This window comes from Canis lupus, chromosome X (assembly GCF_048164855.1).
Source record: "Canis lupus baileyi chromosome X, mCanLup2.hap1, whole genome shotgun sequence".
Classification (NCBI taxonomy): Eukaryota; Metazoa; Chordata; class Mammalia; order Carnivora; family Canidae; genus Canis; species Canis lupus.
Window position 1 is genome coordinate 58,152,624 of NC_132876.1, and position 62,657 is coordinate 58,215,280.

Consider the following 62,657-nt stretch of genomic DNA (forward strand, 5'->3'; position numbering starts at 1 on the left):
ATGCTAAGTAAAATAAGCCAGTCAGAGAAAAACAAATACCATAAGATTTCATTCATATGTGGAATTTAAGAAACCAAACAGATCAGCATGATTACTTATTTGAGCATGTTTTGTCATAGCTACTTGAAATTCCTTGTTAGATAATTCCAACATCTTTGTCATCTCATCATTAGCATCTGTTCATTATTTTTCCCATGTAAATTGAGATTTTGCATGGATCTTCATGTCCTGAATAATTTGGATTGTTCCTGTACATTTTGAGTAATACCTTGATACTTTGGATCTTGTTATATCCTATGAAGTATATTGATATTTTTGTTTTAAAAGACACTTGAGTTGGTTAGGTCAACTGAATGGAAAATAATGAGAGAAAAAAACAAATGGTGTTTTCCCTTACTCTGTTGAGCTTCAGAAAATCTATTTTTCTCTCTTCCAGACAGAATTAGTGGATTTATTGTGTTTCTCTATCCTCGGAGCCCCAATACTCATTTTTGGGTTTCACGTTATATCCAGTTCAGGCCAGGGAATAATGGAGGAGGGAAAAGGGGATAAATTAGCCACTAGTTTAGTGGTACTTTGAATTTTCTTTATTTTTCCTGACCCTCTTGCTGATGTTTTCTTTCACAGTTCATGGCTTTCCATGAAGTCTATCTAGATTTTATACTTGAGTTCAGTAGGAGATAAAACGAAGCATGTATTTACTCCATCTTACCTAGAAGAATAAGTGTCAAACATTTTCAACTGGTTTAAATTTATTCAAAAATCATTTTTTAAAAAATATTTTACCAAAAATGCAAGGAATGCTCAACTGTAACAAATGCTCGTGACAGACAGTTTGAGTGTAATAACAGCTAATAATTGATAATTGGATTTGGCAATATGAAATTATTTGTGATCTTGGCCAAAAATCTTTTGGGAGAGTGGTGGGTACAAAAGCCTGGTTAGGATGAGTTGAAGACAGAATTGGTTGAGAAAAATAAATATAATAACTAGAGACAACTCAAATTAATATTAATTGTCTTTGTGTTTTATAATAGTCAAGTTGTATGCTGGTAAACAGTGTGGGGGAAGATGTGAACCTTGATTTGTTGGGTTTCCTGATTTCCATGGTGTAAATACTCCCACAAGGGGCAATTTTGAGCTACTAATATGATATCATTGAATGCAGATTTTGAAAGAAATGAAAACAATTGGCTATAGTGTTCAGTACAATTGATCCTTGAACAACACAGGTCTGAACTTCTCAGGTCCACTTATATGTGGATTTTTTACAATACAGTACCATAAATATATTTATCTTCCTTGTGATTTTCTTAATAACATTTTCTTTTCTTTAGCTTACAGTATATTAAGGACACAGTATATAAAACATACAACTTACAAAATATGTATTAATCAACTGGTTATTTGTAAGGCTTCTGGTCAACATAAAAGCCTATTAAGTTGGGGGGAGTCGGGATCCCTGGGTGGCGCAGTGGTTTGTCGCCTGCCTTTGGCCCAGGGCGCGATCCTGGAGACCCGGGATTGAGTCCCACGTCGGGCTCCCGGTGCATGGAGCCTGCTTCTCCCTCTGCCTGTGTCTCTGCCTCTCTCTCTCTCTCTCTCTCTGTGACTATCATAAATAAATAAAAATTATTTTAAAAAAAGTTGGGGGGAGTCAAAAGTTATATGTGGATTTTTGAGTCCATGTGTATTGGTGCCCCTAAACCATGTTGTTCAAGAGTCAACTGTATATATGTCTCTAACACACCATTGAAATATTCCTATTATTTCTTGAATTCCTATAATAGAAATTGATCTCACTTCAAACCAAGTAAATTTAGGCAACTTGTGGCATTGAAGTGCTATTTTCTGTAATGTTACAACCACTTTTGAAAACACTTTGACAGCATCTTATAAAGCTGAGCATATGTATACCTGATAACTAGAAATTCCTTTCCTCGGTATATACTCATCAGAAATGGATGCATAAGCACAAAAACAATAACAGCAACAACAAACATATACAAGAACATTTGTAGCAGCATTATTTGTTCCTAGGAATTTACCCAATTCTTCCAGGTTTTCCAATTTGTTGGTATATAGTCTTTTTATAATATTATCTTATAATTATTTGCATTTCTGTGGTATTGGTTATTATTTATCCTCTCTTGGTTGTGACTTTTAAAAAAAGATTTATTCATCTATTTTAGAGAGAGAGAGAGAGTGCACCTGAGCAGGAGGGAGGGGCAGAGGGAGAATCTCTTTTTTTTTTTCTTTTTTTTTTTTAAAAAATTTTTGTTTTTTTATTTATGATAGTCACAGAGAGAGAGAGAGAGAGAGAGGCAGAGACACAGGCAGAAGGAGAAGCAGGCTCCATGCACCGGGAGCCCGACGTGGGATTCGATCCCGGGTCTCCAGGATCGCGCCCTGGGCCAAAGGCAGGCGCCAAACCGCTGCGCCACCCAGGGATCCCGCAGAGGGAGAATCTCAAGCAGACTCCCTGCTGAGTGTGGAGCCCAATGCAGGTCTTGATCTCATAACCCTGAGATTTTGACCTGAGCCAAAATCAAGAGTTGGACTCCCAACTGACTCCAAAGCATCCCTTTTATTTGTAATTTTATTTATTTGGGCCATTTCTCATTTCTTTTTAATAAACCTGGCCATAGTTATATCAATTTTATTAATTTTGCCAAAGAATCCACTCCTGATTTCATTGATCTGTTGTATTGCAGTATATTATTTAGATTCTATATCATTTATTTCCACTCTAATCTTTATTATTTTCCTCCTTCTGCTGGCTGTAGGCTTCATTAGATATAAAGTTAGGTAGTTCATTTGAGATTTTTCTTGCTGCTTGAGGTAGGCCCATATTTGCTACATACTTCTCTCTTATGACCACTTTTGCTACATCGCAAAAATTTTGGAGCATCATGTTTTCATTTTCATTTGTTTCCATGTATTTCTAAAACTTCTTTAATTTCCTGCCTTACCCATCCATTGTCTAGGAGCACGTTTTTAAACTTCCATATATTTGTGTCTTTCCAAATTTTTTATTGTGGTTGATTTCAAGTTTCATAGCATTGTAGCCAGAATATGCATGGCATGGTCTCAACCTTTTTGTACTTGTTGAAGCCTGATTTGTGACCTAGTATGTCATCTTTTCAGGAGGATGTCCCATCTGCACTTGAAAAGAATGTGTATTCTTCTTTTTTAGGTTGGAATGTTCTGAATATACCTGTTAAATCCATCTAGTCCAGAGTGTCATTCAAAGCCATTGTTTCCTTGTTGATTTTCTGTTTTAATAATCTATCCATTGATGTGAATGGGAGTTAAAGTCCTCTACTCTCATTGTATTATTAGTAATGAGTTTCCTTATAGTTGTTATTAATTATTTTATGTATTTGGGTGCTCCCAAGTTGGGTGTAAAAATATTTACAATTGTTAGATTTTCTTATTGGATTTCCCCCTTTATTATGATATAGTGCCCTTCTTCATCTCTTGTTACAGTGTTTGGTTTAAAATCTACTGTCTCATAGAAGTATTGCTACTCTGTCATTCTTTTGACATTCATTTTCATGAGAAATGTTCTCCATCCCTCACTTTCAATCTGCAGGTGTCTGTAGGTCTAAAATGAGTCTCTGATAGGCAGCATATACTTGGGTCTTGTTTTTTTAACCATTCTGATACGCTATGTCTTTTAATTGGAGCATTTAGTTTATTTACATTCAGAGTAATTATTGATAGATATGCATTTTGTGACATTTTATTACTAGTTTTATCATAGTTTCTGGAAATTTTCCTTATTCCTTTTTTTTGTCACTTTTAATCTCTCCTTTACACTCAAAGAGTCATTATTTGAAATAGGCAAAAACTGGAAACAAACCAAATGTCATCAAGTCATTCATTCATTCAAGTTCTTCAAGTGCCTACCATTATACCAGACATTTTTCTATTGTGTCTCTACTTCTTGGAACTTACATTCTAGTCAAGGTATATAGATAATAAAAAAACAAACAGGCAAACTATGGGAAGTGCTATGAAGGAAAAAGTATGAGTGCTTAGATAAAGCCTCTCTGAGGAAAGGATAAACTGAGACTAAAAGTTTGACAAAATTTCAGTCAGAAGAAGAGCAACACACAGAGAACAAGCATCAGCAAAGGTCCTGAAGCCAGAAAAATATTTATGCGTTTAAGAAGTTAAAAGAAGGCCAATGTGGCTGAATCATGGTAGGCGAGGGGGAGAGTAAGGAAAAATGAAATTCAAGGAATGCAAAGCCCAGATCATTCAGGATCTTGTAATGAGTTTTGATTTTATTTTATTCACAATGAGAAGTCATTGTGAGATCCTATTGATTCTACCTTCTAAAATGTTTTTGTATTCTTTTTTTTAAGATTTATTTATTTATGATAGACACAGATAGAGAGAGGCAGAGACACAGGCAGAGGGAGAAGCAGGCTCCATGCCGGGAGCCTGATGCAGGACTCGATCCCGGAACTCCAGGACTGCGCCCGGGCCAAAGGCAGGCGCCGAACCGCTGAGCCACCCAGGGATCCCCAATTTTTTGTATTCTTTATCCCCAGAGCCTATACTATATTTCAGTGTGGTATCATCTCTTATCTTGATCACTACTTTAGTTTTCTAACAGGTCTCTTAACTGGTTCTGCCCCTTCCTTTTGTCTATCCTTTTCATGTCCACAAAGATATCTTTTAAAAATGAAAAGCCAATCATTCTGCTATTTTCTTATATCCTTTGCTAATTCCTCTTTATTCTACAAGAAAAAGTTCGATTCCTTAACTAAGCCTGTCTAACCTAGTATGTAAGAGCACATCATGAGTTTCATGGGCCCTAGGCATCTTTGCCTTCCTATATAAGAATATGCAAAAAATTACTTTTTGCGACTTAATTAGTATAAAGACGAATATTATATATACATTATTATTTTTAAATATTTTATTTATGTATGTATTTAGAGAGAGTGCAAACAAGAGGAAAGACAGAGGGAGATAGAGAATCTCAAGCAGACTCCATGCTGAGCACGGAGCCAGATGTGAGGCTTGATCCCACAAGCCTGGGATCATGACTTGAGGCCAAATCAAGAATATGACACTTGGGATTTTGGAGCAAGATGGCGGAAGAGTAGGGTCTCCAAATCACCTGTCTCCACCAAACTACCTAGAAAACCTTCAAATTATCCTGAAAATCTATGAATTCGGCCTGAGATTTAAAGAGAGACCAGCTGGAATGCTACAGTGAGAAGAGTTCGCGCTTCTATCAAGGTAGGAAGACGGGGAAAAAGAAGTAAAGAAACAAAGGCCTCCAAGGGGGAGGGGCCCCGCGAGGAGCCGGGCTGAGGCCGGGGCGAGTGTCCCCAGGACAGGAGAGCCCCGTCCCGGAGACGCAGGAGCTGCACCGACCTTCCCGGGCAGAAAGGGGCTCGCGGGGAGTTGGAGCAGGACCCAGGAGGGCGGGGATGCCCTCGGGCTCCCGGGGACAGTAACAGCAACTGCGCACCCAGGAGAGTGCGCCGAGCTCCCTAAGGGCTGCAGCGCGCACGGCGGGACCCGGCGGGACCCGGAGCAGCTGAAGGGGCTCGGGCGGCGGCTCCGCGGAGGGGGCTGCGCGGCCCCGGGAGCAGCTCGGAGGGGCTCGGGCAGAGGAAGAGGCTCCGTGCGGAGGGGGCTGCGCGGTTCCAGGAGCAGCTCGGGGGGCTCAGGCGGCAGCTCCGCGGAGGGGGCTGCGCGGTTCCAGGAGCAGCTCGGAGGGGCTCGGGCGGCGGCTCCGCGGAGGGGGCTGCGCGGCCCGGGAGCGCGAATCCACCAGCGCAGGCTCCGGAGCACAGGGCGCCGGGACACAGCCCAGGATCCCGCCTCCCCCGGGACAGGCAGAGACCGGGAGGGCCCAGGACAGCGAGGACGCTCCTGCCCCAGCTGAGCAGATCAGCGGCCCCGCCCCGGAGCCTCCAGGCCCTGCAGACGGAGTTCCTGCCGGAGCTGAATCCAGGTTTCCAGAGCTGCCCCGCCACTGGGGCTGTTCCTCCTGCGGCCTCACGGGGTAAACAACCCCCACTGAGCCCTGCACCAGGCAGGGGCACAGCAGCTCCCCCAACTGCTAACACCTGAAAATCAGCACAACAGGCCCCTCCCCCAGAACACCAGCTAGACGGACAACTTCCAGGAGAAGCCAAGGGACTTAAAGTACACAGAATCAGAAGATACTCCCCGGTGGTTCTTTTTTTGTTTGTTTGTTTTTGTTTTTGTTTTTGTTTTGTTTTGCTTTTTGATTTGTTTCCTTCCCCCATCCCCTTTTTTTCTCCTTTCTTTTTCTTTCTCTTTTTCTTCTTTTTTTTTTTTCGTTTTTGTTTTTTTCTTTTTCTTCCCTTTTTTTTTCTCTTTCTCTTTTCTTTCCTTCTTTCTCTCCTCTCTTTTTCTCTTTTTCCCAATACAACTTGCTTTTGGCCACTCTGCACTGAGCAAAATGACTAGAAGGAAAACCTCACCTCAAAAGAAAGAATCAGAAACAGTCCTCTCTCCCACAGAGTTACAAAATCTGGATTACAATTCAATGTCAGAAAGCCAATTCAGAAGCACTATTATACAGCTACTGGTGGCTCTAGAAAAAAGTATAAAGGACTCAAGAGACTTCATGACTGCAGAATTTAGAGCTAATCAGGCAGAAATTAAAAATCAATTGAATGAGATGCAATCCAAACTAGAAGTCCTAACGACGAGGGTTAACGAGGTGGAAGAACGAGTGAGTGACCTAGAAGACAAGTTGATAGCAAAGAGGGAAACTGAGGAAAAAAGAGACAAACAATTAAAAGACCATGAAGATAGATTAAGGGAAATAAACGACAGCCTGAGGAAGAAAAACCTACGTTTAATTGGGGTTCCCGAGGGCGCCGAAAGGGACAGAGGGCCAGAATATGTATTTGAACAAATGATAGCTGAAAACTTTCCTAATCTGGGAAGGGAAACAGGCATTCAGATCCAGGAAATAGAGAGATCCCCCCCTAAAATCAATAAAAACCGTTCAACACCTCGACATTTAATTGTGAAGCTTGCAAATTCCAAAGATAAAGAGAAGATCCTTAAAGCAGCAAGAGACAAGAAATCCCTGACTTTTATGGGGAGGAGTATTAGGGTAACAGCAGACCTCTCCACAGAGACCTGGCAGGCCAGAAAGGGCTGGCAGGATATATTCAGGGTCCTAAATGAGAAGAACATGCAACCAAGAATACTTTATCCAGCAAGGCTCTCATTCAAAATGGAAGGAGAGATAAAGAGCTTCCAAGACAGGCAGCAACTAAAAGAATATGTGACCTCCAAACCAGCTCTGCAAGAAATTTTAAGGGGGCCTCTTAAAATTCCCCTTTAAGAAGAAGTTCAGTGGAACAGTCCACAAAAACAAAGACTGAATAGATATCATGATGACACTAAACTCATATCTCTCAATAGTAACTCTGAATGTGAACGGGCTTAATGACCCCATCAAAAGGCGCAGGGTTTCAGACTGGATAAAAAAGCAGGACCCATCTATTTGCTGTCTACAAGAGACTCATTTTAGACAGAAGGACACCTACAGCCTGAAAATAAAAGGTTGGAGAACCATTTACCATTCGAATGGTCCTCAAAAGAAAGCAGGGGTAGCCATCCTTATATCAGATAAACTAAAATTTACCCCAAAGACTGTAGTGAGAGATGAAGAGGGACACTATATCATACTTAAAGGATCTATCCAACAAGAGGACTTAACAATCCTCAATATATATGCTCCGAATGTGGGAGCTGCCAAATATATAAATCAATTATTAACCAAAGTGAAGAAATACTTAGATAATAATACACTTATACTTGGTGACTTCAATCTAGCTCTTTCTATACTCGATAGGTCTTCTAAGCAAAACATCTCCAAAGAAACGAGAGCTTTAAATGATACACTGGACCAGATGGATTTCACAGATATCTACAGAACTTTACATCCAAACTCAACCGAATACACATTCTTCTCAAGCGCACATGGAACTTTCTCCAGAATAGACCACATATTGGGTCACAAATCGGGTCTGAACCTATACCAAAAGATTGGGATTGTCCCCTGCATATTCTCGGACCATAATGCCTTGAAATTAGAACTAAATCACAACAAGAAGTTTGGAAGGACCTCAAACACATGGAGGTTAAGGACCATCCTGCTAAAAGATAAAAGGGTCAACCAGGAAATTAAGGAAGAATTAAAAAGATTCATGGAAACTAATGAGAATGAAGATACAACCGTTCAAAATCTTTGGGATGCAGCAAAAGCAGTCCTAAGGGGGAAATACATCGCAATACAAGCATCCATTCAAAAACTGGAAAGAACTCAAATACAAAAGCTAACCTTACACATAAAGGAGCTAGAGAAAAAACAGCAAATAGATCCTACACCCAAGAGAAGAAGGGAGTTAATAAAGATTCGAGCTGAACTCAATGAAATCGAGACCAGAAGAACTGTGGAACAGATCAACAGAACCAGGAGTTGGTTCTTTGAAAGAATTAATAAGATAGATAAACCATTAGCCAGCCTTATTAAAAAGAAGAGAGAGAAGACTCAAATTAATAAAATCATGAATGAGAAAGGAGAGATCACTACCAACACCAAGGAAATACAAACGATTTTAAAAACATATTATGAACAGCTATACGCCAATAAATTAGGCAATCTAGAAGAAATGGACGCATTCCTGGAAAGCCACAAACTACCAAAACTGGAACAGGAAGAAATAGAAAACCTGAACAGGCCAATAACCAGGGAGGAAATTGAAGCAGTCATCAAAAACCTCCCAAGACACAAGAGTCCAGGGCCAGATGGCTTCCCAGGAGAATTTTATCAAACGTTTAAAGAAGAAATCATACCTATTCTCCTAAAGCTGTTTGGAAAGATAGAAAGAGATGGAGTACTTCCAAATTCGTTCTATGAAGCCAGCATCACCTTAATTCCAAAGCCAGACAAAGACCCCGCCAAAAAGGAGAATTACAGACCAATATCCCTGATGAACATGGATGCAAAAATTCTCAACAAGATACTGGCCAATAGGATCCAACAGTACATTAAGAAAATTATTCACCATGACCAAGTAGGATTTATCCCTGGGACACAAGGCTGGTTCAACACCCGTAAAACAATCAATGTGATTCATCATATCAGCAAGAGAAAAACCAAGAACCATATGATCCTCTCATTGGATGCAGAGAAAGCATTTGACAAAATACAGCATCCATTCCTGATCAAAACTCTTCAGAGTGTAGGGATAGAGGGAACATTCCTCGACATCTTAAAAGCCATCTATGAAAAGCCCACAGCAAATATCATTCTCAATGGGGAAGCACTGGGAGCCTTTCCCCTAAGATCAGGAACAAGACAGGGATGTCCACTCTCACCACTGCTATTCAACATAGTACTGGAAGTCCTAGCCTCAGCAATCAGACAACAAAAAGACATTAAAGGCATTCAAATTGGCAAAGAAGAAGTCAAACTCTCCCTCTTCGCCGATGACATGATACTCTACATAGAAAACCCAAAAGTCTCCACCCCAAGATTGCTAGAACTCATACAGCAATTCGGTAGCGTGGCAGGATACAAAATCAATGCCCAGAAGTCAGTGGCATTTCTATACACTAACAATGAGACTGAAGAAAGAGAAATTAAGGAGTCAATCCCATTTACAATTGCACCCAAAAGCATAAGATACCTAGGAATAAACCTCACCAAAGATGTAAAGGATCTATACCCTCAAAACTATAGAACACTTCTGAAAGAAATTGAGGAAGACACAAAGAGATGGAAAAATATTCCATGCTCATGGATTGGCAGAATTAATATTGTGAAAATGTCAATGTTACCCAGGGCAATATACACGTTTAATGCAATCCCTATCAAAATACCATGGACTTTCTTCAGAGAGTTAGAACAAATTATTTTAAGATTTGTGTGGAGTCAGAAAAGACCCCGAATAGCCAGGGGAATTTTAAAAAAGAAAACCATATCTGGGGGCATCACAATGCCAGATTTCAGGTTGTACTACAAAGCTGTGGTCATCAAGACAGTGTGGTACTGGCACAAAAACAGACACATAGATCAGTGGAACAGAATAGAGAATCCAGAAGTGGACCCTGAACTTTATGGGCAACTAATATTCGATAAAGGAGGAAAGACTATCCATTGGAAGAAAGACAGTCTCTTCAATAAATGGTGCTGGGAAAATTGGACATCCACATGCAGAAGAATGAAACTAGACCACTCTCTTTCACCATACACAAAGCTAAACTCAAAATGGATGAAAGATCTAAATGTGAGACAAGATTCCATCAAAATCCTAGAGAAGAACACAGGCAACACCCTTTTTGAACTCGGCCATAGTAACTTCTTGCAAGATACATCCACAAAGGCAAAAGAAACAAAAGCAAAAATGAACTATTGGGACTTCATCAAGATAAGAAGCTTTTGCACAGCAAAGGATACAGTCAACAAAACTCAAAGACAACCTACAGAATGGGAGAAGATATTTGCAAATGACATATCAGATAAAGGGCTAGTTTCCAAGATCTATAAAGAACTTCTTAAACTCAACACCAAAGAAACAAACAATCCAATCATGAAATGGGCAAAAGACATGAACAGAAATCTCACAGAGGAAGACATAGACATGGCCAACATGCATATGAGAAAATGCTCTGCATCACTTGCCATCAGGGAAATACAAATCAAAACTACAATGAGATACCACCTCACACCAGTGAGAATGGGGAAAATTAACAAGGCAGGAAACAACAAATGTTGGAGAGGATGCGGAGAAAAGGGAACCCTCTTACACTGTTGGTGGGAATGTGAAATGGTGCAGCCACTCTGGAAAACTGTGTGGAGGTTCCTCAAACAGTTAAAAATATACCTGCCCTACGACCCAGCAATTGCACTGTTGGGGATTTACCCCAAAGATACAAATGCAATGAAACGCCGGGACACCTGCACCCCGATGTTTCTAGCAGCAATGGCCACTATAGCCAAACTGTGGAAGGAGCCTCGGTGTCCAACGAAAGATGAATGGATAAAGAAGATGTGGTTTATGTATACAATGGAATATTACTCAGCTATTAGAAATGACAAATACCCACCATTTGCTTCAACGTGGATGGAACTGGAGGGTATTATGCTGAGTGAAGTAAGTCAGTCGGAGAAGGACAAACATTATATGTTCTCATTCATTTGGGGAATATAAATAATAGTGAAAGGGAAAATAAGGGAAGGGAGAAGAAATGTGTGGGAAATATCAGAAAGGGAGACAGAACGTAAAGACTGCTAACTCTGGGAAACGAACTAGGGGTGGTAGAAGGGGAGGAGGGCGGGGGGTGGGAGTGAATGGGTGACGGGCACTGGGTGTTATTCTGTATGTTAGTAAATTGAACACCAATAAAAAAAAAAAAGAATATGACACTTAACCAACTGAGCCACCCAGGTGTCCCTATTATTATATTCCTTTTTTCTTCTGATTTTAGAATAAAGTTAAAACATTTTCAAATGATCTTTAAAGGTATCATGGGGTCCTAGGAATGGTGACTCTTGTATTTAATGAATATGTCAACCTTGCTAGTATGATTTAACTTCAGCCTAACTCTCTAGATTCATTCTCGGATTAATTTTAAAATGTCTATTGAGTATCTTCTATATGCCAAACACTGTTATAGGAACTGAGAGTACATCACTGAACAAAAAAAAGAAGAAAAACATGACTTCATATTACTTTCATTGAGGAAGGAGGGAGACAAAAGTTAAGCAAATGATTAAGCAAAATGAGTAGTATGATAGACAGTGATGAAGTACAGAAGAAGGATGAATGTTTGTGGGATGGTTTACAATTTGAAATATGGTGTGCAGGGAAAATCTTCCTGAGCATATATTATCTAAGCAAACACCTGAAGGAGATGAGAATGAACTAGGTGGATAGCTGGGAGAAAAACATTCTAGGTTAGGTAAAAGCAAATATAAAGGCCCTGAGACAGGAATTTGGCTAGTTTATCTCTGAATAGCAAGAAAGCCAGTGTGGTTGGAATCAGAGAGATAAACATTGTTCAAATCATGGTCTTTTTATCATTATAATTTTGACTTTTTGTCTGAAGGAAATGGAAACTTAATGGAGGATTTTGACTATGGAACTGACATGATTTGACATATATTTTTTAAAGGATCATCCTGTCTGCTGTATTGAGAGTAGACTACAGTAGTGCAAAGGGTAAAGTAAGTAAACCATTTAGGAAGTAATGACAATAATTCAGATGAGAAATAATGATGGCTTTGACCATGATGGTAGCAGTGGGTGGTGATAAATAGTCAAATTCTAGATATATTTTTTAGGTAGAGCTAATATATTTCACTGATATATTGGATGTGAGGCAGAGACAAAGAGAGAAGTCAAGAATGAAGAAAAAAAAGAATTACCCCCAAGTTTTTAGCCTGAACAACTGGAAGGATTGAGTTCCTATCAACTGAAATGGGGGAAATCTATAGAAAGGAAGAATGTTTTTAGGGAGTTTGGTTGTGGACCTGTCAAGTCCATGATGCCTGTTAAATTGCCTAGTGTGGATCTTAGGGGGAAAGTTCAGGATAGAAATATAAACTTTAGAGATCAAGAAAGAGCATAGATACAAAAGAAGAGGACTAAGCTCTAGGAAAGTGAATTGTTTAGAAACCAGAAAAGTGAGAATAAACTAGCAAAGGAAACTGAGAAGGAGAGAACAGCAAGAAAGGGTGAAAATCAGCAGAGTGTATCATTTTGGAAGCCAAGTGAAGAAAGATTTTTTTAGAAGGGAGTGATCAACTGCCTCAAATGCTAATGATAGTTCAAGTAACATGGTGTCTGAGAATTGATCAGTGGATTTATCAATATTGAGGTCATTGATGACCTTTACAAGAACAGTTCCAGTGGAGTGATAGAAGTAAAAGCCTGGTTGGAATGGATTCTATAGATAAGGAGATGGGAGAAATTGGAATCTATAAATGTAGAAAATTCTTTTGAGTTTTACTCTAAAAGGGTCAAAAAAAATGGGGCAACATTTGGAGGGGGATACAAGGTGTCCAAAGAGAATTTTTTTCTTTAATGTTAGAAACGATAACAGTATTAATATGATTATTGGGGTTGATCCAGTAGAAAAGGGACAATTAATAATGCAGGTGAGAAAAAGGAGAATTATTGGAATATCTTTGAATTGGTGAAAGGGGATGGATCCTAATGCACAAAGGGTCTGCCTTACCATGGAGCATGGATAATGGCAAGAGGGAAGCAGAATATGTGTGCACTGTTACAGGTGGGTCAGTAGGAAGCTCTCATCTGATTGCTTGTGGAAAATCTCTTTTAAAATGTGTTTTAGGGATCCCTGGGTGGCGCAGCGGTTTAGCGCCTGCCTTTGGCCCAGGGCGTGATCCTGGAGACCCGGGATCGAATCCCACATCGGGCTCCCGGTGCATGGAGCCTGCTTCTCCCTCTGCCTGTGTCTCTGCCTCTCTCTCTCTCTCTCTCACTGTGTGCCTATCATAAATAAAAAATAAAAAAATTTAAAAAAAAATAAAATAAAATGTGTTTTATTATGGAAAAGTTCAAGCATATGCAAAAGTAAAGAGAACAAGATAATGAACCTCCATGTTGCCATCATCAAGCTTTAGCATTATCTGTTCATGACCTAATATTTTTCTTATAGCCCCACCTACACTTTCTTCTTTCCCCAGATTATTTTGAAGGAAATACCAAATGTCATATTATTACAATCATAAACACTTCATTATAAGTCTCTAAAAGATGACTCTTTAAAAAGTATAACAACATTACCACACTTCAGAGATTAATAATAATTCCTTAATATCACCAAGTATCCATTCACAATTCCCCAATTGCCTTTTAGCAGTGTTTTCTTTTTGAAATAAAATATCCAAATAAGGCCTATGCTTTGCAATTGGTCAATATGTATGTTAGGTCACTTTTAATTTATAGATTCTCTTTCCATGTATTTTCTCCACTCTACTTGTTGAAAAAACTGATTTGTCTGATAGAATCTCCTACAGTCTAGATGTTTCTGTTTGCATCCTCATGGGGATTTATCACATATTCTTCTGTTTTCTGTAATTTCCCTTCTAGATGCTTAATAAGTTTGGGTTCAAGTTTTTGCAAGAATACGTCATAAATGGTATTGTATACTTCTACCAGGAGACACATAATGTCCAATTATCTCTCTTGTTAAGATTTTAGCAACATTGATGGTTTTTGTTTAGATCAATTAATTTATTAAAGGTTGCTAGAATTAGTTGGAATATTTCTAAAATGAGAAATTACCCCTCATTTCTGATAAGGTTACACTAGTGTACAATTGGAAGTTTTATTTTGATTGCTTCAATCTTCTCAGTGAAATAAGAAGGAAAGTTATCAGTGAGAGTGAGAAAGGAGAAGATATATTGGAGATTTGTGGAAGAGAAATTATGAAATAGACATCTAAGAGAGTGGAAAAATTACTGGACTAAGAAAACTACTTAGTATGTTTGCCAGGTGGTATTATGAGTACAGATGAATTCCATGGTCATGAACTTGAAATAATATCAATATATGTGTTTGCATGCTTTTCTCAAGCAATCTTAGGCTGCATGGATGCAGATAAAACTAGACGAAGAACTGGATTTAGGGCAGCCTAGGTGGCTCAGTGGTTTAGTGCCGCCTTCAGCCCAGGGTGTGATCCTGGGGAGACCCAGGATCGGGTCCTGCGATGGGCTCCCTGCATGGGGCCTGCTTCTCCCTCTGCCTGTGTCTCTGCCTCTCTCTCTCTCTCTCTCTCTCTCTCTGTGTGTGTGTGTGTGTGTGTGTGTCTCATGAATAAATAGATAAAATCTTAAAAAAAAAGAACTGGATTTAACCAGGCTTGGACCTTGGCAGATGAGTATAAGCAACAAAAGAGCAAAAATATTAAGGGTATATGCAAGAGAGTGATTATAAAGATGAAGCATGGAATTTGAATTAGGTCATGGAGGAAGTTAGACCATGAGAATGATGAAGAACAGTGAAAATCTAATAGGGTCAAGGAGTGCACATTCTGTAGAGGTTGTTAAGTGCTAAAAAGAAGTGTGCTGGAGAGACAGGAGGTGTTGATCAAATAGTGGAAAGTTTAAAAATTAAGATTATAGAAAAGGTCATGACTAGGCCTGGAGAATGACTAGAGGAGTAAGTAGCTAAAGTGGAGTGAGGGACAAGATCCCTGGAAGAGAGGAGATCAAGGAAATTACAGGCCAAGGAATTAGAAATTGCATTAATACAAATATTGAAACCATTAAAATTATATGACAGTTAGTGAGCCAGAAACCAAGCTGCTCAAGGAATGAGTGGTATAATTTCAATAAGGATAGGTAATAAAATATAAACTCAATGTGGGCAGAGATTTTTTATGTTTTTTTTACTGTATCCCTAGCTCTTAGAATCATACTTGAAATATAGTAGGGTGCTCAAGAAATGGTTTAATATGAATGATGAGTAAATAATGTGAAATTCAAAGCTAGAGAGTGTTTAGGGAAGAGACAGAGTAAATGTTCTGGAAGTGGCAATGAGGTGTAAATAAAACATTTAACCCACAACCAGGACCACTGATTTGAAGAGTATGAAAAAGAAAACAGCCACTTGATAGGACTTCAGGTGAAACATTTAGAGTCTCTAGATCAAGAAAGTGAAAGTAACTTTCAGAAAAGAGGTTGTGGGTATGGATTTTTTTCTGGTGATGAACTATAAGTTCCACTAAACTGTAGAAGAAATCCAGGAGATTGGGAGGGGTTGGGGAAAGGGTAAAAAGGAGAATGTGCATAGTTACAAGCGTATCAGGGGCTAGGGATTTGGGATTTCTAGACCACTTGTGTAACTGAAAAAAGCAGAACATACTGATATGGCCCTAATGATCTCAAAGCAGATAATAGTTGTGAGGCTATGAGTGTTGTGGGTGAGGGAGAGAGAGATAAGGATACTACAAGGAGCACAGAGAGATATTAGGCCAATTCTTCATTTATGTAATGAAAAGGTGGAGAGCAGAGGAAGGAATGGTGGCTTCCTCCTAACCCCTAGAGAACAAGGAATTCTGGACTTCCCCTTTGATTCTCATTATTACAGTGTTGAATACCAGGAATCCTTGTTGACTACTACCAAAGGTTAAGAGGTATCTTCTACATATGCTCTTTATATTTCAGCCATATTTGAATTACTTGTAGTTCCATTAATCCAGCATGCTCCCTCAGATTTCTTTGCTTGCTAGTCCCTCTTCCTGGAATATCCCCTATATCTGTTACTCACCCACTCCTATTCATTCTTCAAGGTATCTTTATCAATATAACATCTTCTTCCTTCCTTACATCCAAGGCAGATTAAGGTGCTTTCTCCTGTTATCCCTTAGCATTTTATAAATACATCCTAATGATATTGAATTTTTAATTGAAAATTTAATTGAGATAGTGCAGATATACATGCAGTTATAAGACATTATACAGGAATATCCCATATACCCTTTACCCACATTCCCCCAGTGGTAAAAATCTTGCAAAACTAGTACAATATAGCAACCGAGATATTGACATTAATACATTTCACCAATCTTATTCAGATTTCCCCAGTTTTATTTGTACTTGTGTGTATGATATGTGTGTGAATTTAGTTCTATGCCATATTATCATATGTGTAAGTTCTTGAATCCACTACTATAGTCAAGATACTGAACAATTCCATCACCACAAGGATTCCTCTTTGTTTCCTCTTGTTTTTTTTTATAACCACAGTAAACTCTCTCCCACCTCCTGCAACTCAACTCGTGACAATCACTAATCTTCCCTCTCTTTCTAAAATGTATGCATTTCAAGAATGTTATAAAAATGAAATCATACAGTATGGAACCTACCGGGATTGGCTTTTTTCACTCATCATAATTCTTCAGAGATCTATCCAGGTTGTTGCATGAATCAGTAGCTCTTTCCTTTGTATTGCTGAACAGTATTACATCATATAGATGTATCCCAGTTAATTCACTTACCAGTTAAAGGACATTTGACTTTTTTCCCTAGATTTTGGCTACCACAGATAAAGTTTCTACTCGTTTACAGGATTTTGTGTGAACATGTTTTCCTTTCTTTTGGATGAATACAAGTGGAATGGCTGGGTACAGTAGAAGGATCAGAGAAATCCATCCCCTCTTATTAGAAATGCAAAAAATTTCCCAGAACCCTATTCCCATCACAGTTCTCCTTTAATCTTATTGGCTGGAACTGTCTGGAAGGGAAGCTGGAAAAAAAAAAAAAAAACAGAGAAACTTAGACGTCCCCAACAAGATTGGAATGCTTGTAGCAAAGATGAAGAGAATACTGCTTGTGAAATTAACAATACCTACTAAAATGTCAACGTCTGAGAACAAAAGAAACTAAATAAGAGAAATTATATTATAGCAGTTGTGGGTGGGCTGAACGGTGGCCTCTGAAAAGATATATTCACAACCTAATCCTTAGAATATATAAGCTTATTTACATGGCAAAAGACGTGATTAAGTTAATGGTCTTGCTTGTCTGTTAAGGTAGATACATAAGAGGAGATGCAAGCACACATGCACACACACACACACACACACACACACAGAGGGGGTAATGTGAATATGGAGGCAAAGATTACAGTGATGTGGCTACAAGCCAAGGAATACCAAAGCCGTCAGAAGCTGAAAGAGGCAAAGAATGAATTCTCCTCTAGAACCTCTGAAGGGAGAAAAACTGTGCCAACACTTTGAATTCAGGGTTTTGTATTCCAGACCTGTGAGAGAATAAATATCTATTGTTTTAAGTCACCCAGTTTGTGGTAATTTGTTATGGCAGCCAGGAAACTAACACAGTAGTTAAGAGCACTGACATTGGAGTCAAAGCCATGCTCAGCTATTTAGAACTATGACATTCGAGAAGTGACTTAACTTTTCTATGTTCAAGTTCCCTCATCTGTGAGATGGCAACCCAACACAAAAACACTTAGCACTGTGCCTGGCACATCGTAAGGACTTACTAGCTGTTAATGTCATTAAGAGAGGTGAAGCTACAAAGGAAGGCAAGAAAAACACTGACGTTAGTATAATAATATGTCTGTATGTCTTGGTTTCTGTCTCTCTAGTAGTATTATCATTTCCATAAAGAATACTTTGTATCACTTGGTAACCTGAAAGCCTTAGGAAGTATATTTCCAACTATGATCTGTGCCTTCATTTATCCTTTACTTTTAGGAACATAAAAGTGTACCTTCTTCATTCCTTTTTTTAAGATTTTATTTGTTTATTCATAGAGACATACAGAGAGAGAGAGAGAGAGAGGCAGAGACACAGGCAGAGGGAGAAGCAGGCATCATACAGAGAGCCTGACGTGGGACTCGATCCAGGGTCTCCAGGATCACGCCCTGGACTGCAGGCTGCACTAAACTGCTGCGCCACCGGGGCTGCCCCCTTCTTCATTCCTATACATAAGAATATACTCTTTTCTTCTAAATCTAAATACCTGGTTCTTCAATGTTGACAGGAAAAAATATCATAATGTTAATATAGAGATCCATCTGATTGTATGGGGCTCTGTAAGGCTCTGGGCATTAAAATACTAGACCACTATAGCTACCACAAGAGTTCCAGAATATCAGTAATGAGTTCATTAGAATTAGTGTTGCTTCAAGGAGCCTTGGTCAGGAAAGAAAATTTAATATATAACATAATACTTTATTTTAATTATGTTATAAAAAACAGGTAATAGCTTTGTGTTAAAGCTGATGTTAAATGGATCCACCTAATCAGATACTGAACTGTTAAAACTTGGAATTGCCATCAGAAATCTTCATATATTCACCATTCCTATGTTTGAAAGTAGGCATGCAATTACTAAATGTTACTTTTCTTAAAAGAAAAATGGTTCATGAATTGCTGGCTTCTAACACAGAGATTTTTGTCTCTCATTTGGGGACCATAACTGGACCCTTGTCTGGTTTAATATAGAAGAGAAGTAAGTTTATCAGGACTTCAGAGTTTTAAGAACTTTCTGAAAAGATGAAAATATGCTAGCAGATTGAATTTAAATTAAAAAATTAAAAAATGAAACATACTCTGATTTCTTTACAAATGTTAAAATATTCAGACTTTCAAAATCCATTCACAATGGCTAACTACAAAATTGGATACAGTTTTGTTTTAAGATCATGATAATGTAAAACATCTTGTAATATATCTCAATATCTTTTAGCAATAAAAGAAAAGAAACTGCTTTCTTTCTAGAAATAAAATCTAGTATCTTTTAAGGCTTTTTATATCTCACTCAGAAACAATTTTTAAGTAGGAACTTTCCTTTTTAACTCCTCTTCAATCCATGACAAAGATAATTACTGTGATGGTCATTATCTAGAACTATATTTTCCCTCTCCTCCAGTCCAGTACTTCAGTCACTCCTACTTTTGTTGATAGATTTAAACTTACACCTATGTTGGAAACTATTCTGAGTGACCCTGGGAAGGAGGCATGTAGGGAGTTCCTTTCTAAGGTTTTATTTATTTATTCATGAGAGACACATAGAGAGAGAGAGAGGCAGAGACACAGGCAGAGACACAGGCAGAGACACAGGCAGAGGGAGAAGCAGGCTCCATGCAGGGAACCTGACATAGGACTCGATCCTGGGTTTCCAGGATCAGGCCCTGGGCTGAAGGCAGCGCTAAACCCCTGAGCCACCTGGGCTGCCCAGAAGTTCCTTTCTATTTTTTTAAATATTTTATTTATTTATTCATGAGAGACATACAGAGAGAGAGAGAAGCAAAGACACAGGCAGAGGGAGATGCAGGGAGCCTGATGTGGGACTCGATCTCGGGACTCCAGGATCAGGCCCTGGGCTGGAGGTGGCGCTAAACCGCTGAGCCACCCAAGGACCCCTTAACCGGGAGTTACTTTCTAAAAAGGTGTTTGGTTCAGTATCAAGCATCTCTGCTGGTATCTTGCTGATGCCCTATGTGTAGCTCACAGATCCCATATATAGATAGCAACATTTTGTGGCCTTGATTCTTTGATATAAGATTTTTATTTCCCAGGCAACAAGCTTGGGTTTCTGATGTCTGCTAATTGTCTTCCTCAATCTGACCCACTTTCTGGACCAGAATCCTATCTTGGCTCATCCTCCAGGATTTGAATGATGCCACATAATGGCTGACAAGGAACTGAAAAGTCATCTAGCATAAACTTGTCATTTTACAGTGGAAGAAACCAAAAACTTGACCTCTCTTTTCTCTCTGGTTTTAACATATCTGCCTTTTCATAGTCTTAGCTGGCCTCCCTGAAATTCTGTTTTCTGCCTTACTGAAAATATTATCAATTTAACAGTCTAATAAAACTCCCAGCCAAGCACTTACCTAATCCCATTAAGTCTCTAAGTTACAAGTGTCATAACACAAACTTTGTGGGCAAGGACATAGGGTAATTTGTAAGATAAAATATTTTTTACTGTGACAGTATCTCAACTAGATTATATGAAGGCACAAACTTTGAACATGTATTACTTAGACCACTCATAGCTAAATATACAATGTGTTAGAACACATCTAGATAGCTAGAACAAGAACAACTGTGTATAAACTTAAAAATAATCTTAGCTAGATATTTCTAATTAGAAAAGTAATGTAAGGGTAGGGTAAGATGGCAGAAGAGTAAGGGTCATCAACTCACCTGGTCCCACCAACTTACCAAGGTAACATTCAAAACATCCTGAACACCTACGAATTTGACTTGAGATTTAAAGAGAGAACAGCTGGAACACTAGAGAGAGAAAAGTTTTCGCTTCTAACATGGTAGGAAGGTGGAAAAAAAGTAAATAAATGAAAAAGAATAAAGTGGGGGAGGGGCACCACGAGGAGCCGGGCTAAAGCAGAGAAACGAAAACCTCTGGGACTGGAAAGCCCAGCCCTGGAGAAGTGGGAACTTTAAAAATCCACGCTGGATTTTTCCCGGATGGAAAGGCATTTAGCAGGGAAATTGGGCAGAATCTTAGGAAGGACAGTGAAGCCTCCAGATTCCCGGAGTCACTATTAGAGGAAGTGCACCTGAGGGAACGCTCACCACAAACCATGGACCAATCTCCGTAAAGAGCTGAAGCACTGCAGCCCTTGGGGCATTTGGAAGAAGCCAATTGGTTAGGCGGGCCGGGATCTGGATGGAGGTGGCTGTGCCCCATTCCCTTTTGGAGTGCACAGTTCCAGCAGCACAGGACCCCAGATCCCAGGGCACCCGAACTGACAAAGCTAACAATCCTGCATTTCTCCTGGGACAGGTAGAAGTGGGGAGGGCACAGGACAGCGAGAACTCTCCTTCTGCTGGGTGCCCCCAAGCTGTGCAAGGCAACTCACCCCCGCTGGCCCCGGGAGTATCTAGGCCAGTGCAGACTGAGAGGCTGCATTAATTACTAGTGGGGAGCTGACTTCAGAGCTAGTAATCCAGCTGCCGCCATTGTCATTGTTCCTGTTTTTCACCTTGTGCCTAGGAGGGGAGGGGCCACCAGGGAACAAAGACCTCATGAAATACAGTACACAATGAGCCCGACACCTGCCGGGGGGAGGGGCATCTTCATCCAGGTGCACACACCTGAGCATCAGCACAGCAGACCCCTCTCCCAGAAGACCAGCTAGAAGGACAGAGGAAGAGCGAGTTCTTGACCAAGCAGCACTGGAAAGCTCCAGGACCAAGGGAAAATCGAGGGAATATACTATATAGAACTAAAGGGTTCCCCCTCTTTTTAAAATTTTTTTCCATTACAATTCGTTTTTATATCAGAATAAAAATTCCCAATATTTTGTCTCTTTTCTCACCTTAACTGCAATATTTTACCATCTCTTCATTTTTAAGTTTCTTCCTTTTTGACTTTCATATTTCTACAATCACAGATCTTAGATATATTTTTCAAATCTGGATTCCCTTCAACATATCAATTTGACTTTGGGAGATATATGAGATATGGGTTTTTCTTTTGTGTTTTTTGTTTTCTCTGCCCCTTTTTGTTCTACAATGGCAGAAGTTAATACCTTTTAAAACATGACCAGCATACACCCAGAACCAAGTGTAATACCATGCTGGTTTATTCTGTGAGATTATATTCTCTCTTTATTCCCATTCTGCCCTCCACTTTTATCTTGTTTATGTTTTGGTAGTCAATGTTGTGGTTTTCTACAAGTATTGCTGGTTTATATAAATTTGAGATGAGTATTTTCTAACATACAGAACTTAGTACAGAACCAAAAGGATCACCTTCAAGGAACCCTCAGGTAGACTACATTCTCCCTCCACTACCATTTCTTCACCACTACCATCTCCCAGTCCACCCCTTTTTTCTTTATTTTTTTCTCTTTTCTTTTTTTCCTCTTTACATTTTTTTTCTTCTTTTTTTAATCTTTGGGAGTTTTGGCCTTTTATTTTCTACTACATTATTTTAAAATTTCTTTTTTCACTTTAGTATTCCTTTTGTTTTACTTTGTTTGGATCTTTGTTTTCATTTTCTGGTCTCTGACCTCATAATCATGTAGGGTGAAATTTACTTAGGTTGTGGTGGATATTCTTGACTCAGTCTGCTCATACAGCCACTCTGCACTGAACAAAGTGACTATATGGAATTCACCACAAAACAAAATCAGAAACAACTCTCTGCCACAGAGCTAGAGAATATGGATTTCAATTTGATGTCAGAAAGCCAATTCAGAAGAACAATTATAAAGCTACTAGTGGCTCTGGAAAAAAGCATAAATGACTCTAAGACTTCCTTACTGCAGAATTTAGATCTAATCAGGCCAGACTTAAAAATCAATTAGATGAGAAGCAATAAAAACTTGCAGTCCAAATGGCTAGGGTTAATGAGGTGGAAGAAAGAGCAAAGAGGAAGAGTTGATGGTAACGAAGGAAGCTGAGGAAAAAAGACAAAAACAATTAAAAGACCAAGACGAAAGGCTAAGGAATATAAATGATAGCCTGGGAAGGAAGGTTCTATGTATAATTGGGGTTCCAGATGACACAGAGAGAGAAAGAGGGCCAGAAAGTATACTTGAAGAAATCATACCTGAGAACTTCCCTAATTTGGGCATGGAAACAGGCATTCAGATCCAGGATATAGAGAGGTCAAAATCAATAAAAACTGTTGAACACCTCAACATTTAATAGTGAAACCTGCAAATATCAAAGATAAAGATAAAATCCTTAAAGTAGCAAGAGATGAGAGATTCTTAACTTATATGAAGATATGGGTTTTTCTTTTGTGTTTTTTAGAACTCAATCACAAGAAGAAATTTGGAAGAAACTCAAATAAATGAAGGTTAACAAGCATTCTAATAAAAGAGGAGAAATATTATTTTAACACTAGACCCCTCCACAGAGATCTGGCAGTCTAGAAAGGGATGGCATAATATATTCACAGTACTAAATAAGAAGAAGATGCAGCCAAGAATACTTTATCCAGCAAGGCTGTCATTCAGAATAGAAGGACAGATAAAGAGCTTCCAAGAACAGCAAAAACTAAAAGAATATGTGACCACCAAACCAGCTCTGCAAGAAATATTAAGGGAGACTCTGTAAAACAAATAGGAAACCCAAAGAAATAATCCAAAAAGCAGGGACTGAATAGGTAATATGATGAAACAAAATTCATATATTTCAATAGTAACTCTGAATGTGAATGGACTTAGTGATCCCATCAAAAGATGCAGGTTTTCAGACTGGATAAAAAACCATGGCCCACCTATTTGCTGTCTACAAGAGACTCATTTGAGACTTAAGGATACCTCCAGCTTGAAAATGAAAGGTCGGAGAACCATTTTCCATTCAAATAGTCCTCAAAAGAAAGCTGGGGTAGCAATCCTCATATCAGATAAATTAAAGTTTATCTCAAAGACTGTAATAAGAGAAGAAGAGGGACACTGTATCATACTTAAAGGGTCTATCTAACAAGAAGACCTAACAATCATGAATATTTATACCCCTACTTTAGGAGCTGCCATGTATATCAATAAATTCATAACCAAAGTAAAGACATACTTAAATAATAATACACTCATAGTAGGAGACTTCAACATGGCACTTTTTGCAAATGACAGATATTCTAAGCACATCACCAAAGAAACAAGGGCCTTAAATGATACACTAGACCAGAAGGATTTCACAGATATAAATCATTTTTCCATTCAAAGTAAATTGAATACACATTCTTCTCAAGGGCACATGGAACTTTCTCCAGAGTAGACTACATACAGGGATCCAAATCAGGTCTCAACCAATACCAAAATATTGAGATTGTCCCCTGCGTATTCTCAGATCACAATGCTTTCAAACTAGAACTCAATCACAAGAAGAAATTTGGAAGAAACTCAAACAAATGGAGGTTAATAAGCATCCTACTAAAAGATGAATGGGTCAACCAGGAAATTAGAGAGAATTAAAAAGATTCATGGAAACTTAGGAAAATGAATATACAACTGTTCAAAATCTTTGGGATACAGCAAAAGCGGTCCTAAGATGGAAACACATCACAATACCAGTCTCACTCAAAAAATTGGAAAAAAACTCAAATACACAAGCTAACCTTCCACCTGAAAGAACTGGAGAAAGGACAGCATGTGAAACCTACACCAAGCAGAAGAAGAGAGATAATAAAGATTTGAGCAGGAGGAGCAAGATGGCGGAAGAGTAGGGTCTCCAAATCACCTGTCTCCACCAAACTACCTAGAAAACCTTCAAATTATCCTGAAAATCTATGAATTCGGCCTGAGATTTAAAGAGAGACCAGCTGGAATGCTACAGTGAGAAGAGTTCGCGCTTCTATCAAGGTAGGAAGACGGGGAAAAAGAAATAAAGAAACAAAGGCCTCCAAGGGGGAGGGGCCCCGCGAGGAGCCGGGCTGAGGCCGGGGCGAGTGTCCCCAGGACAGGAGAGCCCCGTCCTGGAGACGCAGGAGCTGCACCAACCTTCCCGGGCGGAAAGGGGCTCGCGGGGAGTTGGAGCAGGACCCAGGAGGGAGGGGATGCCCTCGGGCTCCCCGGGACAGTAACAGCAACTCCGCGCCCAGGAGAGTGCGCCGAGCTCCCTAAGGGCTGCAGCGCGCACGGCGGGACCCGGAGCAGCTCGGGGGGGCTCGGGCGGCGGCTCCGCGGAGGGGGCTGCGCGGAGGGGGCTGAGCGGCCCCGGGAGCAGCTCGGCCGGGCTCGGGCAGAAGAAGAGGCTCCGTGCAGAGGGGCCTGCGCGGTTCCAGGAGCAGCTCGGAGGGGCTCGGGCGGCGGCTCCGCGGAGGGGGTTGCGCGGCCCGGGAGCGCGAATCCACCAGCGCAGGCTCCGGAGCACAGGGTGCCGGGACACAGCCCAGGATCCGGCCTCCCCCGGGACAGGCAGAGGCCGGGAGGGCCCAGGACAGCGAGGATGCTCCTGCCCCGAGCCGAGCAGATCAGCGGCCCCGCCCCGGAGCCTCCAGGCCCTGCAGACGGAGACCTCCGGAGTTACTGCCGGAGCTGAATCCAGGGCTCCAGAGCTGGCCCCACCACTGGGGCTGTTCCTCCTGGGGCCTCACGGGGTAAACAACCCCCACTGAGCCCTGCAACAGGCAGGGGCACAGCAGCTCCCCCAAATGCTAACACCTGAAAATCAGCACAACAGGCCCCTCCCCCAGAACACCAGCTAGACTGACAACTTCCAGGAGAAGCCAAGGGACTTAAAAAACACAGAATCAGAAGATACTCCCCTGTGGTTCTTTTTTTTGTTTTTTGTTTTTTTTTGTTTGTTTGTTTGTTTGTTTTTGTTTTGTTTTGCTTTTTGATTTCTTTCCTTCCCCCACCCCCCCTTTTTTTTCTCCTTTCTTTTTCTTTCTCTTTTTCTTCTTTTTTTTCTTCTTTCGTTTTTTTTTCTCTTCCCTTTTTTTTCTCTTTCTCTTTTCTTTCCTTCTTTCTCTCCTCTCTTTTTCTCTTTTTCCCAATACAACTTGCTTTTGGCCACTCTGCACTGAGCAAAATGACTAGAAGGAAAACCTCACCTCAAAAGAAAGAATCAGAAACAGTCCTCTCTCCCACAGAGTTACAAAATCTGGATTACAATTCAATGTCAGAAAGCCAATTCAGAAGCACTATTATACAGCTACTGGTGGCTCTAAAAAAAAGTATAAAGGACTCAAGAGACTTCATGACTGCAGAATTTAGAGCTAATCAGGCAGAAATTAAAAATCAATTGAATGAGATGCAATCCAAACTAGAAGTCCTAACGACGAGGGTTAACGAGGTGGAAGAACGAGTGAGTGACCTAGAAGACAAGTTGATAGCAAAGAGGGAAACTGAGGAAAAAAGAGACAAACAATTAAAAGACCATGAAGATAGATTAAGGGAAATAAACGACAGCCTGAGGAAGAAAAACCTACGTTTAATTGGGGTTCCCGAGGGCGCCGAAAGGGACAGAGGGCCAGAATATGTATTTGAACAAATGATAGCTGAAAACTTTCCTAATCTGGGAAGGGAAACAGGCATTCAGATCCAGGAAATAGAGAGATCCCCCCCTAAAATCAATAAAAACCGTTCAACACCTCGACATTTAATTGTGAAGCTTGCAAATTCCAAAGATAAGAAGAAGATCCTTAACGCAGCAAGAGACAAGAAATCCCTGACTTTTATGGGGAGGAGTATTAGGGTAACAGCAGACCTCTCCACAGAGACCTGGCAGGCCAGAAAGGGCTGGCAGGATATATTCAGGGTCCTAAATGAGAAGAACATGCAACCAAGAATACTTTATCCAGCAAGGCTCTCATTCAAAATGGAAGGAGAGATAAAGAGCTTCCAAGACAGGCAGCAACTAAAAGAATATGTGACCTCCAAACCAGCTCTGCAAGAAATTTTAAGGGGGACTCTCAAAATTCCCCTTTAAGAAGAAGTTCAGTGGAACAGTCCACAAAAACAAAGAGTGAATAGATATCATGATGACACTAAACTCATATCTCTCAATAGTAACTCTGAATGTGAACGGGCTTAATGACCCCATCAAAAGGCGCAGGGTTACAGACTGGATAAAAAAGCAGGACCCATCTATTTGGTGTCTACAAGAGACTCATTTTAGACAGAAGGACACCTACAGCCTGAAAATAAAAGGTTGGAGAACCATTTACCATTCGAATGGTCCTCAAAAGAAAGCAGGGGTAGCCATCCTTATATCAGATAAACTAAAATTTACCCCAAAGACTGTAGTGAGAGATGAGGAGGGACACTATATCATACTTAAAGGATCTATTCAACAAGAGGACTTAACAATCCTCAATATATATGCTCCGAATGTGGGAACTGCCAAATATATAAATCAATTATTAACCAAAGTGAAGAAATACTTAGATAATAATACACTTATACTTGGTGACTTCAATCTAGCTCTTTCTATACTCGATAGGTCTTCTAAGCACCACATCTCCAAAGAAACGAGAGCTTTAAATGATACACTGGACCAGATGGATTTCACAGATATCTACAGAACTTTACATCCAAACTCAACTGAATACACATTCTTCTCAAGCGCACATGGAACTTTCTCCAGAATAGACCACATATTGGGACACAAATCGGGTCTGAACCGATACCAAAAGATTGGGATTGTCCCCTGCATATTCTCGGACCATAATGCCTTGAAATTAGAACTAAATCACAACAAGAAGTTTGGAAGGACCTCAAACACGTGGAGGTTAAGGACCATCCTGCTAAAAGATAAAAGGGTCAACCAGGAAATTAAGGAAGAATTAAAAAGATTCATGGAAACTAATGAGAATGAAGATACAACCGTTCAAAATCTTTGGGATGCAGCAAAAGCAGTCCTAAGGGGGAAATACATCGCAATACAAGCATCCATTCAAAAACTGGAAAGAACTCAAATACAAAAGCTAACCTTACACATAAAGGAGCTAGAGAAAAAACAGCAAATAGATCCTACACCCAAGAGAAGAAGGGAGTTAATAAAGATTCGAGCAGAACTCAACGAAATCGAGACGAGAAGAACTGTGGAACAGATCAACAGAACCAGGAGTTGGTTCTTTGAAAGAATTAATAAGATAGATAAACCATTAGCCAGCCTTATTAAAAAGAAGAGAGAGAAGACTCAAATTAATAAAATCATGAATGAGAAAGGAGAGATCACTACCAACACCAAGGAAATACAAACGATTTTAAAAACATATTATGAACAGCTATACGCCAATAAATGAGGCAATCTAGAAGAAATGGACGCATTCCTGGAAAGCCACACACTACCAAAACTGGAACAGGAAGAAATAGAAAACCTGAACAGGCCAATAACCAGGGAGGAAATTGAAGCAGTCATCAAAAACCTCCCAAGACACAAGAGTCCAGGGCCAGATGGCTTCCCAGGGGAATTTTATCAAACGTTTAAAGAAGAAATCATACCTATTCTCCTAAAGCTGTTTGGAAAGATAGAAAGAGATGGAGTACTTCCAAATTCGTTCTATGAAGCCAGCATCACGTTAATTCCAAAGCCTGACAAAGACCCCACCAAAAAGGAGAATTACAGACCAATATCCCTGATGAACATGGATGCAAAAATTCTCAACAAGATACTGGCCAATAGGATCCAACAGTACATTAAGAAAATTATTCACCATGACTAAGTAGGATTTATCCCTGGGACACAAGGCTGGTTCAACACCCGTAAAACAATCAATGTGATTCATCATATCAGCAAGAGAAAAACCAAGAACCATATGATCCTCTCATTGGATGCAGAGAAAGCATTTGACAAAATACAGCATCCATTCCTGATCAAAACTCTTCAGAGTGTAGGGATAGAGGGAACATTCCTCGACATCTTAAAAGCCATCTATGAAAAGCCCACAGCAAATATCATTCTCAATGGGGAAGCACTAGGAGCCTTTCCCCTAAGATCAGGAACAAGACAGGGATGTCCACTCTCACCACTGCTGTTCAACATAGTACTGGAAGTCCTAGCCTCAGCAATCAGACAACAAAAAGACATTAAAGGCATTCAAATTGGCAAAGAAGAAGTCAAACTCTCCCTCTTCGCCGATGACATGATACTCTACATAGAAAACCCAAAAGTCTCCACCCCAAGATTGCTAGAACTCATACAGCAATTCGGTAGCGTGGCAGGATACAAAATCAATGCCCAGAAGTCAGTGGCATTTCTATACACTAACAATGAGACTGAAGAAAGAGAAATTAAGGAGTCAATCCCATTTACAATTGCACCCAAAAGCATAAGATACCTAGGAATAAACCTAACCAAAGATGTAAAGGATCTATACCCTCAAAACTATAGAACACTTCTGAAAGAAATTGAGGAAGACACAAAGAGATGGAAAAATATTCCATGCTCATGGATTGGCAGAATTAATATTGTGAAAATGTCAATGTTACCCAGGGCAATATACACGTTTAATGCAATCCCTATCAAAATACCATGGACTTTCTTCAGAGAGTTAGAACAAATTATTTTAAGATTTGTGTGGAATCAGAAAAGACCCCGAATAGCCAGGGGAATTTTAAAAAAGAAAACCATATCTGGGGGCATCACAATGCCAGATTTCAGGTTGTACTACAAAGCTGTGGTCATCAAGACAGTGTGGTACTGGCACAAAAACAGACACATAGATCAGTGGAACAGAATAGAGAATCCAGAAGTGGACCCTGAACTTTATGGGCAACTAATATTCGATAAAGGAGGAAAGACTATCCATTGGAAGAAAGACAGTCTCTTCAATAAATGGTGCTGGGAAAATTGGACATCCACATGCAGAAGAATGAAACTAGACCACTCTCTTTCACCATACACAAAGATAAACTCAAAATGGATGAAAGATCTAAATGTGAGACAAGATTCCATCAAAATCCTAGAGAAGAACACAGGCAACACCCTTTTTGAACTCGGCCATAGTAACTTCTTGCAAGATACATCCACGAAGGCAAAAGAAACAAAAGTAAAAATGAACTATTGGGACTTCATCAAGATAAGAAGCTTTTGCACAGCAAAGGATACAGTCAACAAAACTCAAAGACAACCTACAGAATGGGAGAAGATATTTGCAAATGACATATCAGATAAAGGGCTAGTTTCCAAGATCTATAAAGAACTTATTAAACTCAACACCAAAGAAACAAACAATCCAATCATGAAATGGGCAAAAGACATGAACAGAAATCTCACAGAGGAAGACATAGACATGGCCAACACGCACATGAGAAAATGCTCTGCATCACTTGCCATCAGGGAAATACAAATCAAAACTACAATGAGATCCCACCTCACACCAGTGAGAATGGGGAAAATTAACAAGGCAGGAAACAACAAATGTTGGAGAGGATGCGGAGAAAGGTGAACCCTCTTACACTGTTGGTGGGAATGTGAACTGGTGCAGCCACTCTGGAAAACTGTGTGGAGGTTCCTCAAACAGTTAAAAATATACCTGCCCTACGACCCAGCAATTGCACTGTTGGGGATTTACCCCAAAGATACAAATGCAATGAAACGCCGGGACACCTGCACCCCGATGTTTATAGCAGCAATGGCCACGATAGCCAAACTGTGGAAGGAGCCTCGGTGTCCAACGAAAGATGAATGGATAAAGAAGATGTGGTTTATGTATACAATGGAATATTACTCAGCTATTAGAAATGACAAATACCCACCATTTGCTTCAACGTGGATGGAACTGGAGGGTATTATGCTGAGTGAAGTAAGTCAGTCGGAGAAGGACAAACATTATATGTTCTCATTCATTTGGGGAATATAAATAATAGTGAAAGGGAATATAAGGGAAGGGAGAAGAAATGTGTGGGGAATATCAGAAAGGGAGACAGAACGTAAAGACTGCTAACTCTGGGAAACGAACTAGGGGTGGTAGAAGGGGAGGAGGGCGGGGGGTGGGAGTGAATGGGTGACGGGCACTGGGTGTTATTCTGTATGTTAGTAAATTGAACACCAATAAAAAATAAATTTAAAAAAAAATAAATAAAGATTTGAGCAGAACTCAATGAAATAGAGACCAGAACTGTAGAACAGATCAACAAAACCAGGAGTTGGTTCTTTGAAAAAATTAATAAGATAGATAAACCATTAACCAACCTTATTAAAAACAAAAGAAAAAAGACCCAAAATAACAAAATCATGAACGAAAGATGAGAGATCACAATCAATACCAAGGAAATACAAATGATTTTAAAAATGTATTATTCCACCCAAAAGCATCTGATACCTGGGAGTAAACCTAACCAAAGAGGAAAAGAATCTATACGCTAAAAGCTACAGAACACCTCTGAAAGCAATTGAGGAAGACTTAAAGAGATGGAAAAACATTCCATCCTCATGAATTGGAAGAATTAATATTGTGAAAATGTCTGTGCTACCCAGGGCAATTTACACGTTCAATGCAATCCCTATCAAAATACCTTGGATTTTCTTCAGAGAGTTGGAACAAATAATCTTAAGATTTTGTGTGGAATCAGAAAAGACCCTTAATAACCAGGGGAATATTGAAAAAGAAAATAAGAGCCAGGGGCACCACAATGCCAGATTTCAAGCTGTACTACAAACTGTGATCATCAAGACAATGTGGTACTAGCACAAAAACAGACACATAGATCAATGGAACAGAATAGAGAACCCAGAAATAGGCCCTCACCTCTACAGTCAACTAATATTTGACAAAGCAGGAAAGACTATCCACTGGGAAAAGGACAGTCTCTTCAATAAATGGTGCTGGGAAAATTGGACAGCCACATGCAGAAGAATGAAACTAGACCATTCTCTTACACCATGCACAAAGATAAACTCAAAATGGATGAATGGTCTAAATGTGAGACAGAATCCATCAAAATCCTAGAGGAGAACACAAGCAAAAGCTTGGCCACAGCAGCTTCTTGCAAGATACATCTATGAAGGCAAGAGAAACAAAAGCAAAAATGAACTATTGGGACTTCACCAGGATAAAAAGCCTCTGCACAGCAAAATAAACAAACAAAATAAACAAAATAAAATAAACAAAACTAAAAGGCAACTTACAGAATGGGAGAAGATATTTGCAAATGACATCAGATTAAGGGGTAGTATTCAAGATCTATAAAGAACTTACGAAACTCAACAGCAAAGAAACAAACAATTTAATCATAAAATGGGCAAAGGACATGAACAGAAATATCACCAAAGAAGACCTACACATTGGCCAGCAAGCACATGAGAAAATGCTCTGTGTCACTGACCATCAGGGAAATACAAATCAAAACGACAATGAGATACAATGAGATACCACCTCACACCAGTGAGAATGGGGAAAATTAACAATATAGGAAACAACAACTGTTGGAGAGGATGTGAAGAAAGGGTAACCCTCTTGCACTGTTGGTGGCAATGTGAACTGGTACAGCCACTCTGGAAAACTGTGTGGAGGTTCCTCAAAGAGTTAAAATTAGAGCTACACTAAGACCCAGCAATTTTACTACTGGGTATTTACCCCAAAGATACAGATGCATTGAAACACCAGGACACCTGCACCCCGATGTTTATAGCACCAATGTCCACAATATTCACACTATGGAAGGAGCCTCAATGTCCATCAACAGATGAATGGATAAAGAATATATATATATATATATATATATATATATATATATATATATATATATATATAAACTTGTCTGCCATCAGAAAGGATGAATACTCAACTTTTGCTTCTATATGGATTGAACTGGAGGGTATTATGCTGAGTGAAGTAAGCCAATTGGAGAAGGACAATCATCATATGGATTCACTCATACGTGGAATATAATAAGTAGTGAAAGGGATTATAGGGGAAAGGAGGGAAAATGAGTGGGAAAAAATTAGAGTGGGTGACACAACACGAGAGACTCCTAACTCTGGGAAATGAACAAGAGGTATTGGAAGGGGAGGCCGGCAGGGGAATGGGGGTGACTGGGTTATGGGCACTGAGGAGGGCACCTGACAGGATGTGCACTCAGTGTTATACTATATTTTGGAAAATAAAACTTCAATAAATATATATTAATGTAAAGTGGGTTATTTTATTCCTTGTGAGTTTATTAAAAAAATTATCTCTGGCTGAAGTGAACATATTCATGGAGGTACTTACCCTCTTAAACTGTTATCTATGTTTTTTTTTTTTTGTCTTTTTTAGTCATGAAGGGCAAAGGCTTTAAGGACTTATTTGTATTGCTTGGCAGTGTCAGGAAGATAAACAAAAATCATACTTGTGCCTAGTCAGAAGCAATTAAAAACAAATTTCCTTTGTCACTGTGAGGTACAGTAGTCAACAAAACAGATCTTATCACAATTTCACTATTAGGTAGTTATATCAGGAAGTACAATGGCATACACCAGAGGAATAGTTAGGATTGGAAAGAGTCAGCTAAGGAAGGTATAATCAAGCATATTGTAGGTTCAAATGTGTTATTTGTTCCTGGGGGGGTCAAAAACATAAAGGATAAATCACTCACTCAATATCCTATAACTAGTAAGTGAAGAAGCTAGGATTTTAATGTAGCAAGGTGACTACAGAGCTGTCTAGGCTCTTAACCACTATGCTATATCATCTCTTGTGTATAGACTATACCTTTAACCATTCTGGGTCTTTCCTGCTCTAACTCTAGCACTTACAGTAGAAACTTCCAACAACTTGGGAACTCCACACTACATATAGACAAAATCTTTAACTACCTAGACTAGTTCTTATTTTGGCCTCATCATGAAGAGACCAATACTGAACACTCAATATATATTCCTATTTAGACCCCTAAAAGCCAGATAAAGCCTGCTCTTATGTTGTATTAAATACCTACAGAAGTTCTACCACCCAGGGTTTGGTCCTACACAACAATATGAAGCATTCAACAACCTGAAGCCTGTTCCTGTTCAGGACTATGTGGCATTTCATACAAAACTTTCAACTTTTCAGGCACTCTTTCAGGGTCAGCTTAACTTAAAGGCTTCTTTCTGGAATGGCCACATTTTCCACAGAATAAGTATCTGAATGCCAGGGACTTATTTATGATTAGGTTATGGATGTATAGGGAACTAAATGTATAAAAGTCCTAAAAGAGAAACTGAAAGCCCAGTATGATTAGAGCAGAGAGCAAGATGGATAGTGATGTATAAAGAAACTGGAAAAGGAAAAGAATATACTGTGGTAGTCAAATACTTTGGAGTCAAGCTGGTTGTGTTTGAATCTTGGCTCTGATACTAATTGTGGGGACTTGAAGAAGTTACTGAACTACTTGAAGCCTCAATTTCCTTGTTTGTAAATCAGGAAAAATAATATCTATTTCATAGAAACTTTGCAAGGACATTATAAAATAATGTGTATAAAACATCTTAGTGCTTACATCATATTAAGTATTTTATAAATATTATACACTAACACACAGTTGATAGATACAGATGGATAGATGATAGATGATAGATACATACATATATACATACACAGTAGAGAAATAGAGACTCTAGGTCTTGAAGTTTTGGAGGGCCTTGTAAATCATAGTAATGTTTGAAGCTTTATTTTAGGATAATTGGAAGATACTGAAGGGTTTTTAAGAGAGAAACAACAAGATTAGCATTTAAAAATATTATTCTGGCTGTACTGTGGCAGAAGGATTGGATAGAGAGAAGTATAGGCATAGAGAGTCTAATTAGGAATTTGTTATGATAGTCCATGGGAAAGATAGTTCTGTCTTAAACTAGGACAGAGTGCATAGAGAAAAAGGTGGAAAAAGAAACATATAAGAGATATACTTAGAAAGTAGTAAGGGTCAGGGTTTGGTAGCAAGTGAAATGAGATGTTCCCCCTACTTCTTCACCTCCCTCACATTTTCCCCAGAGGATTGAAGAGAGATGGCTGAATAGCAAGGACAAATATTGAAAAGTTAGTATAGGACATTTTATGATGTATCTTAAATCTATGAGAGGGCAATTGCTCTCTTACTATAATAGTTTTGGTAGATAAATGTGTTTGGTTTTAGATACTCTAAAAAACAGCTAGCCTTACTGAAACTTACACTTTAAGCATCCCCACTCCATCCATGAAATCTGAACAGATACTACATTCAACACTGGAGACCACGGAATCTGGAAAACCCAAAGGAGTCTTAGGACATAATCATTTCTGTACGGCTTTCTGTAGGAAAGGCTGACATACAACGTTGGCCAGGTAGAGAAGGGGCAAAAAGGAAAAGAGTTGCTGGAATAGTAGGGAGAATAATGGAGATAGACAGACTGAGATAGACTGAGTAATTAGGGAATGAGGGAGGTCCACTTCATTTACTCTTCAAAAGCTTAAGGAGTAACTATATGATCCCATCACCTCTACAAAAGAGGCCTAATCAGATCTTACTCCCTTATACAAGAGAGTGGAGTAATTGCCAAAAGCAGTATGCTGGATTCTTCCTCCCCCAATATTGGAACTTCTCCCTCTGCCTGTGTCTCTGCCTCTCTCTCTGTGTCTCTCTCATGCCATGAGAGAAGCAGGCCTCGTGCAGGAAGACCGATGTGGACTCAATCCCAGGACTCCGGGATCACGCCCTGTGCCAAAGGCAGACGCTCAAACATCGAGCCATCCAGGTCTCCCAAATAAATAAAATATTTTTAAAAAGAAGTGTGGACTAGAAAGATGATATTCTTGAAATATTCTGCACCAGAACTAAGCTGCTGAGCTCAGGACTTCATGTTATAAGAGATAAACTCATTTGTTGAAGCTACTGGATTCAGGTGTTTTTATTGCACTCATATGGGACCCTAAAAGACACAGAATACTAAAGAGATTAAGAAGTAAATATGATTCTCAAGTTTCTGGCTTAAACAACGCAATAAGTAGAATAACGCCTTTTCCCCAAGAATGTCCATGTCAATCCCTGGAATCTGTGAATGTTATCTTAAATAGTAAAGGAGAATTAAGGTTGCAGATGGAATGAAGATTGTTAATCAACTGATTTCAAGTTAGGGATATTACCCTGGATTTATATGGGTGGGCCCAATGTAATTCTTAAAAGAGGGAGGCAGAAAACGAGTTTGGAGTGATGCAATATGAAGACTCAACCACCACTGCTGGCTTCGTTGAGGGCCATGAGCCAAGGGATGTGGATAGCCTCTAGAAGATGGAAAAGGAAAAGAAAAGGATTCTCCTCTAATGAAGAAGGCATAAAACCATGTCATACCTTTATTTTAACACAGTGAGACTCATGCTAGATTTATGACCTGTAGAATTGCAATATAATAAATATATGTTATAAGCCAACTGTGTTCCTGGTAATTTGTTACCATAACCATAGGAAACTAATACAAGCAACTTGACAGATGAGTTCACTTTTAGAAATATTGAATTTTCAATGCTTTTGAGATATCCAAGGGGAGAGGTCCAATAGGCAAATGGCTACATGGGAAGGTCAGGAAGATGTCTAAACTGCAGATATAGAATTGAGAGTTATTGTAGATAATTAAAACAATAGAGTCAAATCAAATGCCTATGGAGAATGAACAGGGTTAGAAGAAAAAAAAAGGCCTAACTCTAATAGTGAATGGAGTAAGGGGAGAAGGCAGCACAAGAAGCTGAGAAGGAGAAAAGAGTTAGGTATAAAATGAGGAGAACATAGTTTTACAAAATCAAAAGAAGAAAATGTTTCAAGGAGGGTCATTAGTGATGAATGCTGATGGCCAGTAAAATAAAAGATTAGAAATCATAGATTTTGTGACACGGAGGTAATTTACAACCTTAGTAAGAGCAGTTTGGATAGAATGGTAGGTATTGAATCCAAATTGATGTGAATTTAAGGATGAGGCAGAGAGAGAGAAATGAAAGGAGTAAAGACAACCAATTCCAGAATCTTAACTGTGAAGGTGAACAGAGAAGTTGCTAGAGAAAATGGTGTTGAAGAAATGTTTAACTAGGCCCTCCCAGAAGCAAACATCAGGATGAGATTAGACTCTGCATATTTTTTATTAGAGTGAACAACAAAACAACAATGTTGAGACACAATGGAAAGGGATTTGGGAAAGTCTGAGAGTCTTACCCTGAGTGAAGGAGAGAAGGATGAAAATTTGGGAAGAAGTGTCCTAGACTCCTGTGCAGTCTAACGAAGGTTCAGAAAGTCATTAGGGAGTCCTCAAACCAAAATCAGCCATCAGAGGAGTCCCATAACTCTTAGAAATGTGCTCACATTAATGTTCCTCTTTCTCTATGGCATAAGCTGGGAGCAGCCTGGAGGAAGCATAGCCTCCAGGCAAATGCAGGGATGAATTTCAAAGGACAGTAGCCTGGGCACTTGGATAGAGGTCTGAGGCACAGTGTCAGTTTCTATGGAGGGATTTTCATTTTCTTTTTCTACAGTTTAGCATGTTTCAGCTGAAGATATTGAACCAGTAGAGGGACGGGTTGAGGATACCTTGGAGAAAAGGAAGATAATTGATGCAGCAAGGTCCAGGTAAAATCTGGGGAGGATGGGATTCAGAGAGCAGGTAATAGTGTTGCCCTTAGATGGTGTGTGAGACATTTTGAAATAAGAGAGTGAATGCAGGACCATTTGTAGATCTGGAAGTTCCCATCTCTGTCTTGATTTACTTTTTAAGTTACAAACTGAGGTTATCTCCTGAGAATGGGGGTGCAAGAGTGGGGAGCTGATCAATGCTCAAGGAAAGGCATACAATAATCACTGTGGGAGTTGCAGAGTGACCTCTCTCATGGGCAGATGGCTGGGCAGTGTTAATGGTCAAGGTTATGGGTTAGTGGAGGCTATGGGTTTATAGTGGCATTAACTTTCCCGTATTCTTCCAGCCCCCACCCTGGCTGCTCATTGGCCTGTTGATCTATTAGAAACCTACCTCCATGAATAGTGCCAACGTCTTTTCAATGCTAATAGCATCTTCCTCTCATCTGTGACATTTCATGAGGCTTCAGGTCCTATCAATTTACTTCCTAGAAGTTGCTTCAATCTGTCTTTCTTCTCAGTCTTTTTTCTCACTGTTCCAATTATAGTACTCATTTATCTTTGCTTTCTAAATTGTTCCCTGTCTCTCATTTCTGTCTCCTTCAAATCCATCCTTCATACAGCCAATCAAAGTGATCAGTCTAAAACATAAAATCTGATTAAGATTTTTAAAAACCCTTCAATGAATCCCCATAACTAGTAAGATTTAGTCTAAACTCCTTAACAAGGAATATGAAAGTCTCCATGGACTAGTTGTTAGCTACATCTTCAATTTTACCTCTTATTCTATTATCTTCCTCACTTTTACACTTCAGCAGTACTTGAAAGCCTCTGCATATTCCATGTTGTTTTTTACTTCCTTGATTTTTGTTTTTCCTCATCTCATAAAACTGACTCTCATTTACCTTTTATGACAGCTTGGGCATCATCTTTTTAAAATTTCTTTATTTATTTGAGAGAGAAAAAGAGTACAAGTGGGGGTTGAAACAGAGGGAGAGGGAGAAGCAGACTCCCCACTGAGCACAGAGCCTGACGCAGCACTTAAGGCAGGGCTGGGCACGGAGCTCTATCTCAGGACTCTAAGATTAAGACCTGAGCTGAAGTCAGATGCTTAACCAATTGAACCACCCTGGCACCCCAAGCATCATCTTTCTTTATGGCCTTATTTTCCACCATTAATAGCATAATTAGCCCCTAGGTTAAGTTAATTTTTCTTTGATTTCCTACTTTCTTGTATATATTTTTATCATTGAATTGACCACATTGAATAATAAGTGATTTTTTTCAGCTTTATCTTTGCACCTTAGCAACTAACCTGTACTTGGCACATGGTTGGTATGAAATAAGTGCCTTTTAGAGAAAGGAGGGATTAAAGGGAGAAGAAAGAATACGGAAAGAAAGGAAAGGAGGAAAGGAGGAATGTAGACCTTGGAATCATTCCACTCAGTTTACAGAAATCATTTAGCAATTCTTAGTTTATTTTAAGGTATTAGTTTATAATCAAATTGCATATTTCAAATAAAATTCATTATTTGTTTGCCGATGTTTTGGTGCAATTCTCTAGATTTATCCAGTAACTAAAAAGTATTTAGTATTATCTATAAGCAATTTGAAACCAACCTTCTATGCATTTAATTGAACATTTTATAAAGATATATGTCATAAATCAGTAAGCAAGTGTTATGCTTAATTTTGGAGATAAATATTTGCCATCTCTGCTGAGTTAATGAAGTTGTTATTGGAAATGAAAGTTTTGCTCTGTAGTCATGGGGTAGGAGGAACAAAAAGCTAAAGGCATAAAGAGATAATAATTGATGGCATAAATACAGAAAGAGAAATAAAGTATAATTTACAGCATGGATCATACTCATAATGTTTTCTTAAAGTTTTCAGAATATGCTTTTGAGATGGTCATATGCATGTGTGTAATACACACATACATATATTTTTTCTGCAGGAAATTTTTAATAATTGGATTTATCTGCACATGTCCTATGCTATAAGGGATATCTGGCTCTTCAGAATTTGGGTGTCCAATTTGTTGCTTCTTTTTGAATGTAGCTTGACTTTGGAACTTCTGGTGTAGAAAAACTCTGCAAGGAGGTTAAAAAAATCAAACATAATTAAAAGGTATTTAATAAAATTTCTATTCTTGTTTAGATATGCTTATGTACTAGAAAATTAATTATATATACCTGAGTCATTTTAAAAACCTGTTTAATCACCTATATAAATTTTACTGATTTAAAACAACACACATAAATATTTTCTTTTAGGAAATGAATTGTTGACTGCTTTTAAACAACCACTAAATAATATACTTGTAATAAAATTGCTCCAGATAATTTTAAATAGTATGCAATCCAGAATCTCTGTACTAAAGTAAGAAATAAACATTACAGAAGCAAATTTACATAAAAACCCAAATATCTCTTTTTTAAAAAATTATACTACCAACGTTCACACTCCAGTCTTGCACAGTGATGAATGTCAATACTGTATAACTGCAAAATTAAATTTATTGCTTTTACAAAGTATTCCGGTTTCATTGTATGATTATTGCATAAATGTTAAATTAAATCACTAGTGTTGTCACATTATATGTTATTATAGCAACATAATTTATGTCATACTAACCAGACTTTTGTCACTGCTAGAGAATTGTTATATGATAGGAGTTCATGACACGAATTCATTTTCTCTGCATAACATGTTACTTTTTAAAGAAATTTTATTTGAGTACTGTTGACATGTTACTTCTGGAAGATCAAAATTCTCCACTCACAGATGTACTTTTCTATCGCAGGGAGCCAGAGAACACGTGTTCATGAGCATTTTAAAATGTCATTTAAAAATAGATTTGAGAAATTCCTGGATGGCTCATTCAATTGAGTGACCCATTCTTGACTTTGGCTTATGATCTCATGGGTCATGAGAAAGAGGCACACATTGGGCTCCACACTCAGTGGGACGTCTACTAGAGGATTCTATCCCTCGGTTCGTCAATGTTCACAAACATATCCAGCACTCTATATTTCTTAAATAAATAAATAAATCTTTAAAAAATAGATTTGAGAATGTATAAATACTGTAGGACTTTATTATGACAGTTCTCTATTTTAATTGAAAAACATTGTACTGATCACCTTCTCCATTTTTAATAATAATATAATAATATATAGTCCCTTTCACTATTTCTTATATTCCCTGAATGAATGAGACCATATAATGTTTGTCCTTCTCCATTTACTAACTTCACTCAGCATAATACCCTCCAGTTCCATCCATGTCGAAGCAAATGGTGGGTATTTGTCGTTTCTAATGGCTGAGTAATATTCCATTGTATACATATACCACATCTTCTTTATCCATTCATCTTTGGTTGGACATCAAGGCTCCTTCAACAGTTTGGGAATTGTGGACATTGCTGCTAGAAACATTGGGTTGCAGGTGTCTCGGTCTTTCACTGCATCTGTATCTTTGGGGTAAATCCCCAGAAGTGCAATTGCTGGGTCATAGGGCAGGTCTATTTTTAACTCTTTGAGGAACCTCCACACAGTTTTCCAGAGTGGCTGTACCACCTCACATTCCCACCAACAGTGCAAGAGGGTTCCCCTTTCTCCACATCCTCTCCAACATTTGTGGTTTCCTGGTTTGTTAATTGTCACCATTCTCACTGATGCGAGGTGGTATCTCATTATGGTTTGTATTTGTATTTCCCTGATGGCCAGCGATGTGGAGCATTTTCTCCTGTGCTTATTGGCCATTTCTATGTCTTCTCTAGTGAAATTTCTGTTCATGTCTTTTGCCCATTTCATTATTGGATTGTTTGTTTTTTTGAGGTTGAGTTTAATAAGTTCTTTATAGATCTTGGATACTAGCCCTTTATCTGATAGGTCATTTGCAAATATCTTCTCCCATTCTGTAGGTTGTTTTTCAGTTTTGTTACTGTTTCTTTTGTTGTGCAGAAGCTTTTTATCCTGATTAAGTCCCAATAATTCATTCTTGCTTTTGTTTCCCTTGCCTTTATGGATGTATCTTCCAAGAAGTTGCTTTGGCCAAGATCAAAAAGGGTATTGCCTATATTCTCCTCTAGGATTTTGATGCAGTCTTGTCTCACATTTAGATCTTTCATCCATTTTGAGTTTATCTTTGTGTATGGTGTAAGAGAATGGTCTAGTTTCATTCTTCTGCATGTGGATATCCAATTTTCCCAGCACAATTTACTGAAGAGACTGTCTTTTTTCCAGTAGATAATCTTTCCTGCTTTGTTGAATATTAGTTGGCCATAAAGTTGAGGGCCCATTTCTGGGTTCTCTATTCTGTTCTATTGATCTGTGTCTGTTTTTGTGCCAGTACCACACTGCCTTGATAACCACAGCTTTGCAGTAAAACCTGAAATTGGCCATTGTGATGCCCCCAGATATGGTTTTCTTTTTCAATATTCCCCTGGCTATTCAAGGTCTTTTCTGATTCCACATCTTAAAATTATTGGTTCCAACTCTCTGAAGAAAATCCAAGGTATTTTGATAGGGATTGCATTGAACGTGTGAATTGCCTCGTAGCATAGACATTTTCACAATATTAATTTTTCCAATCCATGAGCATGGAATGTTTTCTACCTCTTTGTGTCTTTCTCAATTTCTTTCAGAAGCATTCCCTAGTTTTTAGTGTATAGATCCTTTACCTCTTTGGTTAGGTTTATCCGTAGGTATCTTATGCTTTTGAGTAGAATTATAAATGGGTTTGATGCCTTAATTTTTCTTTCTTCAGTCTCATTGTTAGTGTATAGAAGTGCAACTGACTTCTGGGCATTGATTTTGTATCCTGTCACACTGCTAAATGGCTGTATGAGTTCTTGCAATCTTAAGGTGGAGTCTTTTAGGTTTTCCATGTACAGTATCATGTCATCGGCCAAGAGGGAAAGTTTAACTTCTTTGCAAATTTGAATGCCTTTTATTTCTTTTTGTTGCCTGATTGCTGAGGCTAGGACTTCTAGTACTATGTTGAATAGCAGTGGTGAGAGTGGACATCCCTGTCTCGTTCCTGATCGTAGGGGAAAGGCTCCCAGTGTTTCCCCATTGAGAATGATAAAGCTGTGGGCTTTTCGTAGACAGCTTTTAAGATGCTGAGGAATGTTCCCTCTATCCCTACATTCTGAAGAGTTTTGATCAAGAATGGAAGATGTATTTTGTCAAATGCTTTCTCTGCATCTACTGAGAGGATCATATGTTCTTGTTTTTTCTCCTATTGATATGATCTATCACGTTGGTTGTTTTACGAGTGTTGAAGCAGCCTTGCACCTCAGGGATAAATCCCACTTGATCATGGTGAATAATCTTCTTAATGTACTGTTGGATCCTATTGGCTGAGAATTTTTACGTCTATGTTTATCAGTGATATTGGTCTATAATTCTCCTTTTTGGAGGGGTTTTTGTCTGATTTTGGTGTAAAGTTGATGCCGGCCTCATAAAACAAGTTTGCAAATATTCCCTACCTTTCTATCCTTCAAAACAGCTTTAGTAGAATAGGTATTATTTCTTCTTTATATGTTTGATGGAATTCCCCTGGGAAGCCATCTGGTCCTGGACTTTTGTGTCTTGGGAGGTTTTCGATGACAGCTTCAATTTCCTCCCTGGTTATTGGCCTGTTCAGGTTTTCTATTTCGTCCTGTTCCAGTTTTGGTAGTTTGTGGTTTTCCAGAAATGCATCCATTTTCCATTTCTTCTAGATTGACTGTTTTTTTGTTTGTTTGTTTGTTTTTTGCTTAGAGCTGCTCATAATACGTTTTTATTTATTTTTTATTTTTTTTCATAATACATTTTAAAAATCATTTGTATTTCCTTGGTATTAGTTGAGGTCTCTTGTCTTTCATTCCTGATTTTATTTATTTGGGTCTTTTGTTTTTAATAAGGCTGGTTAATGGCTTATCTATCTTATCAATTCTTTCAAGAACCGACTCCTGGTTTTGTTGATCTGTTCCACAGTTCTTCTGGTCTCTATTTCATTGAGTTCTGCTCAAATCTTTATTAACTCTCTTCTGCTGGGTGTAGGATCTATTTGCTGTTCCTTCTGCAGCTCCTTTAGGTGCAAGGTTAGCTTGTGTCTTTGAGTTTGTCCAGTTTTGTGAGGTATGCTTGTATTGCAATGTATTTCCCTTCAACACTGCTTTTGCTGTATCCCAAAGATTCTGAATGGTTGTATCTTTATTTCCCTTAGTTTCCATGAATCTTTTTAATTCTTTTCTAATTTACTGGTTGGCCATTCATCTTTCAGCAGGATGGTCTTTAACCTCCACGTGTTTGAATTTCTTCCAAATTTTTTCTTGTGATTGAGTTCTAATTTCAAAATATTGTGATCTGAGAATATGCAGGGGACTATCCCAATATTTTGGTATCAGTTGAGACCTGATATGTGACCCAGTATGTGGTCTATTCTGGAGAAAGTTCCATGTGCCCTTGAGAAGAATGTGTATTCAGTTTACTTTGGATGGAAAGTTCTGTAAATATCTGTGAAATCCATCTAGTCTAGTGTGCCATTTAAAGCCCTTGTTTCTTTGGTGATGTGCTTAGAATATCTGTCATTTGCAGAAAGTGCTGTGTTGAAGTTTCTTACTATTAGTGTTATTATCTAAGTATATCTTTGGTTTTGAATTGATTGATATACTTAGCAGTTCCCATATTAGGGGGATAAATATTCATGAATGTTAGGCCTTCTTCTTGGATTGATCCTTTAAGTATGATATAGTGTCCCTCTTCATCTCTTACTACAGTCTTTGTGGTAATCTTTAATTTATCTGATATGAGGATTGCTACCCCAGCTTTCTTCTGAGGACCATTTGAATGGTAAGTGTTTCTCCAACCTTTCATTTTCAGGCTGGAGATGTCCTTTGGTCTAAAATGGGTCTCTTGTATATAACAAATACATGGGTCTTGCTTTTTTATCCGGCCAATATCCTGCATCATTTGACAGAATCATTTAGCCCATTCACATTCAAAGTTACTTTTGAAAGATATGGATTTATTGTCATCCTAATAGCAATTCAGTCCCTGTTCTGTGGATTATTTCTTTGGGCTTCCTCTTTCTTTTACAGGTTCCCCCTTAATATTTCCTGCAGAACTGGTTTGGTGGTCACATATTCTTTCAGTTTCTGCCTATCTTGGAAGTTCTTTTCTCTCATATTCTGAGTGACAACCTTTAAGAATAAAGTATTCTTGGCTGCATGTTATTCTTATTTAGTACCCTGAATATATCCTGCCAGGCCTTTCTGGCCTGCTATGTCTCTGTGGAGAAGTCTATTGTTAATCTGATATTTCTCCTCATATAAGTTAAGAATCTCTTGTCTCTTGCTGCTTTAAGGTTTTTTTCTTTGTCTGTGGAATTTGCAAGTTTCATTATTAAATGTCCAGTTGTTGAATGGTTTTTATTGATTTGGTGGGGACCTCTCTATCTCCTGGATATGAATGCCTGTTCCCCTCCCCAACTTAGGGAGGTTATCAGCTATGAGAATTTCAAATCTACATTCTGGCCCTCTCTCCCTCTTGGCCTCTTCTGGAACCCCAATTATATGGAGATTCTTCCTTCTCAGGCTCTCATTTATTTCCCTTAACCTTTCCTCATGGTCTTTTAATTGTTTTTCTTTTTTTCCTCAACTTCCTTCCTTTCTATCAACTTGTCTTCTATGTCACTCACTCTTTCTTCTACCTCATTAATCCTAGCCATTAGTACCTCCAGTTTGGATTGCATCTCATTTAATTGATTTTTAATTTCAGCCTGATTAGATCTAAATTCTGCAGTAAAGAAGTCTTTAGAGTCATTTACGCTTTTTTCCAGAGCCACCACTAGCTTTATAGTTGTGCTTCTAAACTGGCCTTCTGACATCAGATTGAAATCCATATTCTGTAACTCTAGTAGAGTGTTGTTTCTGATTTTCTTTTCTGGTGAATTCTTCCTTGGAGTCATTTTGTTCAGTGCAGAGTGGCTGTCTTAGTGGGCTGAGTCAAGAATATCAACCATGACCTAAGTCAATTTCACCCTAGATGATTCTGACAAGGTCAGAGAGCAGAAAATGAAACTAGGATCAGAAAAAATAAAACAAAAGGACTACTAAAGTGAAAAAACAAATTTTAAAAAAGTAGTAAAAAATAAAAGGTCAAAAATCCTAAAAAGAGAAAAAGAAAAAGAAAAAAGAAAAGCAAAGAGGAAAAAGAGAAAAAAATAGAAAAAAAGGGAGAGTGGGAGATGGTGGTGAAGAAGTGGTAGTGGAAGTAGAGAATGTAGTCTACTTGAGGGGTCCTAGAGGTTGATCCTCTTGGTTCTGTGTGTATTAAGTTCTGTATGTTAGAAGATACTCAATCTCAAATTTATATAAACCAGCAATACTTGTAGAAATCCACAACATTGACCACCAAAACATAAACAAGATAAAAAGGGGAGAAGAATGGAATGAAGAGAGAATATAGTCTCACAGAATGAACCAGTATGATATTCCACTTGTTTCTGGGTGCATGCTGGTCCTGTTTTAGAAGGTATTAACTTCCACCATTGTAGAACAAAAAAGGGCTGAGAAAACAAAACAAACAAACAAACAAAGAAAACAGAACAAAAACACATATCTTGTATATCTCCCAAAATTAAGTTGAATATGTTGAAGGGAATCCAGAATTGAAAAATATATCTAAGATCTGTAATTGTAGAAATATTAAAGTCAAAAAGGAAGAAACTTAAAAATGAATAGCTGGTAAAATATTGCAGTTAAGGTGGGAAAGAGACAAAATACTGGAAAATTTTAGTCTGATATGAAAACAAATTGTAATGGACAAAGGGAAAAAAACAAAAATTAATAAAATGGGGTGGACTACATAGACTCTAGTTCTATACAATATATTCCCTTGATTTTCCCTTGGTTCTGTAGCTTTCCAGTGCTGCTTGGTCAAGAACTTGCTTCCCCTGTCCTTCTAGCTGGTCCTCTGTGGGAGGGGTCTGCTGTGCTGATCCTCAGGTGTGTGTGCCTTGGCGAAGATGCCCCGTCCCCTGACAGGTGCCATGCTCATTGTGTACTGTTTATCTTGGGAGTCCTTTGTTCCCTGGTTGCCCCACCCCTCCCAGGCACAAGGTGAAAAATGAGGAAAACAACAATGGCGGCAGCCAGGTCTCCAGTTCTGGAGTCAGCTCCCTGCTAGTAACCAATGCAGTCTCCCAGTCCGCATTGGCATAGATGTTCCTGGGGCTGGCTGGGGTTCACTGATCTGCACAACTTGTGGGTTGCCCAGTAGCAGGAGAGTTATCACTCTCCTGGGGCCTCCCCATATCCACCTGTCCCTGGGGGAATGTAGGATCCCTGGCTTTGTCCGCTTGAGGGCCCTGGTATCCAGGGCCCTATGCTGCTGGAATCAGGCTCCTGGGGGGCGTGGCAGCTCCTGAAAGCATGGGGGCTCCTGAAGCTGCACCTCTGCCTGCATCTGGCTGCCTATCCTACTGGCTTTTCCCAAATGCCTCGGGTTGCCCACTCCAGCCCCTTATCAAGATCAGTCTGCGATCCACTTTGTGCTTTCCCCTGGGTGCACCTCCTCTAATAGTGACTCAGGGAATCTGGAGGCTTCACTGCCCCTCCTGAGAGGCTGCCACATTTCCCTGCTAAGCACTTTTCTGGCTGGGAAAAATCCAGCATGAATTTTTAAATTTCCCTCTTCTCCAGGACTGGGTTTTCCTGTCCAGGAGGCTCTGGGTGCTCAGCTTTAGCCTGGTTCCTCACAGTGCCCCTCCCCAACTTGATTCTTTTTAATTAATTTATTTATTTTTCCGCCTTCCTACTTTGCTAGCAGCAAAAACTTTTCTCTCTGTAGAGTTCTGGCTGTTCTGTCTTTAAATCTCAGGTCGAATTTGTAGGTGTTCAGGATGCTTTGAAAGGTATCTAGGTAAGTTGGTGGGACCAGGTGAGTTGAGGAATCCTACTCTTCCACCATCTTGCCCCACCCTCCTCTTTCTTGCTTTTTTAAAAATTTAGGCATTTGTTGTAATGAAGATTCCTCTTAGACCTGTTTTTGCTGAAAGCCATAAGTCTAGTATTTTAGGTTTCCATTTTCATTTTTCTGAAGAATTTTATATTTATTTCTTCTTTAATTTCTTCTTTGATCTATTGATTTTTCAAGAGAGTGTTGTTCAATTTCATTTTATTTGTGAATTTTCCAGTTTTTTTCTTATTATTGATTTCTAGTTTCATTCTATTGTGGTAAGTGAAAATACTTGATCTGAACTCAGTCCTCTTGAATTTGATGAGACTTATTCTGTGACCTAATATATGATCTCTTTTAGAAAATGATCTATATGCCTTTGAGAATGTGTATACTGTTGTTATTGAACAGAATGTTCTGCATATATCTGTTAGGTCCATTTGGTCTACAGGGTTGTTCAAATCCATTGTTTCGTAATTGAGTTTCTGTCTCAATAATCTATTTTTCAGAATGGGATATTATGTCATTAACTATTGTTGTATTTCTGTTTTTGTTTTGTTTTGCTTTTTACAAATTTATTTTTTATTGGTGTTCAATTTGCCAACATATATAATAACACCCAGTGCTCATCCCATCAAGGGCTCCCCTCAGTGCCCGTCACCCCCACCCCCTGCCCACCTCCCTTTCTACCACCCCTTGTTCGTTTCCCAGAGTTAGGACTCTCTCATGTTCTCTCACCCTCTCTGATATTTCCCACTCTTTTTCTCTCCTTTCCCTTTATTCCCTTTCACTATTTTTTATATTCCCCCAATGAATGAGACCATATAATGTTTGTCCTTCTCTGATTGACTTATTTGACTCAGCATAATACACTCCAGTTCCATCCACCTCGAAGCAAATGGTGGGTACTTGTCGTTTCTAATGGCTGAGTAAAATTCCATTGTATACATAGACCACATCTTCTTTATCCATTCATCTTTCGATGGACCCCAAGGCTCCTTCCACAGTTTGGCTATTGTGGACATTGCTGCTAGAAACATCAGGGTGCATGTGTCCTGCCTGGCATTTCATTGCATCTGAATCTTTGGGGTAAGTTCCCAGCAGTGCAATTGCTGGGTCATAGGGCAGGTCTATATTTAACTCTTGGAGGAACCTCCACACAGTTTTCCAGAGTGGCTGTACCACCTCACATTCCCACCAACAGTGTAAGAGGGTTCCCCTTTCTCCGCATCCTCTCCAACATTTGTTGTTTCCTGTCTTGTGAATTTTCCCCATTCTCACTGGTGTCAGGTGGTATCTCATTGTGGTTTTGATTTGTATTTCCCTGATGGCAAGTGATGCAGAGCGTTTTCTCATGTGCTTGTTGGCCATGTCTATGTCTTCCTCTGTGAGATTTCTGTTCATGTCTTTTGCCCATTTCAGGATTGGATTGTTTGTTTCTTTGGTGTTGAGTTTAAGAAGTTCTTTATAGATCTTGGACACTAGCCCTTTATCTGATACGTCATTTGCAACTATCTTCTCCCATTCTGTAGGTTGTCTTTGAGTTTTGTTGACTGTATCCTTTGCTGTGCAAAAGCTTCTTATCTTGATGAAGTCCCAATAGTTCATTTTTGCTTTTGTTTCTCTTGCCTTCATGGATGTATCTTCCAAGAAGTTACTGTGGCCAAGTTCAAAAAGGGTGTTGCCTATGTTCTTCTCTAGGATTTTGATGGAATCTTGTCTCACATTTAGATCTTTCATCCATTTTGAGTTTAACTTTGTGTATGGTGCAAGAGAGTGGTCTAGTTTCATTCTTCTGCATGTGGATGTCCAATTTTCCCAGCACCATTTATTGAAGAGACTGCCTTTTTTCCAGTGGATAGTCTTTCCTCCTTTGTCGAATATTAGTTGACCATGAAGTTGAGGGTCCACTTCTGGATTCTCTATTCTGTTCCATTGATGTATGTGTGTTTTTGTGCCAGTACCACACTGTCTTGATGACCACAGCTTTGCAGTACAACCTAAAATCTGGCATTTTGATGCCCCCAGCTATGGTTTTCTTTTTCATATTCCCCTGGCTATTCAGGGTCTTTTCTGATTCCACACAAATCTTAAAATAATTTGTTCCAACTCTCTGAAGAAAGTCCATGGTATTTTGATAGGGATTGCATTAAACGTGTAAATTGCCCTTGGTAACATGGACATTTTCACAGTATTAATTCTTCCAATCCATGAGCATGGAATGTTTTTCCATCTCTTGTGTCTTCCTCAATTTCTTTCAGAAGTGCTCTATAGTTTGTAGGGTATAGATCCTTTACCTCTTTGGTTAGGCTTATTCCTCGGTATCTTATGCTTTTGGGTGCAATTGTCAATGGGATTGACTCCTTAATTTCTCTTTCTTCGGTCTCATTGTTAGTGTATAGAAATGCCACTGACTTCTGGGCATTGATTTCATACCCTGCCACACTGCCAAATTACTGTATGAGTTCTAGAAATCCTGGGGTGGAATCTTTTGGATTTTCTATGTAGAGTATCATGTCATCAGCAAAGAGGGAGAGTTTGACTTCTTTGCCAATTTGAATGCCTTTTATTTGTTTTTGTTGTCTGATTACTGAGGCTACGACTTCTAGTACTATGTTGAATAGCAGTGGTGAGAGTGGACATCCCTGTCTTGTTCCTTATCTTAGGGGAAAGGCTCCCAGTGCTTCCCCATTGAGAAGGATATTTGCTGTGGGCTTTTCGTAGATGGCTTTTAAGATGCTGAGGAATGTTCCCTCTATCCCTACACTCTGAAGAGTTTTGATCAGGAATGGATGCTGTATTTTGTCAAATGCTTTCTCTGCATCTATTGAAGGGATCATATGGTTCTTGTTTTTTCTCTTTCTGATATGATCCATCACATTGATTGCTTTACGAGTGTTGAACCAGCCTTGCATCCCGGGGATAAATCCCACTTGTATTTCTGTTAATTTCCCCTTTTAGCTCTGTTAGTTTTCACTTTATATATTTAAGTGCTCCAATGTTTGGCACATAAATATTTACAATTGTTATATTTTTTGATGGGTTGACTCATCATTGTGTGATAACAGTCTTTTTCTCTTTTTATCACTTTTTACTTAAAGCCTATTTTGTGGATATAACTACCACTGATTTTTTTTTTATGGTATGCTTGAAATGTCTTCTTCTATCCCATCATTCTCAGTCTATGTGTGTTTTGAAGGCTAATGTGAGTCTCTTGTAGGAAACCTATTGTTGGATCTTGATTTTTAGCCATTTATCCATTCTATGTCTTTTGATTGGAGAATTTAATTTATATTTAAAGTATTGTTTATGGGTAAGGACTTACTGTTGCCATTCTGTTAATTCTTTTCTGGTATTTTGTAGATTCATTGTTTTTTGTTTCTTATCCTGCTGTCATTTTTGTGTATGTTTTGATGCATTTTGTATCAGTATGATTTGACTTCTTTATCATGTTATTTTGTGTAATTGCTGTAGTTTTTTCTCTTATGGTACTATGAGGCTTACATAAACTATCTTAAATTATAAAATCATATTTTTAATCCAATAGTAACTTAACTTCAATATCATTCCTAAACTTTACACTTTTACTTTTCCTCTCATTTACATTTTAGGTTATTGCTATTATACTTTACTTATTTTTTAATGCATAAGTAATAATGGATTATTGTAGTAACAGTTTTACTACATTCATTTGCTTTAATTTTCAACTAGAAGTGTAAGTGAATTATGGACCACTATTACCAAGTTACAGAATCTAATTTTGACTAAATGTTTACCATTGAGTGAATGTTACATTAAGTTCTAGTTCATGATTTAAATTAGCATCATTTTACTTTCACTCAAATAACTACTTTGAGCATTTCTTATTAGGAGGATCTATTCGTGATGAAATTCTTCACCTTCTGTAAGCTTGGGAAAATCTTTATCTGTCCTTCATTTTTGAGGACAGCTTTGCCAGGTATAGTATGATTGGTTGATAGGTTTTTTCTTTGAATATTTTAAATGTGTAATTCCATTGTTTCATGGCCTGAAATGTCTCTGTTGAGGAATCTATCCATAGTCTTATGGAAATATTCTTTATGTAGCTTCTCCTCTTCTTGCTTTTAAAATTCTTTTTGTTTGTCTTTGACTTTTGATGATTATAATGTGTTTCAATGTAGCTCTATTCACGTTTAATCTGTTTGGGATCTTTTGGGCCTCACGGATCTGGATGTCTGTTTCTTTCTCCAAGTTCAGAAAGTTTTCAGTGATTATTGCTTTAAATATGCTCTCTGTTCTTTTCTTTTTTTGTCTTATCCTTCTGTAATTCCCATAAAGTGAATATTGTATGTTTCTATTGTGTTGAATAAGTCCTGTAGGCTTTTTTCCACTCTTTGTCATTATTTTAAAAAATTCTTGCTCCTCTGATGAAATGATTTCTAATGTCCTATCCTTTGTTGTTGTTGTTGATGTTTTTATTTTGTTTTAATATTGTATTTAAACTCAATTTGCCAATATTATTGTCCTATCCTTAAGTCAGTGATTCTTTCTTCTGCATGGTTGAGCCTGCTTTTGAAGTTCTCTATTGAATTAATTTCAGTTATTGTATATATATATTAATTTTAGAGAGATAGAGCACTACTGGGGGGTGGGGGGAGAGAGGGAGGGGAAAGAATGTCAAGCAGACTCTGTGATGAGCATGGAGCATGATGTGGGGCTCAATCTAATGACACTAAGGTCATAACCTGAGCCAAAACTATGAGTCAGATACTCAACTGACTGAGCCACCCAGGCACCCCTTAGTAATTGTATATTTCTACTATGGGATTTTTGGTTTTTTATGGTTTCTATTTGTTGAATTTCCTATTTTGCTCATTTCTTGTTTTCCTAATTTTTTTTCATTGTCTCTATGCTTTTTAGTTGCTAATCTTCTTTAAGATAATTATTCTGAATTCTTTAACAGTTCATAAATATTTATTTCTTTAGGGTAAATTATTGGAGCCTTGTTAGTTTCTTCTAGTGGTGACATATTTACCTGAGTTTTCATTGTCTTTGATTCCTTACATTGGTATCTGTACATTTGAGTAATTGAGCTTTTCTTCCAGGCTTTATAAGTTTGCTTTGGTGGAGACAGATTTTCACCATTCAGTGCAGTTTGGGTTTCTGGGTTGTCTTCTGGTAGTGTTCTTGAGCAGGTGGGACCTGCTATTAGAGTATATTTTGGGTGAGGCAATCATTCAATGTTTGACGTCAGATATAGAGGGGATGTGATACTGATAACAGATAGGGTTTCTGGCTTGGTTTCCTGCTCATATGAAGCTGTAGCATGGGCTCTGGGGGTGCCCTGAATATCTGGTTAGGCTTACTGGATGGTTGAGCCTGGGTACAATATTTAGTAGTAAATGAGACTATGGATTAGCTTCCCTGCCTTTGCAGGGCAGCATATTGGAACCCAGGGCCTGGGCTCATTGTTTGGGGACCCTAATCATGCAAATATGTGACTGAATTCCCTGACCAGGTGAAGCCACTAGTTTTGCTCTACAGATGGGGAAAGCTATAGGCTGTGCTCACTGTTCAAGTGCCACTGTGAGCAAGATATTGGAGAGGCTACACAGCTTCCCATATGTTCTGGTTAGGCCTTGTTAGGAAGACTGAAGGCTATATTTATAAATGAGAGGGGCTATGAATTAGTTTCTTTTTCCAGGTGCAGGTGGGACCTACCACTAGGGTATATAAAGAAGCAGTTCTCAAGTTTATAAAGCTCTTTGTTGTCTTACCTCAAGGCAAGACATGCCCCAAGTTCCCTGGCCACACAAGGCCACTGGTTTTGTTCTGCTCTCTGTTGGCTCTGCCTGTCTATCTCTCAGCCTGAGCATTGCTGGGTTACACAGCTTCAGGGTCTTATTGCCAGCCATTCTGTTGAAATGGGGTTAGGAAATACTCTCTACAGTGGGTGGAAAAATGTCTCAGTTTCTTTGTTTGGGCAGAATAAACAGGGGCCCTCCAGGCATGTTACCCTTTTCACAAACAGGCTTTCCAGTTTGGAGGAGCTGGGAGCTATAAATTAATCTCCCTGTCTTGGCTATAAATTAATCCCACTGTGTAGGCAAAGTGGGGGAATACTCCATGCCTGGTACTGGTTTTGTTCTGGGGGAGATCGGCTCCATGTGCATCTCAGCAAGAGCATTGTTGGTCTATATAGCTTCCATATGCTCTTGCCAGACCCTATGGCCAGATGTAGCCAAAAGACACTCTCCCCATTTGGGGGTTTGCCTGGAAATGGGCAAACCAGACACTAAAGTCTGCAAAACTCTTTTGAGGACCCAAATCAGGCAGATCTTCATCTCAACAAGGTCTCTAATCAAAGGGTACCTCCAACTAGTAGAATTGCTAGTTGGGATTACTATTGGGGCACTGCAGATATGAACTCTGTTTTTCAACATTTGTGTACCAGTTGTTGCAAGCCCCCTACCTTCTCTCTAAAAGATCGCCAGTAGTTGATATGTGCAGATTCCACTGTAGTCTCCATGGGGTGAGACCACATCAGGAGGCCCCAGAATTCTGGAAAACCTAATTGTCCCCTTGGCATCTTATTTTCCACTGGAGAAACTGGAGACTCAGGGAAGACCTCTTTGTGTTGTGCTGTGCTGGCCTGGAGGAGGGTCAATGTGGTCCCTGTGTAGCTACTTCTCTTACCTTTCTAATGCAGGCTGTTTTAGTCTCCATGGTGCAGGAGGGTGCTTAAACTTCATTCCTATGCTATAGGATTCTCTCAATGGTGTCTTGTTTATGAATAATCATTAGTTGTTCTTCTTGTGAGGGGGATTGAAGTCAGGAAAGACCTATATTACTCTCTTGGTGATGTCACTCCCCCCAGTCAGATTTTTGAGGAAGGTTATTTTGTCATGTGGTCAACGTAACTAAAAATGCCTCCTCAAAAAACATCAATATGTGAACAAACACAAGTTTTTAAGTTTTGGTGAATTAGTTCCATTTTTTCTATAATTTATTGCATTTCAAAAAAATTATAGAGATAACTTTTAGGTGATGATCCATTTCACTATTTTTTTCTGATTGCTGTTTCTACTTGTACAGAGAAACACAGTTTGCACTCAATTTCAATTTTTTAAAGATTTTATTTATTCATGAGAGATACAGAGAGAGAGAGAGAGAGAGAGAGGCAGAGACAGAGGCAGAGGGAGAAGCAGTCCCCATGCAGGGAGCCTGACAGGGGACCCGATCCTGGGTCTCCAGGATCACACCCTGGGTTCTAAACCACTGAGCCACCCGGGCTGCCCTTAATTTCAATTTTTAATATGTTTTGTAACTAAAGATCAGAAATTACCTAGTGTTCAGTATTAGCTTGAGTAATGTACCATTTAATGTATTAAAGTATACTAAAACATGAAATAACAATTGCCTTGCTAAATTATGATAAGTTAATGATTGTAATAACATAAGACCATTCTGACCTCTGAATTAGTCTCATGGCATTTAACCAGTCTTCCTTTGATATCAAATCTCCTTTCTAGGGGATCCCTGGGTGGCGCAGTGGTTTAGCGCCTGCCTTTGGCCCAGGGCGCGATCCTGGAGACCCAGGATCGAATCCCACATCGGGCTCCCGGTGCATGGAGCCTGCTTCTCCCTCTGCCTATGTCTCTGCCTCTCTCTCTCTGTGACTATCATAAATAAATTAAAAAATTAAAAAAAAATCTCCTTTCTAAAAATTGCAACTTTAAATAAAATATATATGCATATATAGTACCTTAACACATATAAAGTATTACACAGACTATTTTTACTTATATTTCTTATATGACTCATATATAGCTTATGTATATAATACTTCAAATACTTTATAAACAAAGTATATTCATACATATGGAGCATTCAATATACTATACCTTTGACTCATATATCCTAATGTCATTTTACAAATGAAATAATAGTAGTAGCAAGTCGTATAAGATAAGTTTTCCATCTTCATCTCAACTGATATCTTCATATCATTTTGCTATAGCAAAGTCTTAGTGTTTATTGTGTTACTTTTACTTGAATTATGGTGATGATAACCACATATAGAACTGAAATGTATGGTACATACCAAGAGTGGCTTCAAACATGTGAAGAATAGTTGTTCCCATAATTTGCTTTAGGTTTAGCTGTTTCCAGAGAGCCATTGCAGTTATAAGATGGATAAATGTAAGGATTGTCCTCTTTAGTTTCATGAATCATAAAGCTATTTTAAATGAAAAAATCAATATGAAATATTTCAGGATAATTTAAAAATAAAATACATAGTGTTAAGTGTTACAGTAAAATGGATTGTTACTATATTCTACAGGAAGCAAATAAATGAAATCATCCAGAATTCACATTATATTGATATAACAGATATAATTAAAAAATGGCATCCTCATAAAAAAAAGAAAACCATTCTCCTTTTATTCAATTTCTCACTAAAACTAGGGTCTTTGTTAGGAAATATTTTCTATTCTTCCTTAGAATGTTTGAAAAATTACTTTGATATTTAGATAAATGAAGGAAATACAATTTAAAAAATGTTACAGATTAATTTGGTTAGTGCTGACTTTTTCTCAGGAAATGTGTCAAAGAGTTATCTGCCATAAATACATTTAGCTATGTAATATTTATGGTTAGAAACATTGTTATCTCTGGCTTCTTCTTCTCTGCAACCCCACCTCCTACTGAAAAATAAATACAATAAACTGTCTACTAAAATTCCTTCTAAATAAGATTGAGTTTGGTTTCTTTTTCAGTATTTACAAGCTTTAACTGTCCTTTTTTTTTTAATTTTTATTTATTTATGATAGTCACAGAGAGAGAAAGAGAGAGAGGCAGAGACATAGGCAGAGGGAGAAGCAGGCTCCATGCACCAGGAGCCCAATGTGGGATTCGATCCCGGGTCTCCAGGATCGCGCCCTGGGCCAAAGGCAGGCGCCAAACCGCTGCGCCACCCAGGGATCCCTTTAACTGTCCTTTTAAGAGAACTTACATGTAATTTTCTTCCAAAGAACTTTGGTGGTGGAGATACAGGACTTCCAGAAAGGATACTCTGATGGGATGAGCTCCAGCTGTTCTGCACATAGATTTTTTTTAAGGGAGTAAGGAAAGGTTTAGCCATGAGTTTAAGGAAATTTGAAACACCATAGCCCACATTGATTCTACATTGCTAAATATTTAAATTTCAAGATAAATTAGAGAGGGTGACAAAACATGAGAGACTCCTAACTCTGGGAAACGAACAAAGGGTAGTGGAAGGGGAGGCTACTGGGGGAATGGGGTAACTGGGTGACAGGCACTGAGGAGAGCACTTGATGGGATGAGCAGTGGGTGTTATACTATATATTGGCAAATCAAAATTTAATAACAATAATAATAAAATAATAATAATAAAATAATAATAAAAATCTCCAGGCTTGATTCTTAAAAATGGCAAAGTATTGCTAAAAGGCAAATGCTTACTTATACTGATAACTTAGAAAATCTGTCTCAGGGCAGCCCTGGTGGCGCAGCGGTTTGGTGCCGCCTGCAGCCCAGGGCGTGATCCTGGAGACCCTGGATCGAGTCCCACGTCGGGCTCTTTGCATGGAGCCTGCTTCTCCCTCTGCCTGTGTCTCTGCCTCTCTCTCTCTCTGCGTCTCTATGAATAAATAAATAAAATCTTTGAAAAAAAAAAGAAAATCTGTCTCACATTTCTATCATCTATCTATCTATCTATCATCTATCATCATCATCTATCTATCATCTATCAGTGATGGAGAATGACTTACTGAAGGGAAAATGCAAATGGAAGATTCTTTTTAGCTGCCATTCTAAGTATTAAGGGACCTTTTTAGCCAAAAGCATTAAATATAAATCCCCCTTCCAATTGTCTTAGTTGGAAAACATACACAGAGAAAACACAGTTGACAAAAGTAACACAGACACATAATACTTAGACTGAATATAGAGAGTTGCAGCATCAAATTGTCATGGTATACTGCAGAACGTTTTGGAGGTAAGCTAATACATACAAATCAATTGGTAAATACTTGATACTTAAAGTATACTTTGAGTGAGGGCATTAGTATAAAAGTAAGTTGTAGTAATTATGGACACTGAAACAAGAAATCGGCATTTTATCACTTTAACAGTGGATCCACACCAGATCTACACAGAGCTTATTCTTATAGCCACACTGGTTATGGGTGGGCATATAACATTGAGACATGGCCATTTTGATTGGGCCATATTGCAATCAAGGATATTTTTACATTGCTACTTTGATAGAGATATTTTGACATAGGGCAATTTGTTGCAGACTATAAAACATTGCTCTTTCTGATTTAAAAAAATAATAAAGATTAAGTAATATGTGAAATACACACCATGACTCATTCCTAAGTTTCAGCTTATGTCCACAACTACCTCTGGAGAGTGGAGGATCCTGGATCGATAATGTTAGAGATGAGACAAGATTAGGTATTTGGAAAGACAGGTTGATACAATTAGGAAAAATTACACAGACCCAGTATTTCTCCTCTGTTGTTTAAATATCTTTCTTTTGTCTTTGGGCTCTCCTTTTCTGCTTTGTTTTTGAAATCTTCTTTAAAATAAAACAAAAAACCACAACAAAACAAAAAAAGAAAATCATGACTCTTGAAAGTGTGATTTCCGTGAAGCTTGAAAAGAAAGATTTACTTGTGTCTATAGCTAGTCCCTGTGATATTTGATCCCTGATGTCATAGTAGTTAGAATCAGGGGTTTCTGACCATTCCATACAACAGACCTTAAAGGGGCTACCTTTCCTTCCATAGTGGACTTAATTTCATTGGTCCAGGTCTCTTTATCTGGCAGGCAAACAAGTATTATATAACTGATGTGATGAAAAGAGCCCTATCTAAAATTTGGACATGGGGATCATAAACCAGATTCTCTAGCTTCAAAAATATGGTTACACTTGGGAGAACAATACCATAGAAAACAGTAGGGGAGATCTCAACATGTAGAGGGACTGGCATGTATCTCGCATTTGTTCAGTTTGGGCTTAATTTAAATTCATTAATCCAAACTCAGCCCTTGATTCAACTAGGTAAATGAAAAAAAGTGTTTTAGGAAGAATGTAAGGTAGAAAATTACAGAGTAGAATGCAGGCCAGGCTGACATGGTGAGATTATTTTTTGAGATCAAGCCCTATAGGTAGTGGTAAAAGTAGTGTGGCACTCTGCTCTTATGAGCACATGGGGGTACAGAAAGAATAGTAGCTAGCTACTGATGACAATTTTCTCCAGAGTCAGTGACTATATCAGATCCTTGAAGCAGGTTAACAATACAAACCAGAACACTGAGGAGAGTAATGAACTGTTAGTGTTTATATTGGAACAACCATTAGAAGGTGGGACTATCTTGGTCATCCTACTTTGAAGTCACTGTTTTTAGACCCAAAGCTGAGCCTATTCATGTTTTTCAGAAACACAGTCAATGTGGCTTTCATTTTCTCCATCAAAAGTAATTCGTTTTCCGTATTTTATTTTAGAAAAATATGAAATATCCTATTTAGTATTACATAGCCACAATCATTAATTCCTTTGTTCAGTAAGGTTGATGATGTGGCAGTGTGAGACAGATGGGTTCAGTAAAGCATTAAGCCATGGTCTAGCTTGATAATTTCAAAGGACAAAGAAAAGCCATATGGAGGGGTCCATTAGGACATGATAAGGAAAGTCAGAAGATTCTCATTTGAATTCATGATCAAAGAACAAGACATCATCTGAGGATTGGGAAAGGCAAAGAAATCAAGAGAAGTTTCTGAACTCTCTGATGACATTCCAAGGAATAAAAAAAAATTGTGTACAGGAATATACACAAAAGGTCCATATAATCTATCTCTACCTGACTAGGTGCCCTATGTATTGGAAGTCATGGGAAAAGCAGTTCTTCTCTCCAACGTCAATAAAATCTTTCCAAATGTCATAGATTAAGGCTCTATCTAGAGTGACAAGGAGTAGACTGCACCATGGAGGGCTGGATTTTCATCTGATTTTCTCAGATGAACTTCTGGCTTGAAAATGTATGATAAAATTTTTGTAATGGACCTAACAGCACTATCTGGGCATACTACAGTTCCTTAATTTATTAATATTCCTACTCTCTGAGACCACTCCTTCAGCACACCCTGTCTCCACAAACCTCCCATTTCTCTTCCATCTTCTTTATTCTCAGTTGATGACCTTGCCTCTTATTTCACTAAGAAAATAGAAATGATCAGAAAAGAACTATTTTTATCTTCCCACCACCTACCCGTATCCATAAACTATTTGGATAAAGTGTCTCTGCTTATATCAAAGACCAACTCCTCCAAATGTGCTCAGGATCCTTCTTCTTGCCCTCTCAAGGACTTTATTCATGCAATTATTTCCATTCTATCTTGTAGTACAACTTTTATCCTTCTCTACTGGATCATTCCTTTAAATTACAAAAACAACTCCACATTATCTCCCAGCCACTGTCTCGTTTTTCTGTTTCCTATCACTATAAAACATTTCAAAAAAAGGTGTCCACCCTTATTGTCAATTGTCACTGCTCCCTAACCTCTCATTAATTGTCAATCCATGCCAGGTCTGCTTCTATCCCCACTACTCTGTTAAAACTGCTCTTGTCAAGGTTGTCAATCACCTCATGTTGCCAAATCCAATGTTATTTCTCTCTTCATCTGACTTTTCTCTCAGTAGCATTTAATGTAGTGAGCTATTCCCTAATTCCAAAAATACATTCTTTTCTATCTTTGCTTCCATGACATCGCATGCTCCTGCTTTTTCTCCTATTGCTGTATGTACTAATGTGTGTTTTTAAAAAAATATTTTATTTATTTATGCATGAGAGACACAGAGAGAGGCAGAGACATAAGGCAGAAGAAGTATTTTTATTATTTATTATTTATTATTTTTATTTTTCTCTTCACTGTCAATTTCTAGTTCAAGATATCAATAGCTCTCTCTTAGACTTCTGTCAGATTCTGAACTCTTCTTTCTCCTTCCAGGTATGGAACGCTGAAAACCATTCTCTGCATAGCATCCAGAAGCACTCCCATGAAAAAAGCCTTCAGTGTGACTTTCCACTGAGCTGACAATAAAATTAAATGTCTTAACAACATCCAACAAACCATAGCATGATCTGTCTATTGACTTTCCTGCCATGTTGATTTTCTTTCTTTGAACATATCAAGCCTATTTTTCTCTTAGGATTATTGTAGTTGCTCTTCTCTCTGCTTAGTTCTTTCCATGACTTTTTTTAGAGAGGGAGGGGGAGAGACAGAAAGAGAGAGAGAGAGAGAAGCTTAAACCTAGTGTGGAGCCCAACATGGGGCTCAATATCACAACTCTGAGATCATGACCTGAGCTGAAATCAAGTCAGATGCTTATACAACTGAGCCCCCAAGGTGCTTCTCTCCTTGACTTTCTGTATGAAAGGGTTTTTTTCCCTCAGCTTTCAGTATCAATTCAAATATCATCTCTCCAGATAGTCTTTCCATCTAACATTGCCCCACTTCCAAGTCACTGCTACATCACCCTGTTTCCCAGACTTATAGAATTTATCACAATCTGAAATTATCTTATTTTTTCCTTATTTGTTCACTGGCTGCCTCCTCTCCCCTCCCCAAAGGAAGTTCCATGGGGATAAGAATCTCAGATACCACTGTATTCTCTGAGTATACAACAGTTCCAAGCATATAGTAGGCAATCAATATTTTTTGCTAGATGGATAAATGATGATGTCTAATGAACACTACTGAGTGTGTTTCTATGATAAAGACCAAAGTGAATAACATTGTTTTCTTCTCATATGGAGTCTACAGTCCTTTTGCTGTGACTCTGTACTTTAATGGCCTCTTGATGTATGTATATTAAAAGAACACTAATCTCAGATGAGGAATAGTCTGAAAAATAAATAGGGCATAATAAGTTTTCAATCAGAACCAGTCTACTGATTATGCAGGATGCTTTATTTCTCTATCCTTCTGACTACCTACTCTTTGGTATTTTTGTTTCCTCATAAGAATAGGAATGAGAAATAAAATTTGATACTCAAATCAATCAATTTGGCTTACATTAGCAATTACATTAATTACATTTATCTGTATGTTGGCAAATTGAACACCAATAAAAAATAAATTTATTATTTAAAAAAGGTTGTAGAAGGAAAATATTGTGAGGGGAAATTTTATTAATTTTTTGTCTAGGGATTAAATATATCCATATTTCCTCTTGCCTCACTTCATGATCAGGACTAAAGATAATTAGGTATTGAGTATTTAAGATCTGGTTAACAGTGATTACCTATCTAGGGACTAAATGAATCAAAGAAGTGGAATAAAGGGAAAGAAATAGGTAAGTCCTGTCAGTAAGGAACAGTAAGTCCCTTACTCTAGGATTACTACAATAATCAGAAAGGAGCTGTTTATTTTCCTGCTTCTGCCTCAAATAATAGTTTTGTCAACAAAATAGTGACTCTAGGCCCTCTTTGAACTCTTTGGGTCATCTGTGAAGTGCATATTTACTTTCTTAATGTTCTTTAAGTCATGCTAGACTTGCCTGGGAACTCGGAGAAAAGTTTCACATCCATGACTGAAAAAAAATCCATAAATATATAGAAAGTGCATATATGGAGCAAAAAGAACTCATTGAAAGCACAGCTTAAAACATATCAGGTATGTCTCTGTGAAATTCTCCTTAACTCCAACTCTAAATTGGTGATTTTCTTTTCTTCATTTCCCTGTTCTTTTCCTCTGCATCATAGTTTATTTTCATCACTTGACACGATTGTGATGTTATCTTTAATTTTGTTTTACTTCTTTAATATTTTCTTTCCCAGTAGATTCTAAATGGGTGGGCACATATTTTGATCACCTATTAATTTGCAGCATCTTGAACTAAAGTTGAATGACTGAATCAGCTTGTTAACCAGCTACTATTAGCAGGTAAGGTACTATGTGAGCATAAAAAATGAACGTGGTAATACTTGTCATCAAGGAGCTCACAAACTAGTGGGGAGAAAAGTACTTTTAAAAAGCCAACAACAGTAGATTGTTATACTTGAGACTTGAATTTATGTTAAATTAGCATAGAGGAAGGTCATTTTAAACTTTATACTGTGAAGTCAGGAAGGATTTATGAAAAGAAATGCTTAAGCCAAGATATGAAGATTGAGTTTACATGGA

The 62,657-nt window shown here is 38.5% G+C and overlaps 1 long non-coding RNA gene across 1 annotated transcript; it reads right to left on the bottom strand.

Moving 5' to 3' along the window:
• Positions 1-38,966: 38,966 nt before the first annotated feature.
• Positions 38,967-58,182, bottom strand: LOC140628802 (uncharacterized). The gene is made up of 4 exons (XR_012026758.1): positions 57,969-58,182; positions 56,454-56,537; positions 55,542-55,676; positions 38,967-39,598 (listed from the first exon to the last, which is right to left on the bottom strand). It is a non-coding gene; the product is annotated as an uncharacterized lncRNA (long non-coding RNA).
• Between the last annotated feature and the right edge of the window lie 4,475 nt (positions 58,183-62,657).